Source organism: Meriones unguiculatus, chromosome 1 (genome assembly GCF_030254825.1).
Source record: "Meriones unguiculatus strain TT.TT164.6M chromosome 1, Bangor_MerUng_6.1, whole genome shotgun sequence".
Lineage (NCBI taxonomy): Eukaryota > Metazoa > Chordata > Mammalia > Rodentia > Muridae > Meriones > Meriones unguiculatus.
The window spans coordinates 153,526,397-153,598,485 of record NC_083349.1 but is presented as its reverse complement, the minus strand read 5'-3'; the positions used below and the strand labels follow the sequence as shown (position 1 = coordinate 153,598,485).

The 72,089-nt window shown below is 40.3% G+C and overlaps 3 protein-coding genes and 1 pseudogene across 6 annotated transcripts in view; 2 read left to right on the top strand and 2 right to left on the bottom strand.

Annotated features, from left to right (window-relative positions):
• The window catches only part of Maml2 (mastermind like transcriptional coactivator 2), a 325,344-nt gene extending 313,308 nt beyond the window's left edge, over window positions 1-12,036 (bottom strand). The window contains exon 1 of one of the 2 annotated variants that reach the window (XM_060369339.1): window positions 9,939-12,036. In XM_060369339.1, coding sequence (XP_060225322.1) covers window positions 9,939-10,439 — 501 coding nt within the window. In that variant the 5' untranslated portion in view covers window positions 10,440-12,036. Of the gene's footprint in view, window positions 1-7,893 lie in introns of both variants that reach the window. The other variant, XM_060369344.1, reaches the window with a different exon arrangement.
• A 3,032-nt stretch (window positions 12,037-15,068) lies between these two features.
• Ccdc82 (coiled-coil domain containing 82) lies at window positions 15,069-46,400 on the bottom strand. 3 transcript variants are annotated; one of them, XM_021635099.2, is made up of 9 exons: window positions 46,337-46,400; window positions 45,781-45,941; window positions 39,889-41,114; window positions 39,261-39,450; window positions 33,780-33,872; window positions 32,159-32,283; window positions 28,110-28,280; window positions 23,618-23,803; window positions 15,069-16,342 (listed from the first exon to the last, which is right to left on the bottom strand). In XM_021635099.2, the coding sequence occupies exons 3-9, from the start codon at window positions 41,098-41,100 to the stop codon at window positions 16,277-16,279; spliced, it is 2,043 nt and encodes a 680-aa protein (XP_021490774.2). In that variant the 5' UTR covers window positions 41,101-41,114; window positions 45,781-45,941; window positions 46,337-46,400; the 3' UTR covers window positions 15,069-16,276. The 3 variants fall into 3 exon arrangements, with proteins under 3 accessions (XP_021490774.2, XP_060225304.1, XP_060225312.1); XM_060369321.1 differs by lacking the exon at window positions 15,069-16,342 and adding an exon at window positions 19,909-20,572; XM_060369329.1 differs by lacking the exon at window positions 15,069-16,342 and having other exon boundaries at window positions 23,618-23,786.
• A 302-nt stretch (window positions 46,401-46,702) lies between these two features.
• Jrkl (JRK like) lies at window positions 46,703-50,460 on the top strand. Its single transcript, XM_021635106.2, has one exon. It carries the CDS (start codon window positions 47,255-47,257, stop codon window positions 48,827-48,829), a length of 1,575 nt encoding a protein of 524 aa, XP_021490781.1. The 5' UTR covers window positions 46,703-47,254; the 3' UTR covers window positions 48,830-50,460.
• A 10,694-nt stretch (window positions 50,461-61,154) lies between these two features.
• LOC110547499 (ubiquitin-conjugating enzyme E2 L3-like) lies at window positions 61,155-61,585 on the top strand (annotated as a pseudogene).
• Window positions 61,586-72,089: the final 10,504 nt, after the last annotated feature.

The window sequence follows — 72,089 nt, the reverse complement described above, 5'->3', positions numbered from 1 at the left end:
AACAAAAACAAAAGAAACACAGACAAAATAACAAAAAGAGCCATGGTGGCTCACACCTTTAATCCCAGCACTGGGAAGCAGAGGCAGGTGGACCTCTGTGAGTCCGAGGCCATCCTGGTCTGCAAAAGTGACTCCAGGACAGCCAGGGCTCTGTTACACAGAGACACCCTGTCTCAAAAAACCAAAACAAACAAACAAAACGTCATGAGGCCACATGCCATTTAAAGGAGGAAACGGTAGCCATTCTTTTGATGAGTGGGAAAGCTCCATGGGAGAGGGTGATATGAGCCTGAGGGAGTGGCATGATCATTTCAAGACTACCCTAAAGAAAGATTTCAAGCCCCATGCTCCTGCTACCACCACAATCTTAACGTTTATGCCAGTATTCTACTAAGTATTACCTTTTTCATAGGTTGAAAAAGTTATCTTGATAAATGGCATGTTCCTTAGCTTGGAACAGATGTGAAAATCCCTGGGTTCTTCCCCTGGCTCTAACGTCGCTTTTGTTTGTTTGTTTGGTGTTTTAACGAGCTTTAATTTCTTCAGCTATGAAAAGAGAGTTTTGTCTGTTTTCTCTCTGCAGGCAGATACAGGTCTATAAATTGTAGAATAGTGGCCTATTTTTAGAGCAACATGAACTAGCCCTCTGGGGGACAGACAGGATGGAGATGAGATAAAGCGGGGAAGGAGATGGCTTCTGTTTGTTACACACTCCCTTGCACGTTGTGAGTGCAGGGTTGAGGGGAGAGAGGTAAGGAAAGTCCTCCCATGTGAGTATGTAACCCTGAATAATCTGGCTGCCTCTCTAGCCATCCTCATTTATTAGATGTTCCGCAGCACACGACAGCCTTATACCAGGGATTACAGTGTGAGTCTTTGCTCTGAGGGCTTCTGGATCTGGTCAGACAAAACAACTCCCCTGCACCATGCTCACACAGGAGCTAAGAAGACAGCAAGTGAAAAGGCTCCCCAGCCAGTGTGTTCCTGCGGGAAATGGCTGGCTGGGGCTCTCTCAGAAAGATATTGTTGCCTGGCCTATGGAAGATCAGGTTCCCAAGGAGAAAACCAATGTTTAATTTAGCACAAAGGCAGCTCAGACATTCTCTCTGGGGGACTGAGCTTGCAAACAGATCCACATGCACAGAATCTAAGCCAGGAAAGGGAACCCTCTTTGGTGCAATGCTTGGGACTTGGACCCAAACTTTACTGAAGCAGAGCTTCTGTTGCTTTGTCAGGAGGGCTGCTGCTCTTTCCTGTTTACCCTGATGTCTAAACTCTGTGCTTTCTCTAGGCTGCTGTAAGACAACGGAGGAATGGGATAATGCCAGCAGACATGCTTCACTGTGTCTGAATTACACGGTGCTATGTGGCAACCAGATGTGCCAAGCATAGATGGTTTAACACTTAGGTGAACCATGGCCATAACCAAAAATTTGGCTTCTCAGCAGCTTATCCAAAGAATGCTTTAGTTTCTATGTTTTATATTCTAGAGGTCCCCTGAAATGAACAAGTTATACCTAAGTAGAGCAATCACCATCTCAAAGACCCAGTACAATGTATACTGAGCCAGCTAAGCTCCACTTCTTTGTACCCTATTTGGTTGTCATGGCTTTGACTTTGAAAGATTGCTCTGTATGTCCTGCTGTCTGTTAGGAGACTTTTCCTTTAACTTGTTGTGAGTGTGAATGAATGTGCGTTCGTGAGGGCGCACATAAGTGTGTGCACGTTATGTATGCCACCTACTTTGTTGCTAGAGATAAAGTTTCTCACTGGAACTCTCCAAATGAGCTAGAGAGCTGAATTCTTGGGATTCTCCTCTCTCCACATCCTCAGCAGGAATACTGCAGATTGGGGCCACCACATCTGCCTTCTCTTGTGAGTGCTGGGGGATTGAACCCAGGTCTTCATGCTCGTGCGCTGAGTACTTTACCAACTGAGACAGCTGCTCAGCCTCAACTATTTTTTTAAGACAGTTAATGAACATTCTTCTCGAATCCATCAGGAGTACCTGACAAGTTCTGCTGAAGAGCAAAAGATTCAGAGTGTGAGACTTTGCATGGGTGAGACCAATTATTTGCTGGGTAAGATGCACTAATGTACCTCAGCCATTGTTTCCAGCAGAAGAAAAGTTAAAAGCAACGATGTTAATGATTCCATATCCCATAGAGACCTGCCAGGATGACTCAGGAAACAAGAACACCACTAAAACATAAGAGCAAAACCAAACATACCCGTCTGAATTTGATGTTTCATTTTTGTAAGCATCATTACGTTTGAGAAAGGTAACTGGGGACTCGGCTTACAGTATAGGGACAAATAAGCCAAGAAGCGCAACCTTGACCCCATTCTTTGAGTTAGAACCAAGAAAGCAGCCATACATAAGCATCACCCACCATTCTCCTCTTTGCAGTCATTTCTCCATCAGCGCACCCTGCTTTGGCTGAGAACTGCCAGCACTAAGTTTGCTTTGAAGGCTTGGCAGCATCTTTTTTATGTTTCTTACAGACAGGCACATTTGAGGAGGCACTAAGCAAAGGAGAGATTCAAAGCCAGAAGCCACATCAGGACAAAGGATTGTAAGTGTGAGCTGCTCAAGGGTGGGATGAGGGCAGGTTTGTGTCGCCTGTTCACTAGCAGATGGAGCTAACAAATTCCTTGACAAGAACCTGCTTGCAGAGGCATAAATTCTGCACAGCAAGGGCCTTCTCACCCTTTTTGTACTCTGGGACTGGATTTATTTTTAGAACTATTTGCTAATTTGAATTAAAAATTTAGTGAAATTGTTAGTTTTAGGCCAGTCCCTTGAAAGGATTCAAAATCTCTGTAGATAATTTAAATAACTCATTTACTCAGTCTTCAGGCAGAATGGAAACTCAGAATGTATTCTATTAGTGCACAGTCAAGACGGTACTCCTGTCAAGTTCAAGACTGGATTTGTTGAGTCTGATGTATTGTTTGGTCTTGTTCTCAAGAACCCACCAACATTAAATACATCCCTACCAGTCTGTAAATGGATCCCAGATGATAATGACAACGTCAGCCATGGAGGGAAACTAAGTCCACAGGACCCTGCATTAACTTCAGCAGACATCAGAGAGAACAGCCATGCCCGGCCACAGATATATGGTGTACTTCTAGACACAGACTCAGACGAGGTTACAAGCATGTGTCTCACATGAGTAATAACTGTCGTTTACTGAGCCTCTGCATGGTGCCACACATTTGACTCACTTACTGAAAAACTGTAGGAAGTCAGTTCTGCTACCGTCATTTCCAAGGAAACTGAGGCAGCAGGACTTGGCTGAGTTAACCAGGATGACACAGCTCATACATGGTTGAGTGGTGACTTAAACCTAGCCATCTTACTCCAGATCCCAGGCTCATCCTAACTACTCTGCTAACTTACCTCCTTCAGTAACCCAATGGCATCCTTTGATTTCTGACCTAGTCCCCACACCTTTAATAAGTTCTCAGGGGCAAAAAGCCATCCCAAAATCCTTCATTTATGTTAGCCTAGCATTGTGAACACCACAAAATAGTGAATAATTTCCCCAAACTCTAAAAACCAGCCAGGTCCACATTTTGATGTATAATTTCTAAACCTTTGCTCAAATCACGAGGAACCAGGAAGTATGGGTGTGTGAGCGTATTGAGGTTGGCTCGTTTTGGTAGCTGCTCCTTCGGTAACTTGACTGACTATGCTGGACTCTAGACTTCCTCAGCCCTTATAGTAATGTAAACTTTTCTCTTCAGGCCATGTTGTTAAACATCTGCCCCTTAACAGTCAGGAGGGAAGGCCAAAAGATGGTAGAAAGATGGAGCACTAGCTATGAGTAGCCCACACAGCCTGGCCTGTGCTTTAAACCGGAGAGAGGTGGCATTATTGACTTTCCTCCGGTCTCCTTCTGTATACCCTATAAAAGAAGGCTGAGCAAAGGGCACTGGTTTCTGCTGAATTCTAATGTGCATAAAAGATCAGTTACCTATCTGTATTGAAAACAAGTAAATCTCACATATTATCCATAGTCCCAGAGTTCTGTACATTTCCCCAAATGCTTCTTTTAATCAACAAGATATTTTCAAACCCAGCAGCTGCAAAAATCCACCTGCTCATCAGGAGAGCTCATTATGTCAACAGGACGGACCTTGCTTGCAACTAGAGAGGAATCTGGGCAGGGGTGAGGCTTCAGCTCTGTTCCTCTGAGCTTCACTTTCCTGTCTAGCCAGGGTGCTTTTAGAACGCTGTGCTCTCAGCACCAACAGCCATGTCATGCTGTATATAACTCACCATGAATGGAGAAGTGTGTAAACAGCGAAGCATTAAGCAGCCTCGGGGACTTGAAGCTAGCAGAACACAGCACTTAGGCCGTGTGCCCTGAGAAGAGACTGCTGGAGGAGGAGGAGGCAATGCTGTCTCCAAGCACATGAAGGATTAGTATTCCTCATAGCTCTGCTCCTCTCTGGCTCCATATTTGACCAGGGCTTCTGATTTGCTCTTGTGAGAATGCCATCATTTTCAGGGGGTGTCTGAACCCCACATGTCCCCTCACTACTCACCCAACACACTGTTCTCTGCTCTAGCCCCTAAATATTTAACTTCTATGGCTACATGTTTGCCTGCAGTCCACACCCACATCTCATCCTCAGTGTCTTACCCCTCGCAGGCCCTGAGGCGAGCCAACCTCTTTCTAAGATTTTCCCTGGCCTGATTTGAATCTCTTCCTTACCCACTAAGAGTACTCATGTTTCACTTTCCTTACAGTGCTCAGCACCACACTAGTTTTGAATAGACTAAGCTTTACTGACTTGAAACTTACAGAGACCTGCCTGCCTCTGCCTGGTCTGTTTTTTTTTTATTGGACTTTTGAGACAGCTTCACATTGTAGCTCAGGCTAACCTGGAACTTTTTATGCAGCTCAGGCTGGCTTCAAACTCATGATAACCCCCGCACCTGGGACTCTGGTTGCTGCAATTACAAAAGTATGAATCATTATGCCCATCTTAATGTTAGTGTCTTCGTTTTTAACGCAGGACAAATGTCACTCATCCAACCTGTTCTAGTAGATGTGACATAATACATGTAAAGAGAGCTCCCTGTGTCCCTTAGGTGGGCCTAAGACTTTGTTTCCCTCTTTAACTTCCTGTGTCAGTTTAAGGCCATCCTGAAAGCTAAGAAGTTCTGCAATGCAGGAGGTGGCTCTCCACTGGACTGTGGGCAGCACAGGCTGTGTCTTTAGCATATCATTTCTCCTTTATTCTCCCACAGAGCTTGCTGGAGTGTGAAGGAAATTAGCATGAAAATGAAGGAGGAGGAATTTAGAGTTGTTTTCATTAAACATGGATGGCCTTGTCCATGAATGCCGAACACACCAGAGGGGCTGAGATGAGGGAGGAGGCAGCAGTAGAATCTGCTCGGAAAGCCTTCATCTGCATGCATTGAAAAACTGGGTGGTGGTTTTTTTAATTTTCAAATTCACTAGAAGGTTTTTTAAAAATGAAATAACAATGCTAAGAATCAAAGTGAACAAGACAATTAGAAAACAACTAATCATGGTCAGACCACTAGTGAGATTTAATTGCTGTGCCTAAGAATGTTTGAGAGTTCCGTATATTACCTCAGTGCTTAAGCTTGATCAGAGATATATGAAAGCCATAGACATTAAAGTTTGACTTAGAAAAATATTGATAAATATTTTGAATATGAATTGATGAATAGTACTTGGCAATGATATTATTTCGAAGAAAGCAAATGACTTCTATGGCAAATACAGAGCACCTGGGCATGCATGACCTCACCAGCCATCAGTGCAAGCCTTCTGAAGATATTTGGGAGAGTACCTACTATGTGTCAGACTCTCTCCACTACAACCCGCTGCCTCACGTTTACCTGAATGAGGGAAATATAGGCCCTGAGCCGCTAAGAACTCTCCCTTTATTACTTTGTTCAGGAGAAGCAAAACAAAATAGGTCTGTTCTTAAGGAAATGATGGCTACATAAACAAATAATGTAAACACTCCTCTCACAGTCCCAGAAAGGAAATTTGTCATTTAGACCTCTAATCTCAGACTTCAGACTTGCTCTCCACTCCTTGTGCAGCCCTGAAATTTTGATTTGGTCAGTTGGAAACTCATAAGGGAACTCCAGCAATCACTTTACTGGTTGGACTTTCTTAACCTAAGGACTGGCATTTTAGAATACTGTTGGCAAAATATTTAACTTTCCCATATCGTTTGTGTAAACAACTTTTCCAAAACTCCTTAAACACTCTGGGGACACACCTTGCCAAGGCTTCTGGGGTCCACACGGACGTATAAGGGGCACGCTAGAAAGACACCCAAGACTTCACAGCACAGTTCACTTTGAGTAATGTTCCTGAGACTTCAGACATACTTAAATGTACAGCTATTTTAGTTGTATTTGACAGCCCTGATTTTGCGATACCAATCCCTCTGTTTACAATAAGAGCTATTTTACCACTTAAAATAGATAGGGGAAAGCTGAGTGGGTCTCAACCATGGAGGAACCAGTATTCATTACTAAAGCCCAGCAACAGCATTGCTGGTGATGCTTCCGTCTTGTTTTCCATTTTATTCCAAAACCCATTCCCCAAACACAGGCTAATTCGTGTTCTTCCATGGAAGAGCTGATCTCTGTTTGGTGCATGACTGCTAAGTGATTAGTCCTCAGTCATCCAGCAGGTTAGTGACCAAGCAGGCACCGAACCAAAGGATGAGCTGCTGGTCTCATCTGTGCTCTTTCCTCCACAGCACATGGGAGAAGAAAGAGAACGTCTGAAGCTGAAGATGTCCGGGTACCACTTTCCCACCTAATCTAGCAACAATGGTCTGTGCCACAGAGAGAGTGTGTTTCGGGAAAGAGGGAAAGATTAGTAATTTTCACGGCTGTGCTAACCTAACGCTCCACGGACCAGTGATTATTGAGTTTTACAGCTCATTCAGATATTCAAACATACTTCAGTAGAAAGTGATTTAGTGGCTAGAGTCTTCTCTGAGTGGCTAGAAAGGCCTCAGAGCTCTGCAGTCTCAGCCCTCGAAGAGGCCCTGTGTTTGCAGTTTCTTGAAGTGGGGCTTCCCCTGAACTGGAGCTAAATGAAGAAACTGGCTGAGTAAGGGCAGCAGAATTAGGCTCTCAAGTAGACAGAATTAGAACTGACTTAGAGGTTATTCTTGCATTCTTCTTCAAACTCAAGCTATTAAAGAACCCAGACAGTATATCTTCTCTGAGGCAGGACACTCCTCACGGACAACATTACCCCACTGAACAGAAGTCATCCTTCACCTTCACTTGGCAGGCAGTACTGACGATATCCAAGACACTGGCCGCACAACGGATACTGGTTACAGAACTTCAACAGGGTACAGTATGCATATTTTAATTGATATGATCAATACTTTCTCCTTCTCCAAAGGGCATACATGGGCACTTACAGCATACAAGTTAACCTGACAAGTGTTACATTCAACACATCCAGACCACATAAATGGACATAGCCACAACAAAACTAAGGAAGACTCTGACATGCACTCTTATGCAGAGGCCCTTTAAAATTATTCACATTTCCCTGAACATGAGAGATTCCCAAGCGAAGTGAAAGCTCTAGATGAAACTCCTGAACGCTGTGGCCTCTCCCACTCTAGACAGTTGCAGTAGCTTCATACAGAATGTGCCTCCGAGACCAGAGTAACATGGGAAGAAACAAAGCCCCAAATTTAGAAGCTAAAATACGGAGGGAATTCCCATTAACCGAAAAAGGGTGTCAGACCAACCCCCGTGATACCATAAACTCTCATCTAGGAACAAGCATGAGGACTGAGCTGCCAACTCTCTGTCCTATTTTATACCAAACCTCCCAGATTCGTCCCTGTACTCACAGAGAGTGCTCCATCAAGGGGCTATTTTAAGAGGCGGTTGGTGGGTGGAAGAGAGAAAAGAGAGTCCCGAGAAAGGGTGGCAAACACCTTCAGCTTTTGTAGCTGCGAACTGGAGCAGAGAAGGCAGACCCTATTGCCTCCCGTCCCTGACATCTGAAGCAAAGCTACTTCAAGTTACAAAACCCACTGAAGTTGGTTTCATTTTGCATCCTGTAACACTCCAGCAAAAGAGAACTTCATCAACTTCCCTCCCAGCTGGACAGAAGCAAAAACCCAGGAGGGCCACAGGGGGCATTCCACCTTCCTCGCTGAGGCTGGGAGGAAGAGGCACAGGACAAGCCCACCCCGTGGGCTTCTCTAGGCTTGGCATCCAGGGCAGAGATCAGGCTTCCCCTCTGGGCTTGTCCTGGGCGCCTGGCTGTCAGTATCATCCCCAGAAGCACTCACCAGGAGACTCTGAAGCACACAAAGCTGCATTATTGGGAGGCTCGCAGACAGATTATAAATTTACTGGGGACAATCAAGGCATTTAGTTACTTTTGGCTGCAGAGCTGGTGACACACACATGCACACAAACCTCATTCTTTCCTCCCTCTTCCCTCTCCCCAGCATCTCTCTTTAGGAGACAAACTTCCCCTTAGCTGGGAATTCCAGAGAAAAGTGGGGATGGAGCAGGTGGGAGAGAGAGGTATACAGGCCTGGAAACTCCAATATAAACTGAATAGTTTCATTCAGGAATAAAACACGGGCCAGTTTAATTATGGGCAGTTAGTTTTCATGTGGATCGGAGGGTCCCAGAATCACAGCTCTAGGCAGCCCAAGAAAAATGTGTGCCTTGTGGGGCAGAAGAGCAGTGTCTCAGTCCCCAGAGCTTACTGGGGACCATGGGAATCACCGTGGATGAAGGACATGGCAAAGAGCAGCCAGGAAGGAGTAGTGGCTGGCTGAAACAGGCCCTCTCCTCCCTTAGGAGCTGCTCAGTACCCTTCTTCCTTGGGGCTTTCTGAGTGTTTGGGGGATCCCACAGCCATTTCCTGTCTTCCTTTCATCAGGCTTGGCTCGGCAGGCTGTAGTGGCCAGTGAGCAGTCACAGAGCTTCAGGAGCCCAGCAGGATAAGCTTTCGGGCACAAAACTGGCTTCCTACTCCTACTGAAAGGCTAATGGCATAGCAGTTCAGGGGAGGGGGGAGCCTGAACACCACAAGCAAGTGGGTCACCTGACCAAGACTGACAACCAAGAACCAATGACTCAACACTCTTCCCTCTGGGTGGGGTGTTGTCTGTGCCTCTGAGGAAGCTCTTCCAGTCAGAAACTTACTCAGGCTTCAGGGTTTGATGTGCCGTTACCGGGAGGACTGAAGACACACTGCTTCCCAGAACCACAGTAAAATGCTCAAAGTGCCTTTCCACAAGTGCTGGGAGATAAGACTGCTTGATCTGAGGGTTCAGAATAAAGACTAGATTGGGGCTTGGGGAGGGTAGCTCATGAAGATCTTGGGAGTACTCTTACCAAGCAAGCATTCCTGCAGAAGTCTGCCTGAGAGGTTCCCTCCCTTTTTTTTTTTTTTTTTTTACTGTGAGGACACTATGTAATGTCAATCACAGACTCCTCTGAAGCCCAGGTGAAGAGCACTTCAGAGGTGGGAGGAGGAGGATGGGGTAAGGTGAACAGGCCAGCTGAAGCTAAGTTGCTATTAAGTAAAGAATGTCTTACTTGGTTTAATCAGAGCCAATGTGCTAAAGCATTACCATTCTGCAAGATTTCTCAGCTATAAGGTTTTTCTTTCACAAACTGGACTTTTGAGCCTCTGGAGAACCCAGACCTAGTGAGGAACACACTTTGGGTGTAGGACAAAGACGATGAGCACCGGTGACTTTGATAGTAAGAGCTTACAACCACATACTCGTACCCAGCAGCCTTTGAGGGACTGATACCTTGGCCTTCTTCATGGCCATCCATTCCACATGAGGCCAAGACAGCCACCACCTTTGCAAAAGGCCGCATGACTACAGCCAGAATCATAGGAGAAAACCAGGTGCCTTACCGCAAGCAGGGCCGAGTTCCTCTGGTCCCCGGGGGTCGAAGCTGATGGCTGCTGCTCTCTGTTTATCCCACCGTTATCATTACTGGTCAGCCTGTGCTGGTGATGGTGATGGTGATAGTCTGGTGGAAGTGCTGGGGCTGGGGCTGCTGCCTGGGAGGCCACAGGAGGGGCAGCAGGGGGCGGTGGAGGGGCTGTGGTGGTGGCAGTCGTGGCTGCAGCCTTAGCGTGTTTGCTAGGCTTCCTTGCCCCCTGGCCATGCTGAACCAGGCTGAGGAGCTGCATGGTGCTTTCCCTCTCTCGGTCTGAGCTCTCAGCCCTACCACGTTCATAGCGTCCTTCACAGCTCAGGTGGTGCTGTCGACAGACAGCAATGCGAGCCCTCAGGCGTTCCACAATAGCACTGTGCACTCTCGGGGTGACTGAGCCCCCTCCAAGGAGCCCCGCCCCAGAAGCCCCCCCTAACCCTCCTGCGGGGGCCTGCGGGGGCGCTGTGTCCCCCATCTTGTTGGACACAATGATTACTGCCTCTGGGATGGTGAGGTGCAAGAGGCTGGGGCTGGCTATTGCAGGCAAAGCTGGTTTCAGTGTTCAGGGCCACATGAATAGAGGTCTTCAGAGGGTGGGGAGCCGTGGAGAAGGTGTGGGGGAGGGGAGCGAGTAACCGGAGGGTGGGGAGAAAGATTAGAAACCAATTGGAGAGAGGAAGTTGGAAACAAACCCTGATCAACTTACTCTAATTGCATTTGACAGCTCAGGAGAACTTGGAGAGAGTTGGTAGATTGCTCTTCTCCCCCACCAGGCTGACAAGAGCCTCTAGGTACTTTGTAAACACAAAGTCTGGGGGACAGTTCAGGAATTCAGGGATTGTCAAGGAAGGGACAGAAATACATAGCAAAAGGAATCAAAATGGTCATTAAATAGAGACCCAGGGTCCCCTCACCTAGTTGCTCCGGAAAATTATTTATAGGGTGTTTCTGCAGAGAAACACATTTCTGTCGTGGTCTATGGAACCAGCAGCCTTCACTTTTGCTCAGGTTAAGAAACAAACAACAGGACTGTTTCCCAGGGCTTCTGAAGTCATGTTCAAACTGTGCGAGATCAAGGAGGACTGTCTTTGGTTTCTCCGTTCCTTTCTCTCTTCTGGTGTTGAGGTTTTCTCCTGGGGGGGGGGGGGAGGTACAGCAGGATGTAGTCTTCTCCCCAAAGGAGACAGCTTTTTCAGCCTTAACAACGTCAGTAACTGGACGTCAGGACCATGCTCTTTTCTTCAAGCTAATCCAATCACCGGCAAAAATCCTGATTCCCTCTTAGGTTTCTTAGTCTTAAATGAAAGCAGTCTGAAGTGGCTGGCTACTGAGAGGCTCCTTCAACACATTTTCCCCCTTTCCCACTTACGTTTTTTATTCCTCACCCCCAGTTCTATTCTAATACAGTAGCAAGAGAGACAAAGTCTTCCAAGAGTAATTTACAAACGATGGTCAAACTTACAAACTTCCAGCAAATTGCACCGAGTCATGTCCAGCCACTTTTCTGTCCACTTTTGTACATTCCATGCCCGGCCAGTGGCTCAGAGGGTCTGGACTCCCAAAGGCAATGTGGCTCCTATCTCTTGTATTGCTTCGCTTTATAGATGGGGGGAAAAAGAAGAAAAAAGTAGCTTGTATTTTCCTTTCTCTTTCAGGTCTGTTCCGAGCGCTTTCGTGACACCGGCTCCCGCTCCTCGGACTCACGGCGAAACACTGGCTTTCATTGTGCTGCGATAGGAGAGGGAGAGAAAGAGAGAGAGAGAGAGAGTGAGACAGAGAGGGAGAGAGGGAGCCAGCAGGCTGCAGATGGGGGAGGAGGGCGGGAGCTCAGGCTCCCTGGTGGAAGGCTGGTGCCGCTGCTCCAGTGAGTAATCGCAGCCAGGCGCCGGGGAACGGAGTGCAGAGGCCTCCCAGTGGCTGAAGAGGCAAACCCTCTAAAACAGCATCTCTCTGCAGCCGGCTCTGGGCTCAGCCTCAGCCTGGGTGCTGTGGTGGGGGGAAGACTGGGGAAATTCCCCAGTCTCCTTGCAAGTGTTCGAGCGCTTCTCAGTGCTAAAGAAATTCCCAGGCAGGGACTGTATTTTTCCCCTTCCAGGCCCTCAGTCCGCCCTCCTGAGGATATGATTTTCGGTTTTCAATAAGCTGTAAACGACACCGCTGAGCACCCCAGCAAGAGCTGGGTGAGCGCGGAGGAAAAGCTCATTTGCACAGTGAGGAAGTTGGTGAGTGAGTGCTGCCTGCGAGGTGCCGAGAGGGAAGTCCGCAGCTGTCTCCTAAAGGGACCCACTCCTGTGAGCCAGTTAGTTTGGGCAACAGGCTGGGAGGTGATGAGCAAATCATGAGGGATAAACAAACATTTTATGAGGCTGATATTGTCATTACCTTGAGAAAGGAAATATATGTATGTATATATATATATATTCCAAACCAAAACAACAACAAAAAACCCCCAAGGTTTCTCTGAAAATTCACCAAATATAAGGTGTGTTGTCTGTAACTGGTTGGTATATTTAACGTACCTCATGATTTCGAGCACATTCCTCGAAAAAAAAACAAAAAAACAACAACAAAAAAAACAAAAAAAACAAAAAAGGGGGGGTTAATTCCTTTTCTTCAGATGATGCGGTTTGTAAAATATTCAACCAGACCGGACAAACCTGTGCGTGCTTGTCAATTATAGAGAAGAAACTAAGATGGGCACAGTATTGGAAGTCAGGACCAACAAAAATGCAAGTGATGTAATTTCTAAGTCACTTGGATCTGAGGTCTCCAGACACAAAGCCTCATTCACTTAACAGATTCTAGAATGTCAGCCGTGTGATCCTGCTTCAAACATGAGCTATGAGAAGAAGCAAATTAAATAATGTAGCTCAAGACTGAATTTACTCACAGTTCTCTCCCCCACTTTTTTTCCCACAGGTCCCAGGATGTTAAGTTAGAAATGGAGATAGGTACACTCAAACAGGACAGGGTATGTCTTTTCCAAAATGCTTGGAATCCAAAGCATTTCAGATTTCAGGGGCTTTGGATTTGGGATATTGGCTTAGAATATCCCTAATCCCAGAGGTCCCCCAGATCTGTCATGTTAGCTCTGTTTAAATAATTCTGTTCTGCAGTATCTCAAAAAAATTTTTTTGAGTCAACTACGTCAGTTGTATAACCTTTGAATCTTTTGGAAACATCCTTCTCCATGTCTCCTTCAAGGCCAAGTTCCTCTCCATTCATGTGGAGAAAGGAGAAGCTGTATTTATTAGAGAAGACAAATAGAAACAGTCTCCTGTATCATTAAAAAGTGAAGGGTTTTGACCATTGTATATTTCATTTTTTAAAAGGAGTGTTCAGTAGTGCAACTTCTACTAACTTGCACTTCTGTCATATTTAGCAGTCACAGCCAGTGAAAGAAAACTATGTAGTATTTAAATGAAAAACACTGCTCATTCCAAGGCCCATGGTAACACAGGTCTCAACAGTGGCCCTTGGCCAAACAAGCTACTCCTAGTAACATAAATTATAAATCAGAGTGATAAATTTGCTAAATTGAGACAAAATTTAACTGATATAAAATTGTCCATAATTTTAGAGTATGGTGTATTGTTCCAATAAAGGTGTTCACTGTGTAATAAACTCTTGAATTCAGATAATAAGCTCACATTGCAAGTGCCTTGAGCTGCTGAGCCATCCCTCCACCCCCCCCCCCCCCCGTTATTTTGATAGGAGCATGAATTAAAAGCTCGGGAAAACAAGACTCAACAGACAGCTTTCCCTACTACATTCCTGTAGGTAAGACAATCCTCTGGACTCTAGAGTCTAGAGGGTCTTTTGTATACTTTAAAAAAAAGTATGTTTTATCTGCATGTATGTATGTGTACACATTGCACAGTGCTGTGATGGTTTAGGCCAGAAGAGGGCACTGAGTGCCCTGGCCTGGAATTACAGGTAGTTGTGAGCTACATGGGTGCTGAGAACTGAACCTAGGTTCTCTGCGGGAGCAGGCAGTGCCGAGCCAGTGAAACTGCTGAGCCAGTGAAAGGCTGCTCTTCAGTCCTCTTTTATGCACACTTATGCACCTGTATGTAGCCTAGCCATTTAATTTCTGATTGCCAGTATCACTGACATCATTCTACTTATGCACATCATTTATTATTTATTTTAAAAAATCACCACCAAAAGCCCAGCACATCACATATATCTCCCTCAATACAAGAACATTCCTGGAAATACATATTATTAGCATCATCCAGTTCCTCATTTAGACAATGAAGACTTATAAGATGACTTGTTCCATATCATGTAATTAGTAAGGCTCTTCATACCCAGGTTCTCCTAACCACAGGGCTTGCTGCCTTAATGTGTGAGTGGCACTACAAGAAGGCTTAAGGCAAGGGATGAGTTAATACCTAATGCCCATTCTGGAGTGTAAGCAGGTCAGATGTTATCCAAAGAATGAGTGTTGGGTACAAACACCTGAATATGAGAACAGACGAGTCAGGAAATTCAGTTGCTTATGAAAGAATTATTTTTTTTGCAGTTCATCAGACATACTTTAGGGATTCTTCCTTTCCCTCTACCTTCCTTTTCACAAGTCACCCATGATCCCAACACCCTCCCATAGTCTATCAGCTCTCCTCGGATTCTGCTTTGCTTCCCTCCAACACTGCCCTTTCATCTTTATCTTTTGAACATGGCTTCACTTTTGTTTTCTGGAGTGAGCAAAGGAGTACTTCTCCATGTGCCAGAGAAATATAAACTAGCAACAGACATGTGACAGAAATGTCTGCCTCACACTTGACTCACTGCTCATCATCAGCTTCAGTATCCTTGCACTTCCTGTTTTTCTTTCCTTCTTTTTTTCTTACTTACTAGCTTGAAAAACCAACAGAAATAATTATAGAAATGTACTGCAGAAAATACAACTCATCTCTGTCCATATAATGACTTAATAAAACATAGTCTCATGTGATACATACACAGAGGCACAGGTCATGAATCACACAATAGATAAAGCTAGCTAAAGTCAACCAAGTCTTCCAGTAAGAAAAAGCAAATAAAATGCCACAGAACAACAGGTCTCATCTTTATGAATTAAAGATGCAGAATACACAGCTTACTCTGAAACCATTTTACTTTATTGGATTATGGAAAAATTAGGAAGTGCAAAGTTATGTAGGCACAAAAATAAGCCTTTAAAGTGCTTTTGGCTTACTTTGTCTCTCACATCTTCAGATTGGAACATATACATACAAACTTACACAGAGAAAGATATAGTTAAAAAATCATAAATACATCTCAATCTTTAATACATTCCAGATAAAACTGTACAGAAACAAGACAGAACATTATACAGAATGAAAATATATATCAAGAAGTTCTTCCTGAATGTGAGGATTGAAAGACTCTGGGGATGAGACATTTATAAGGGAAACTTTAGCAGAATCAAGTTCTCCTGTACCTGGAGTAGATAAGCTGTGCTCTCATTCTGAGGCTAGGCTATTGAATGCAGGGTAGTCTGAAGCTTCTACCATGGCTCAGTGATTGAGGGGACATTAATTAGACATTTACACTGAAGATTCTTTAGTATTTCCAAGGGGTACAACAATACATACAAATAGGTATGATTCTCACTATATATGTATATTGCATATATAGTGTGGATGTGAAGTGGCATGTGTTTGGCCGCACACATGTAGACATATAGACATTTGTGTCTGCATGCATGTTGAGCTCAGAGGACAGCCTTGGGAGTCCTTAACAAGCTCCAGTGATTTTGCTTTTTGAGGCAAGGTCTCTCACTGGCATGAGTAGGCTGTCTGCCTGGCCAACAAGCCTCTGGGATCTGCCTCCTTTATCTCCCCAGTCAGAGGATAACAAGTACATGCCATCACATCTGGCTTTTATTTTAAATGTAGTTCTGGGGACTGAACTCAAGTCCTTGTGCATGTAAGGCAAGTACTGTACTGACTGAGCCCTCTTCAGGTCAGTCCAAATATATTTTAATGCATTCTATTTCTTCTAAACTGACAGGACATGATAGCACATTCAGCTGCTATTCATCTGTGGGAAAAGCATTGATACATAACTAAAATACATTGAGGGATTCTCAAATCACAAAGCTCATGTTCTCCATGTACATGTGTGAAGGTTTATTTGACTTCGCTGTGGTACTTCATAAAAATCAAAGGAGCATATAAACAAGATATTTTGCCACAAAGACACACATAGAATACACAACAAATGTCATATGATACAAAGAAACAAAACTCATGATCTTCACATTTACAGAAATGTATAAAATCTTCTCTGAAGGAGTGTCTGTCAGTCAAACTTCTCATCTTGAAAATTATCTGCAGAGTCGAGATAGTCTTGCAGTTGTTTATATTTCTGCATATACAACAGAAAAATTAGTCATTTTATCACAAAGTCATTTACTCGCAAATAAGACAAGCCTTTCTAGCTACTGAAACACATGCCATGGCAATTGGGAACAAAAATCACTTAATTATAAATAGAAGCTCTATTTCAAATAATAGAGCTAATTCTGTTTCTAACTCAGAAAGCATTAGAAAGAAATCACATAATAGCATTATTAATTTCATGCCTCATAAGTTATAATTGTAAATCAGTATAAATATAATAATTCAGGAGCTAATCCAACATATATTTGTGGAACAGCTGTGTATGTATATGAACAGTTTTCTACTAATGACTGTTAAGGGGCACAGCTTTAAAAAACACTTTCCCCATCCCTTAGACAAAATGCTCAGAGCAAAGAACCAGCACCCCTGCCCTCAGAGTCAGAAGAGAAACCGTGGGTAGTTGAGGTGACCAGGGAAGTGTGACATTCAACTTGTTTTGGACAAAAATATCTGATAAGCAAAGTTAGTGGAAAAGTGCCCTTCCCCCATGCTAGGAGATTAAAAGTTCATCCAACAGTAACATGACAAGGGAACATAGGATTTGATAATAATCTGATGCCTTCTGAAAGAGATAGGGCCAAACCAAAGAGATTGAGTTTGAAGAATAAAAAATATGAAGTACTAGATTGTGCATTGTGCAAAGATTAGACAGCAATGTTATGTTGCTAAAGATTTGTGAACAGGGTACTGACCTCATTTGAAGTTACATGTTCAGAAAGCTGGTTAGCTATTCTCTAACTGTCTGGCAATGAGTTATGGATCTGTGGTGACAAATTAGGCAATGAGGGCTCAAACTTGTGAGGCAGCAATGGCATTGGAAGGTGAAAAACAGTGTGGAACCTGTTAAGAGATGCACTAAAGGTGCCCTGGCAATTTCAAGGTGAAAGAGTACAAGAATAATGGCAGGCAGTGCTATCATAGGCAGATCAAGGAGCAGAGAAGATACATGAGTTCACATTTAGACACAGAGTCCAAGTATTCATATCAGTTGAGGGATTAAATTATTTAATGGTTTCCTGATCTGGTTTATGAACTCTGAGAGAAGACCTCAATGGCCTGAATTCTGTGATGACAAGGATTCATGGAAGGCAATGTGAATATTGCATTTTCATCTTAGGCAAGGCCACAAAGCCCATTTTCAAAACCTCAAAATCTTATTGCAGCACATTCCTAGGAAAGAAGAAAGAAAAGAATAAGACAGACAATGATCTGTTAGTATAGGCCACAAAGAGTTCTCTTGGTTTTAGTACATGGAAGTAAGATGCTCTATGATCGGAAACCTGCACCTCAAAAGACTGGCTGTAATTTTATCTTTATATTATTTTACTCAACTATTTATAAAATTCGCTTTGGAAAATTAAAATATACCTCAGTATATAAAGAGAAGCAAATAACAGTCTTCGCTTGCTTATATTACAAAGAGCAGCTAATGGTAGTCGATCACTTTCTAAGTCCAGGCCCTAAAATATGCCATCATGCACATGATCAAAGCCCCAATTATCGCTTGGTTCCCATTTTATAGGGAGCAACAGGCTCGGAGAGATCAAGTAACTTGCTTTCACATTCCACTGTTAGTCAGTGGCAGGGTAAATATTTAAATGCATGCTCTTAACCTTTATAGGATGCTGTTTTGAGTTTTAAATGGCAGGCGTGGAGTGACAGCTGTTCTGAGAAAAAAAGGAAAACCACAAAAGGGAAAGTGAAACAGAGGAAAGGTCATTAGGACCACTCTGCCATCTTCTCTTCCTGAAGATGCGGTTCATCACAGAGCCTCTGGGAAGTCTGGGCCCTCCGTTAATAGTGAAGAGCACTCTCCAATAACAGTGAAGAGCCAGATGGGCGTTCTGACAAGAATGTTCCAATTGTGGAAATGGGGTAGAGGAAAGCAGTCAGATTTATTAAAGTAAAGTCTGGCATTCTCCACCCAGAAGAAGCAATGAGACTGACAGAGGAGAGGTGCTATCGGCTGAGAGGCCTTTGAGAGACTGAGCACATAAGCTGTGCTCCTCACCTTTAATTTACTTAAGAGTCAGTCAGTTTCTTAAATGTTAGATGTTCAATGCCCTTAAAGAGTTCATTCAGTTGGTCTAGGTAAAGTCAGAAACTATGTTTTCTTTCTTTCTTTTTTTTCCCCACAAATTTCTAGGTGATTCTGATGTGTGTGTGTGTGTGTGTGTGTGTGTGTGTGTGTGTGTGTGTGTATTATATTGAAAAAATATGAAAAAATATATATCACATTTCTTGAAGACAGGGTTTCTCTGTGTAGCCTGGCTTCCCTGGAACTCACTCTGTAGACAGGCTGGCTTCAAACTTTCAGAGATCTGCCTGCCTCCGCCTCCCAAGTGTGGGAATAAAGGTGTGTACCACCAACCAGCTAAGAGTAATATTTTGAGAAATACCAACTTAGAATGTAGAAGAAAAAGAAAAAAATGGCGAAAGAGGGTGAAGACTTAGTAAGAGAAATATCCCAGTATAATTTGAAGTTCTTATCTATGTAATAGATTATAAATTATTTTAAATATAGCTGTAAAACAGAATTGAACTTCTTTTGTGGATGTGTTCTGGTATGTGCATGCACGTGTGTGTGTGTTTGTGTGTGTACCCTATCCTTAGAGACAATGTCTCTAGTTGAATCTGGAACTCACATACTTGGATGTGAGCAAAGCTCAGGAACCTTCTGTGTCTGCTTCCCCGGCACTGGAAATCAAGCACATGCCATTGCACCTTCTCAGTTGGTGCTGGAGATCAAATTCGGGTTCTCATGCTAGTGTGGCAAAGCACTTTACCTACAGAGCCCTCTCCCTTTCCCTCCGACTTGCTACTTCTGCTGACGTACCATCTTCTCTCCCCGGTGCCAAGGTTTCTATCACTCAATTCCAAAAATGTTAGTGTCTACCTCCCAAGAAAGCCCATCATCGTCCCAATGAAAGAGAACTGTTAGGCATATTAGAGTATTTTAGAATGGCATGCATGTTTATGGATTTGGGTTTCATTGTGCTTTCCCTCTCCTTTGTTTTTTTTTTTTTTTTTTAATATTAAAGCTAACTTAATAGCCCTTGGTTATTAGACTGAAAGTAGATGACTCTAGTACAATAATTAGGAGGAAAAGCAATAATGAAGTTTAGTTTTCAGCTTTTTAGTTTATGGCCAAACAGACTGAGAGAATAGGAGACAAATGCTTACAAGAGAAGGAACAGGTAAGGGGCAGAGTGTGAAACAGAGCAGAGAGCAGAGAAAAACAGCTTGTGCAAGACAAGAGAAGCATGTGACACAGACAGCCCAGGCATTGCAAAGGGGAAGAATAAATGTGGAGACATGACTGACTACAGCCAAAAAAATACATGCGTCACAAACATGCACAGTGCTGTCTCACTGAAAGGGACAGCAAGGCTCAGAAATGTCTGATCTTTATTTATTTATTTATTTTTTATTTTATTTATTTATTTTTGATCATTTTTTTTTTAAATCATAACACACACACAAAAAAAAACCAGTGTATATATTTATGCTGGGTATAAACTTTCTGGTTTCTAGGTAATCTTTTGAAAAAAATCTAAAAGTATTTTTAAGTTAAAATCTGTTTTAAAAAGCCCTGAACCCAAGACGCAGTGAAGCTCTTTGCTGCTTTTCTGTGAAAAAGTGTTTCCTGCCCTAACTAAGCATATGTCTTCTTCCTTTAACATCTAATGTTAAAAGGGTTAGTTTTTTGTCATCTTGGCAGAAGCCAGAGTCGTCTGGGAACAGGAGTTCCCAATTCCTGAAAATGTCCCCATAAAATCTGCCTGTGGGCAATTCTGTAATGTCTTTTTTTAAATTAAAGAAAGATGGGGGGGGGCAGCTCACCTCTGAGCAGGGGTCCGGAATGGTACATGAAAGCAGGTTAGGCAAGGCATGGACAGCAAACCAGTAACCAGTGTTCCTCCTTGTCCTCATCAGTTTCTGCCTCGAGTTCCTGCCCAGCCTTCCCTCAGTGATGGACTGTGTCCTGAGAGTTGTAAGATGAACTCAACCCTTTCCTGTTCAAGCTGCTTTAGGTCATGGTGTTCATCACAACAAGAAGAAGCATTTGTATGAGGATTAGGTATTTCTTTTTAAGTTAGAAATGGCATTGTTTTATTTTTGCTAGCAGGCATGGGCTGTATGGTGTGGTGGCCTCAGTGTAGATGTGGATGGGGAAGAGGTGATGACTTGGTGTCTGGAAGGGAAAGGAGAGGGTTAGATACACTTCTGGGAAGACTGGAAGAAGGACTCATGGCACGCTATAGCTAAGCCTTCAATAAGGTTGAGAAATTCTTGGAAATCTAGCTTCCCATGACTGTTGAGGTCCGGCTTCTTCATCATGTGGTCAAGGACACAGGGTCCCTCTGGTTCTTCGTGAAGGCAGCCAGCTCTGTGTTCATGAAGGCAAGGAACTCAGTTTTGGAGAGTGCCCACTGTATGTTTGGAATCAGGGACTTGATGCATTCAGTCTCTGTAGGCTTGGATATTTTTGTCAAGTTGAAGAGTGAGGCCAGGCTGTGACTGCGGTTGACAGCGCTGGGACAGGAATACCAGAGGATTGGGTATTTCTGTGGTAGACCTGACCATGTGTTTTTTAGAAGATTACTCTGGCATTCGAACTTTGGAAAAGCTGTTGAGCATTCAGAGATCAGTGGCCTGTTCTGTAGAAGACTGGAAGAATTGAGAGTAATGCAGATGATGAAGGTCTTGGTTGTGTCTCAGAAGGAAGTCTGAAGGTCTCTTAAAGACTATCAGTGCCACAAGATATTCTGAATTAAGAATCTGTGGTTCTGGTCAGCTGGCATTGAAGAATCAGTTATAATTATCCTCTGAAGTAAAACCTTTCTTTCTAGGACAATTCATACTGGTAACCTGGGCTGAAGAATCATGATTGAGAATAGCATCATTAAGGTGCAATCTTCCAGGAAATGTTTGCTTAGGGTCAGCGCAAAGAAGATTGATCCAAACGGACCAAGGGTGTATCTTTCGCGGGTAGCTAAACTCAATAATGTGTAGGAGTCACACAGATGGTACTGGTTTTGAAGACATGAAGGGGTCATGGAACACAGCTGAAGCTTTGCAGTGCAAAAGGCCAATAGTGAGGGTTCAGCCTCAGTTGCAGTAGAAGCCCAAAGGATTGAAGGAGAGGATGGAGAGAAGCTGAGAATTGTCACCATGTGGCAGAGTAAAATGTCCTTGAAGAAAGCCAGGAGAAGCTGTAGGCAAAGGTACACTCCTGCTACTTCTGAGTCCTCAGCATGTTGGAGATGACAATACCATTCGATGACCACCCCAGAGAGCATCGAGTGTAGAGTAGAGATGGTCAGAGCTTAAGAGACAAGCTGTGACCTGAGACTTGTAAGCTGAAATAAGCTATTTCACCCCAGATGCTTCTGGTTATAGTGTTTTATAACAGCAATAGAAGCCTAACTAAGACAGAGATTGTACTTTTACTTCCTTTCCTTAAGAACATTTTTATTCCATAGATGAGTCTAAACCTTATTAAGCTTCTTCTAAAATCCATAGAAATACTTGCCATTTTCCCTGCAAGAAGTTGAAAGTTCTTCATATATAAATACCTGTAATTATTACATATGATACACAAAAAACACACAAAGACTGGAACTATAGCTGAGTGGTACATCACCTTCCTAGAATACACAAAGCATAGGGTTCAATCTCAGGTACCACAAAAAGGAAAAAAAATAAATGTAATATACCAATAGATTTTCTAATTCTACTATTAAGCTAGTATCTTTTAAAGGCTTCACAAAAAAGCACTTAAGAAGCTCAATGTCTCAGAAAATGAAGACAGGGTGACTAGCTAGGTCTTTCCTAAAAGCCAATGAAAAATATGGAGGAGTTAGGGAAAAGACCTTCTGTAGTAGAAGCAGCAAAGTAAAGTATGAAAACATGAAGAGAGTAAAAGGAGAGAGTAGTAAGACACAGGAAGACCATGGGATGCTGTGCTGAGGTAGAATAACCACAAAAGGAAAGTAATTGTGATGTTCCTCTCTGCAGTGACCCCTCTAATAAACATGCTGGGCCCTAGGATGGTCCTGTGTTGCTGCTTGCTGTCTCTTTGCTCATAAAGTTTATTTTTATGTTCTCTTGCCTCACTTTCGCTCTTTTATAAAACTCCCTATTATATAACCCAGGCAAAAGATATCAAGCCAGACTCTTCCATTTCTTCTCTTTTCAAGATGAAATATGACACTGATCCAAATTTCCTGAATAATTTCTATTTGCTCTTTCTCATGTATCTGCAGGACTAAACCTGTTTTAGAAAACTGCTATCTTGAGCATTTTTTCCACAGCATAATTATAGGGGCTATGTGAGCAGAACAGATCTGCTATATTGCCAGGAGAGCTTATGAATCCAGTGGACTCCTCAGAAGCCCCCGTTTATCCCTGCTATCAAATTCAGTGACTATCAACGTGCAGGGGAATCAAAGCAGGCTCCACAGCCTGAAGCCTCAGCATCCCTCTCCATCTTCAGTCCCAGGTCTTTAAGAGGATGTTGGTGTATTAGAATTGGTAATCAGGACCCTTTCCTCAGACTGGCACCAGATGCTTTTTAAGTCTTAGGTCAAAGGGACTTAAAAAAAAGCAGACAAAGTTGAGTCCTATACTTTGCTCTCTGCACACACAATGCACTCTGGAATATAATATTCATATTGATTCCCAATTTGACAGGACCTAGTATTACTTAGGACACAAGTCTCTGAGCTCATCTTTGTGGGATTTTCTAGATTAGGGTAATTCAGGTACAAGAATTGTTCTCTAGGTGTGGTCCGGGACTGCATAAAGGGAAAGCTAGGTGAGCAAAGCATTAATCTCTCTGCAGGACTTCCTCACCATGATGGACTATGGCACTCATCTGTATGCCAAAATAACCCTTTTCTTCTTGATACTTCTGTCACGATATTGTATCATATATCAACAGAGAAAGTTACTTAATATATAAACAAGGGTGACATGTGTAAAAAAGAAAGAACAGATGCCTTTTGTTAAGGTACAACATTGTTGTTCAATAAAATCTACAGGAAGTGAGTGAATTCTTGGAACATCAGTGTTTTTTTTCCAACAGAACAATGATAAACATGGAGGGAATAGGCAGCAGAAGAAGAAACATCAGAACAGGAGGGAAGGGATTTTCATAAGTCACACTGTCAACAAATGTCATCTTTTTGATGGCCACTCTGCAGATTCTACAGAATGAGGCGGTCTACAATCTTACCTTTCTAATCCAGCCACACTCTTCAGACTGACTGAAGACTCTTTCTACTGTTTTTTTAACTTCCTCATCTTCAGCTTCTTCTGTTTTTGCAATGGAGCAGCATTCTTGGTATAGTTGGAATTTAAAATGTTTCAGTTGATGATAAACTTCGGTGCGGTTAGCACAAATTCTGCCAACAAGAAATACCTATATTGAGAAATAAATATGAAGTGAACATTATTTCTGATTTTTCAGATTTTCCTTACTGGTAGAATCTAAAACATGTATTTTTAACTTTATTTAAATAGTTATACAAATGATTGCTTTATCTTTTCTTATCTATGCCACCAGTCAACAGAACTTGTACCTATACTATGCTTCCAGTATTGGGCTGACAGCTAACGGCAAAGTGAGGATGTACCTGTGTTAGGGAGCTTAGGAGAAATATGAACGATTATAAAACGCTCAGGGTGCTACCGGTGAGCACTCAGGTGCTCAGGGTGCCACCAAGATGTCAGTAAGGAGGGAGCGTCACCTAAACCAGCAGAGACAGGAGACTGATCAAGTCCATGTTTCCTTGTGTGTGTGCATGTGTGTATGAAGGCCATAGGGCAATCACAGGTGTCAGGCCTTAGGCTCCACTAATCCTTCTTTTGAAGCAGTGTTTCTCACTAGCCTTCAGCTTTCCAATTAGGTGAAGTTCTCCAGGTGTTTAAGACATTAATTACTTATTTGTTTCTTAGTGGATGCTGGGGTTTGAATTCAGTCCTTGCCATCTTCTATTGACTGAGCCACCTGAAAGCGGTTATCTGAATTTGGTAATAAAGAGAGAAATTGCTCATAAGGCAGAAAGACTGACACACACAAAAGCAGGAAAAGGCATGCAGAGTATGGCATATATCCACTTTCTGTGTTTAAAATGACCAGATTATGATAAATTTGTAAATATAAGCCACTCAAAGTGGCGCCCTCTTACACCACGGTTAAATATTAGTAGCTGTTTACTAAATAATTCCCAAGAAAAAGGTAAAAATGTTCTCTATATGTAGACATTTTTCTGACTTTATGTAATATTTCATGTGTAAATAAGATATGCTAACATTTTATTGTCTGCTTTGATCATATATGGACTCCCAGGACTTCATGATACACTTCTGTGAAATCAGCCCATCGGGCCATTTCTGTCATGTATTGATGGTTATGGTTTGTTATACAGCTAAAATAGGAAGTGAAAATTGCTCTACTGATAAAATCAGACATAACTTAATTCATACTTTTCACTCTTTATAAAAAATACATCAGAAATGGCCTCCAAACGCCACAATATGATCATATCATGTCATGCAAGAACCCGAGGACACAAATATCTTCCTAATTTAAGAATTTGTCTCTAGGTTCAAGTGGATAAGCTTAGTACAAGTTACATCATTTTTAATAGTCATGTATGCCACATTTTTATTAAGCCACAATGCAAAGGAATGCAGAGATGATGATATGCAGACAAATAACAGTCTAGGAGTACCCTGCCAAAAAAGAACTTGAATTATACAATGATGTATGTTTGGTGCATGTTTAACTGAAGCACGTTGGATGTTTCATCATGTCCTGTGACTTCCTCTGAATAGACATGAACAAACAATTATTCACTTCAGATACAGCACTCAGAAACAGATCAAAGAAACCATTCTACCTTAGTCTTACACAGTGGGTTTACTGGTGTTACATTCAGGAGCATGGATGAGTCAAAGGCAAGTACAAAACTGAGCAGTCCACCTCAGCACAGGTGACAACTCATTCATCAGAACTCTACTCCTGAAGCTCCCTGTACAAAATACCCTGGAGCCAACCATCCACCCACAACCCTTCCTGCCAACTGTTTATCACTTATATAGCTTTGGAAAGGGGTCTTATGATTGTGTGAGCTTCTTTAATTTCCTAAGTTTAATAGGACTTACTTTTCTTCTTTAAGCAGGGAATGTTCTTGTGGTGCAAGACCTCTTGTCCAACACAACCCTGCTATAACTAAACTCACTCTGTGAATTGTTAAATCCATCTCCATCAAAGCATATCCTTTCTTTCAAATAAGCTAATCTCTGATAAGTCAGGCAAAAGAACATTATCAGCAAACAATCACTGTTTTGCTGCATCCTTAAAAAGAACCTAGTTATTCCTGGGCTTTCATTTTTATATAAGTATAAGTGTAATCACAAAATAGAGACTTTGGTTTCCAAATAAGCTGAGGGCAGTGGGTGGAGGAGGTACGGACAGTCTCTAAGCCCCAGAATTGAAATACATCTGCTTTTTCCTTTATTTGTATGTATAGACACAGTGGTTCAACAGGATAGAAAACGACTTTAATAAATGATTCTGTCTTTTTCTTCTCCCTCCCCCCAAACAGATTGCCTTCACTTGAAAGGCTTGAACATAAAGGCAAGCTGGGGTAGCAGGTATGTGAAGGCAGGAGCAGAATCCAGGAAAACAGTCTTTCTTTAAATAAAAAATTAGATGCTCACAAAATTTTTGGACATATATATATTGATTACTTAAATACTGGTACTTAGATTGAAGAGAAGACAAATGGAACTCTGACTCATTTTAATGGCTTGATCCATTTGTCACATTCAAAATAACTCCACCCTTTTAAAAACACTAATGAAGACTTAAAGAGACATGCATTAGATTCACACAGTGTTATTTAAAAAATAACTAGAAAAATATAACCTGAGGTCTACAAATCATTACTGTGGATGGACTGGTGAAACCCCCGGTATCCTGACAGTGATGGACTCTGTTTACATTTCTTTAATAGAAACTATTGAATTCTATGCCAAAACATAAAAATTAACTGTTTCAGTGGTTTCCTTAAACCACTAAACTAGTTTTGTGATGTGTCTGTTTGTGAGTTAACTAGCATAAAATAATCTTATTTTTAAAAATAAAAATTTACTGAAGAAAATTTATTTTACCTGGCATCATTTCAAAACACCCATAGTAGCTATTAGTAACAACATTATCTGAATGCTATTATATCCTGCCACACATTCTTATATATCAGACAATCATGTCACTCTTCTAATGTTTTGCTCGGAATGTTTCCAGTATCAATAATGCTTCAGTGAACTTTGTAATCATGCCATTTGCATTTACTGAATTTACTTTCATAGGGTAAACTTATAGTAAATATAGCAGCTCTAGCTATGTAGTGTCCTGTACTGTAAAAACACACCAGACCTTTCTTCCTACAGAAACCTTAATTTTCATAAGCCTTCAAATGTCTAAGCTATGTTGATCATATTGCCGTTAAACATTTGATTTAAAAATACTGTGGTAATTTAAAAGCTATCAATCTGAATCTTAAGTAGTTTTATTTGTGTGTTCCTAAGTAGAAAATGAACATTTTCTCATGCATTTAAGTCCAATACCCAAGAATAAAATCTTTAAATAATTTTCCCAATCTTTATTGTATTGCGTAGAGTGATCTGATCAACTATTGTCAAATAGTAGTCATGAATCACACTTTCCAATAAATCATATTTCCCCACTTTAATAATGGAAGATTTAGCAACAATTTTGGGTCTCTATCTCACACAAAACATATCCTCCAAAGATTTGCAGTCACTAGAGGAAGTTCTCAAAGTATTTATTCTCAAAGTAAATGTAGCCATCTAAAAAACTAAGATTAAAACACAAACAGAATCTATATTTTTTATGAGCTCACATATAATTCACTGTCCCACTCTTGTTTAATTAACTACTTACAAAAAAAAATATTTTTTTTTGAGCCATGGTTTATCTGTGTAGCACTGAGCGTCCCGGAACTAGCTCTGTAGCCCAGGATGGCTTATGCCTGCTTATTTCTGCTTCCCAAGCAAGTGCTGAGATTAAAGGCATATCCCATGACATCTATTAATTACTTATTCTTGAAATTTCTCTACATTCAAATTTAACAACATCTTAATCAGGTAAATAATTGCTTAGACACTGATACACTAGATAGTGTCTAAACTAAAGTACAGTGTTCTCTGGATTCTCTTACTGGACAATGAACAGGCATCTTCAATCACTTAACTATAAACTGCTAATTTGAATACTTTGTGACATAGGGTTTTGACCTAGGCATATTCATCTTTGAACTTGAAAGGCAGCCTTGTTTCTCCCTGGCCCATGTGACCTTCCTCATCTCTCTCATCCTATATACTCCGTCCCTATAATATGACTCACAGAGATTATGATGTGTACTGATTTTATCTCACTCAATTAGGGGTGAATATTCTATATAAGACACATTTTCCACCTTCAAAAACTATACCCTGAGGTTCGGATGCTATCAGTAGGGTGCTTGCTTAGCAAGCTGAGGCCCTAGGTTTAATATCACTGGCATAATAAAAGAAAGAAAATCGAATGTGCCATCTTTCCTTGTATTCTTTTCTTTGTAGTGTTTTCTCTATTTTTGAGGATAAGCTATGAAGCCTAAACTTTCTAAATATTAAAGGCGGAAATTAGCAGAAGATACCTGCTTGTCATGTGACATGAAGTCATCTGTTTCCATGGTCTTGGTGTGGTACAGCTTTCCCGAGAGGTGCACGGAGAATTTACAGTGGCGATGCAGCCCGCAAGCCTGGCAGGTGCAGTCCTTGGGGCTCTTGGCATGGACACTTAAGTTAGAGTAGCTTTCAACTCGCTCCTGACAATAGTTAAAAAGAAGAAGATTGGGTCAAATATGAATGTATCCAAATTGCCAGTGATTTTGGAAACCAAAGGGAAGAAATATAAGAATAAAACACATAGTATTTCTTGCTTTAAGAAGGTATTTTTAAGTTGAAAAAAAATATTAATCTTGGCTATAAAAAAGACAATGTAGAAAGAGAAGTTTCATTTATCTCTTTACTTAAAAATTATTACCAAGCAGTATTTCCAATAGGCTTTAATGTACTCCTTTTCCATAGTCTCATCTCTAATTAGCACCAATGAGATATTAAGCAAAGTAGGAAAATTAGCAACAAAATATCAGGATAAGTGAAAGATGAATTCATTTAAGCTACTTAAAATTTGAAAAATGTATTCATTCTTCAGTGCATGAGTTAAATCACATTTTCCTCAAAACATTCTGGAAATAATTTACTCCTCCTGTAGTGACCTGCTTTGCCACGAAACGAAAATAAGCACCTTGCAATTAATAATGTTCCATGTCCAAGACTGATGGACCAACTAGTGACTGGGTTATGAATGAGTGAACAGCGCGAGAAACACTGGTCTGCATCAGCAAACTGTCTTAGTGATGAAGCTACTTCTATATGTGCTCTCAGGCTCTGCCTGGCTCTACTGTTCTATTAGCAGCGGATTTTAGTACCACACTTGAATGAACACACTGGATATATTTCTAGCATGGTTTCTAATCCACATTCATGCCCTACACCAATCTGGATGGTACACTGGTCCTTTTCCATATTGTATGATTGGCAACACTCTTCTGATTTACCTGTCATAGTCTTCAAACTTCACAGCACACCACTGCCTGACTAATATCCAGATTATCTCCCTCCCTCTCCCCTTCCTGCTTCTCAAGCAGCTTGCTTTCCCAAGGAGCAACTACAGCACAACACACTCCACATGGACGTGACTTTTCTGGGTTAAACCACTGAGTTTTCTTCATGTTACTTTATCTTTTTCAGTATCAGTGTACCCTCAGATCTTCTGAATCATCTGTCTCAAAATTCTGTGCATTCTGAAATTTTTATTTCATTGTGAGTTTCCTAAATTCGCTGTGACCTGCCAGTATGGCAAAGCAGATCATAACATAGAGGTAAGAGTCTTGAAGGTCTCTTTTGAATACTGCCCTGTGAAATTTTAGCTGTGAAACATCACTTCCTCATTGTAAAATGGAGAAGATAGTTCCTTCCTCTTTTTTTTTTAGTTTATTTTTTATTAAATTATTTTTTTACATTAATTAGTTTATCCACTTTGTATCCCAGCTGTAGCCCCCTCCCTCATTCCCTCCCAATCCCACCCCCACTTATCTCCTCCATGTCCCTCTCCAAGTCCACTGTTAGGGGAGGTCCTCCTCCCCTTCCATCTGACCCCAGCTTATCAGGTCTCATCAGGACTGGCTGCATTGTCCTCCTCTGTGGCCTGGCAAGGCTGCTCTGCCCTCAGGGTGAGGTGATCAAAGAGCCAGCTACTGAGTTCATGTCAGAGACAGTCCCTGTTCCCATTACTAGGGAACTCACTTGGAGACTGAGCTGCCATGGGCTACATCTGAGCTGGGGTTCTAGGTTATATCCATGAATGGTCCTTAGTTGGACCATTAGTCCTTAGTTGAGTATCAGTCTCAGAAAAGACCCATTGGCCCAGATTCTTTGGTCCTGTCACTCCTTGTATAGCTCCTGTCCATTCCAGGTCTTCCTATCTCTCCCTTCTTTCATAAGATTCCCTGTATTCTGCCCAAAGTTTGGTTATGAGTCTCAGCACCTGCTTTGATACCCTGCTGGGTAGAATCTTTCAGAGGCCCTCTGTGGTAGGCTCCTGTCCTGTTTCCTGTTTTCTCCTCCTTCCAATGTCCATCCTGTTTGTCTTTCTGAGTAAGATTGATCTTATTCCTTCTTGATTAGCTTCTTTAGGTGTACAAATTTTAGTATGTTTATCCTATATTATATGTCTAATATACACTTATAAGTGAGTATATATCATTCATGTCTTTCTGCTTCTGGGATACCTCACTCACGATGATCTTTTCTAGTTCCCACCATTTGCCTGCAAATTTAATGATTTCCTTGTTTTTAATTGCTGCGTAGTATTTCATTGTGTAAATGTACCATAATTTCTGTATCCAAGTTCTTTCTTCTTGTATCCCAGCTGTAGCCCCCTCCCTCATTCCCTCCCAATCACACCCCCACTTATCTCCTACATGTCCCTCTCCTTCTTGAACTTAGGAAATATGTTTCACATGTAAATCATTTGACAATTGCAAAATATTCTTTAAAAATGTAACATTTTTCTTTGTGTTAAAGAAAATAAAGACAATGTGGCGCATGCCTGTAATCCTAACACTTGGGGAGGCAGAGGCAGAGGCAGAGGCAGAGGCAGGCGGATCTCTGTGAATTTGTGGCCAGCCTGGTCTACAAAGTGAGTGCAGGACAGCCAAGGCAACACAGAGAAATGTCCCAAAAAAAGGGGGGGGGGGGACAAGGATTGGAGAGATGGTTCAGTGGTTAGGAGCACTGGCTGCTCTCCAGAGTTCCTGGGTTAATTCTCAACAACAACATGACAAGTCATACTTGTCTGTAACTCCAGCAGACAAAACACCAATAAACATAAAATAAAAGTAAATTATATTAAAAAATAAAATAGTATTATATTTATTTTATGCATTTTACCTAACATAAAAAACTTATTTCCCTTAAAAGTAGATAATTTTTTTTTACATCTGAGGAATAAGTTGATCATCCAGATGTGTTAAGAATCTAGAAATAAAAAGATATATATGGTAGTTCTAAATTTAAGCCATCATTGAACTTCAAATTTTATAGTTTGTAAGCCCTGACTGTCCCTCAATCTGAAGCATTTACTCTCATCAGGATGAAGAGGTCTTGATGAAACTAAGTTTTCTGAAGTAAATACTGCATAGAAAATTGATTTAAGTGTTAGGGAGATTTTAAGAAATTTGAATATCTATTATCTACCATTTATTCCCTCTTAGTAATCATTAGAAAATAGGATGTCAGAGGTTGCAGTGCCTTTAAATATCAAATAGTCCATCCTCTGCCATTAGAGATGATAAAATACGAATCTGGAGAATAAAATAGAATCTAGTAATTCTTATGTTAAAAAGTGAAATTCCATAACTGCTAGGGAACATGTCAAACATGATGTTAGTCAGTATAGTCTATCTGTTTTATGGAAATCAAACATCCTAAAAGGGGCTGAATTGATGACTTATGGGTAAAACTATTTGTTGTTGATGGCCTGAGTTTGATTCCAGAAACCCACAATGGAAGGAAAAAAACAGTTCTTGATAGTTCTCCTCTGCCAACAGTGGGCAGCGTCATGGATAAGAACACACATCAAATATTGTCACACACTCTTCAAACACATACACACAATAAAATATTTAAAAACAGTAGCAGGAATAACCGGAATCTCGTGGGAAACAGCTTCATGGGACATATTAACTTAGGAAATACTGCAATCTGCATCCCTTCCTTTAAAATATATTTATCCCTCTATGAGGTATAAATTCATGAATTAGTGCTCAGAAAAGTGCTTCAATATAGAAGCCAGTTTAAGTTAAACACTGTTTTTCAAACTTTTTTGTCTATGTGACTTTGTTCTCTGAAGAGCCATCTAAGCTCTAGAGATGCTCTAAAATTATTTCAAACCATTTAATTATTGAAGGTACTAGTGTAGATATTTAAAACAATTAAAGATTTTAAAGGAGATTAAAATATTATTTAACAAGGCAGAATGCCAACATTTCAGAAAATGATTCCAATAGGGTGGATATTGAAATCTTGAGAAGCCATTGTCCCTATGCTCTTACCAGAGGTTAAAGAGAAAACTGTTTACCTTATATTGTTTTTTCCATCGACTTCTAGAGACTAAGTTCTCCAGACGAGGTTGAATACAGCCATTATCCCAATAGTCAAAAGATGTCAACATATCTTTTGCATAAGATTTCTTCCTGGTACCATCTGTAAGCAGATAAATAAAAACAACAGAACACTTGAAAATACTGAATCAACTGACTATTACGAATACTGAATCAACTGAACATACAATGTTTTAGAGTTTAAAAAGATGGCTGGATAGCTGAAAATATTTTAAATTAGAAAACAGTTAATGATGTCACAGCTTCATTTCATGGAAGTACAGGGCCAGAGAATGGGGTAGAGTTTCTGTCTCCCTCCCATAAGCCTCAGACTTTTTCATTATCATTATATCTATGTGATAGCAGAAGGAGCCACATAAAACAGCTTGCATAGAACCTTTCACTCTTCCTTTAAAACTGATCTGCATAATCCTGGTCACACTTTTAAAGACTTCAGTAGCTAGCTCAATTGGACTTATGAGTCCAGTGGTAACTTCTGCCAACACACTGGAAACGTCTTTTCTGCCTTATCTTTCCCTTATCCCCTTACAGCATACTATAGTCGTTTCTGCTTTCCTAATTTCATTAATATTTTGTTCTCAATTTATACATATTTGTCATGGCCTATGATGCTAAGCTTTGTGTTTTTGCTTTCTTCAGAAATTTCCAAGTGAATTTAGCTAATGAATTGATCATGTTTTATTAAGTTACTATAGATTTAAACACTTTATCATGAATTAGAAGCCCTTCTTTCCACTACGTATTTTTTTTGATGGCTTCTCCCCTCACTGCTGACTCATTGCACTATAACAATAATGTGTCTTCTTGTTTGTTCTTAAATGCTTTTAACTCTTACCCTAAGCATAAAACAGATGCAGATACTACTGTCTTGGTTGCTTTTTGTCAACTTGACACAAGGTGGGATGTATAAGAAAACGGGCTTAGCAAGCCATGAAAAGCAACCCAGTCAGCAGCTTCCTCTATGATCTACTTCAGTTCTTGTCTCCAGGTTCTTGTCTTGGTTTCTCTCAATGGACTATGACCCAGTATACACAAGTCCAATAAACGTTTTCTCCCAAGTTGCCTTTGTTCAGTAGTTTATTACAGTAATATAAAGCAGACTAATACAGAAGTGGTAGCAGAAATGGAATATTTCTGTGACAGAGCTGACTCTATTGTTTTTGAAGGATCAATGGAGATGTTTGATATTACGGGCCAGACAAGCCACTGAGTGCTTTAGGACCAAGGCACAAAAGCAGAAAACAGCGTGCGTGAGTGTGTGTGTGTGTGTGTGTGTGTGTAAAATTCAAAATCTTAGAGGAACTTGAGAAAACATATGAATGTCAAGGCAGCCTTCTGTAGGGGTGTAGGTTTTATATTTTCAAATTTACTGTAGACTCTTTCATAACAAGGACTTGCCACACACTTACCACATATATACCTCAAAAAATACCAACAAGTGTCATGCACTTGGTGCGGTTTATTCCAGAAGAAACAATGGCAAGATCTAAGAATGGTTTGTCTTGGCTTTGTTTCATCTACTTTCAAAAGCTACTTAGAAAAATTTAAGAAAATGTTCCAGTGATACTATTAACTTACCATACAAGGATTTCAGAAAGGACTCATCAAGAGCATTGATCAGAAGAGCCTTCACAACTCTTTTAAAGTGAGTATAGCGGTCACTTAAAGAATCTGAAATTAATTTAAAGCAATTATTAGACATAGCAGACAAAGCTACAGCATGTGACTATAACATGCCCCCTGCCAATGCTAAAAGAGCCTGGAACCACAAGTAGCACAAAGTTTGCTCATCCTGTATCTGCTTTCATGGCAATAAAAAAATCTCTATTATAATTTGGTGGTTTCTAACCAAAAGTTTCTAGATTTTCTCTAAAATGGTCCCAGACTTAGTAAGGAAATATTCTTCAGAGAGATACACTGTGAAAAAATCAAAGTAATCCATGTCCACTTGAAATTATCAACTACAGTGAAAGAAAAAGGCATGAAAGCCTCCCAAGTAGACTGATTTATATGCTTTAGTATATAACATGCTTCATATGACACAGTCCAGAAAACTGTTACTCACAGAAACCTCAGTGGGCATAACAAGTCCATTCTTCCTTCTCTTGTCACAAGAATAGGATTTCCCACACCACTTTAAAGAGCTGTGCTTTCCCTTTTGCATGCTACAGAGATAATGGCATTATATTCTCTCTAACCCAGCCTCAGGCATGAGTTCATCATGGTGACAGGTCAGGCAACCGTGCTATTCTTGTTACTCTGGGACTAAATTTTACCATGGGCCATCAAAATGTTCTCCAGCAAATCCCCTCTCCTGTGACTCAAATGGTCATCAAAGAACACGTGCCCTGTTGGAAGTGCCTGGGAACTAAGTCTGGAAATGTGGAAGATGTTTAGCGAGGGACGTTTAGATGTATCCTTAGAAATCATGAAGGGATTGCGGCTTTATTTCAGCTTACAAAATGGATTGAACATGAAGAGGCTGCTGTACTTCTCTTTGCTAAAGTAGCTGTGTAAAGTTTTTAGGTTTTAAGGGAAATTTCAGTCTCTATTCTTTCCATGGAGGTGCTAAAGTGTAAATATCAACAGAAGTAACTTGTACTGGATCTTACAGAGTTTAGAGGGTCTATCACTATTATCAATTTCAAGACTGCACATACACACACATACACACACACATAAATCAGTAGCTTCTAATGGAGAAGTAAGATACAGTAATACTTGAAAAGAATGCCCTTCTGCCTAGACTTTAATCAAATGCTGGTATAATATAGAGTTAAAATTCATCCAAACTTCATCTAATACTTTCAAATTATATTAACGGAAAGCTCTTCTGGGAATTATTAATGGACACAGAAAAAAATTATATTTTATGGAAAATAAAATGGACATTCTTGCAGTAGAGATTACTTGATATTAAAAGTAAACCCAAAGCTCCCTAGTATTTATTTAAATGAGATACAGTCTATGTCCACAGAAAATCTACAAATGTTTAGTTTTATTCATAACTGCCAAAACATGGGAGGAACCAAGACGTTTTTCAACAGGTGAGTGCATAAGCTGTTACAGTGCATTTTTACTAGGCAATGAAAATAAATGAGCTATGGCATCCTGTTTAGCCATGGTGACCAACTCAAGATACACAATTAGGTGAAGAAACCAATAGGAAAAGTTACACGCTGTGGCTCTCTTAATAATCACGTGGCATTCTGGAAATGTTAAAAACCATGGAGACAAAAACAAGTAAGTGTTTTCCTAAGGTTCTAGGAAAAAGGTGGGAATATACATTTACTACTTTTCGCACTGCTGTAATTAAATACCGGACGAGAAGTAACCCAAGGAAGGCAGGCTTCACTTGGGCTAATTGTTTCAGGGTGCAGTCCATGGCAGCAAGAACAGCTTGCAGCTGTGTCAGCAGGGGCATGGGTTGCTTATATCACGGTGAAGCTTGAAGGAAAACGAGAGAAAGAGCACGGGTGTAACATTCAGCCAGAAGCAGAGTTGGGGCTATAACTCCTAAGGCTTGCTCCATTTCTATGCTCACTCCTTCCAGCTATGTCCCATCAACTAAAGTTTCACAGACCCACAATGGGTCACCAGTGTCCAAGTATTCAAATACACACATCTGTGGAGACATCCCAAAAATATGAGATAAATAAAGAACATTTTAACACTGAAATTATTATGGTAGGTATATGTCAGTAGACAGCTGTCAAAATCCACAGAAGGTACAAGACAAAAAAAGACCTTAAAGTTAACTATGAATTAATGATAATGTATCAAGGTAGTATTATCAATTACATCATCAATTGTAACAAAGATATCAAACTAATGTAAGAGGTCAATAAATGTTGAGAAACTGTATAGGTGAATGATGATGTAACAGCTCTAATTTGTTTCTCTAATTCCCAGACTGCCATTACTTATAGTAAGCAGAGAGGAATAGGTAGAGAAGGAATTACAAGTAGTTTACATATACTGGTCTTGTGCTTATTTAATACAGTCTCAATAAAGAATCCATAATGACGGCATATATCCTAATTGTGTATTCTTATGATGCAAATGCCCAAGTGGCAAGTGAGCTAGTGCCTGTTGATATAAGAAAGTTAACTTAGCAATGCCTCATTTTTGAAATAGGAATCATTCTTCAGCCTGCTGTTTCATTACCTTCCTGAATAAATAATTACAAAAATAAGCAATTATTTAGGAAGAATAATTTGTTTAATATATCAATCTGTTTCTGTGAACTGTAAAACATCATGGACAATCATGACCTTACATACAATTAAAGGAATCCAAGTGCTGGTATGTATATTTAAATGTACCCCAACTTTTCAAATTCTCTTATTTATAAGTTTATTAATCACACACATACATGCACACACATACAAAGATTTTCTTTCTTTGGTAGGCTTCATTGTTTGTGGGAAGATTCAAAAAGTGTGATAAAAACTAATAATTTTAGAGTAAGTATACTGTCTAATGTCTATTTAAAGACACCAGAAAGATGCACACAGTTATCAATACAAAAACACTATATTTTTCTGAAATTTTCACTGATGGTGCAGAAGTACAACTGGCAAAACAGCTGCCCCGTCACAAAAACACAGCACTAGCAGCACACAAACTACTACTAATGATGGCAGTCACCACAGTGAGGTACTGGCAATACAAACTATCCTTTTCCTTAGCAATACTCTTGATGAAATAATAAAAATGATTACTTTCACTAATATTTAATTTAATAAGTCTTTTAGTACTCTGTAGAATGAACTATATTGCATAGCAAAACAGAATGGTGGTCTGAGGTAAAACCATTTATGCAACTGTTATAACTGGGGTAAAGCTTTATCTGTCATGAAACAATCGTTTTCTCTTGAAAGATCAATGACAAATTTGATATTCAATAATATTTGTCAAATGTTTTCTCAAGAAAGCAAAGTGAGCCTGTCAAAAGTTTAATTATAATTTACTGTGTTTGTTGCCAATAAGCTGAGTTTTTTAAAATTATTTCTTTTTTTAAAATTCGTTATTAATTATACTTTATTCACTTTGTATCCCCCCTGTGGTTCCTTCCCTCCTCCCATTCCAATCCCTCCCTTCCTTCACCCTCTGCATGCATGCCCTTCCCCAAGTCCACTGATAGGGGAGGTTTTCTTTTCCTTCCTTCTGATCCTAGTCAACTAGGTCTCATCAGGAGTGGCTGCATTGTCTTCTTCTGTGGCCTGGTAATGCTGCTTCCCTCTCAGTGGGAGGTAATTAAAGAGCAGGCCAATCAGTTCATGTCAGAGACAGTCCCTGTTCCTATTACGATGGAACCCACTTGGATACTGAACTGCCATGGGCTACATCTGTGCAGGGGTCTGCTGGAAACAGCCCAGATGCCCCTCATTGGAGGAATGGATACAGAAATTGTGGTACATCTACACAATGGAATATTACTAAGTAATGAAAAACAAGGAAATTATGAAATTTGCAGGTAAGTGGTGGGAACTGGGAAGGATCATCCTGAGTGAGTTATCCCAGAAGCAGAAAGACGCACACGGTATATACTCACTCATCTAGACATATAATATAGGATGAACCTACTAAAATCTGTACACCTAAAGAAACTAATCAAGAGGCAGGACTCTTGCTAAAATGCTCAATTCCTATGCAGAAAGGCAAAGAGAATGGACATCAGAAGAAGGAGAAAAGAGGGAACAAGTCAGGAGCCTGACACAGAGGATCTTACAGACTATCAATGCAGATGCTGAGACTTATGGGCAACCTTTGGGCAAAGTGCAGGGAATCTTAGGAAAGAAGTGGGAAACAGTAAGATCTGGAGAGGACAGGTACTCCACAAGGAGAGCAACAGAACCAAAAATTCTGAGCAAAGGGGACTTTCCTGAGACTGATACTCCAACCAAGGACTATGCATGGAAAGCTGAGTTTTTAAGTAGAAATCATAGTTCTGAAAAACTTGTATGCAGCAACTGTGTATATGGCATCTTCTCAATAATGCAAGAATATTTTGATGCAACTAGGATACTAACAGATGTTAATTAAAAAATATGTTGTGATGCATGTGAAAATATGGAGTATCCATATAGCCCAGAAAACCAATATTTTCCAAATGACCAATGTCCTGTTATAGAATCATGCATGGGTAAAATAGTCAATAGAATGCAAGATTGCCAATATGTATGTTAAAGGTTCATCTATATGGTTTCAGTTTCCATTTTACCACTAACCTTAAGGGAGTTATCACTTCTCAAATTTTTTTGTATTAACATTATCTGATAAGAATATCCAGTTATTTTGGAAATACTATAAAAATATTTTTCCCTTTCCAGCTTTATATCAGTGTGAGGCAAAACTGTTCCAGAGACTTCAACAAAACACATTACAACAGATTGAAAGCAGCTCAGATTTAAGAAGCTAGCTGCCTTCTCATAAGATCAACATTAATTAAAGCTATCGAATGGAGCAGGAGAGGATGCTAACTGGTTAACAGTGCTTACTGCTCTTGTAGAGGACAGGGTATGGTTCCCAGTATCCACAATCGGAGGTTTACAACTACCTCTAACTCCAGTTCCAGAGAATCCAATGCCCTCTTGCTTCTGTGGGTACCTGCATGCATGCATGTGCTGTACATAACTCACACAGGTATAGGTACACATATATATATATACATTTTAAAATATATCTTCAAAAGTATTTCAAAGAATGTAGAATACCAAACTCCTTCTTGTAAAAGTTATTTACCATAAAATGATTTTGTTAATACAGTAAATTTTCTAATGTTATTTTATTTAATAAATTTGTTTTAAAATGTATTTACAGGGGTAAATACAAAATTAGACCGATGAAAATAGTTTCTTGTTTTCTGGGATCAATAGTATTTTAAAAGGAAATGAATTCCTAAAGCCATTGGAATAAACTTTTACTGTCAAATTTAAAATACCTGAACACAAAACCATAGTGCCCAACCAATGATTTAGATGATATTAATAGGCTTTGATGCATTATAAAATGATCTGAAGAAGATGCAAAACATCGTCTTTATATTTAACTTACAAAGAGAATTTTGTTTTAATAATTTCAGTTGTGATGCAGTCAAATTTTCTCCTTGTTGATTTTTACTTTCCTCTTCACATTCCTCATCTGGCACTACAAAATCATCAATTACATAATTATCGCCATTTTCATCATATCTGTAATCATCCTCATCTTCATCAACGCTTGAACAAGATTCTTTTTCAGAGTCCTAGTTAAATGAAAATAAATGCTTCAGTAACTAGTGTGCTTTTAAAACAGCCAGTATTGCTGTAAGATTAAATCTGGAAACAAAACATTAATCCATATAATTAAGCATATATTTTAAAGATAAATATTGAACTTTTGAAACTGAAGAAGTATAGACGTTGCTTATGGGATGTAAAAGGTTTAAAATAAATATTAAGAATATGAGCAACTAAGAATGGGAAAGGTCATACAGAACAACAGTCTTTCAATGTTTTTTTTAAAAAGAGTGAGGCTCATAATAAAATGTTATTATCAAACACAATAATACAATATAACATTCAGAAATGCTTCTTTAAAATTCTAGACTTATTGCAAACAGAATAGATTCAGTACTTTAATATTAAAAAAAAACTTTCAAGTAAAAATTTAATAGCAATAAAACCAACAAAATAAAACACACCTCAAAACTTTTACCACTGTTGCGTCTCTGTCTCTGGCGTGATCTTTCTGAGCATTCCTTTAGTTTCTGGTAGCATTCTCGCTTTCGAGCAGCTGGTGATTTTCCAGGGGTTTCTTGCTCCATTTCCAGTGAAGAACCTTCATCTTCAACCATCCTGCAGGGGCGTTTAGCACCTGCTTTTCTAACTAGGATATCACTGTCATCACTGTCATCACTGTCACAAAGCAGAGACCTTTTCCTTTTTCCTGGCTTGATGCATTCATCTTCAATATCCTCATCTATGATTTGTCCAGTATATTTGTTGAGATCACTCTCTGGTTGACCTGGGTGATTTTCATCATCTGGTAAGTCATTATGTTTGGTTTTGTTTATTTTTTCTTCATCTGTTGAACTATTACTGGTGTCCATAAGGTGTTTACTGTTGCTTTCCTCACTTTCAACTTTGATTAATTTAAGCTCTGTTTCCTTTTCTGGTATCTCATTACTACCAGACTTTTTGCTATCAAGCACTTTGTCACTATCAAGTTCCTCACTGCTACCAAGCTCTTTGTCAGCAGCTGGTGATTTTCCAGGGGTTTCTTGCTCCATTTCCAGTGAAGAACCTTCATCTTCAACCATCCTGCAGGGGCGTTTGGCACCTGCTTTTCTAACTAGGATATCACTGTCATCACTGTCATCACTGTCACAAAGCAGAGACCTTTTCCTTTTTCCTGGCTTGATGCATTCATCTTCAATATCCTCATCTATGATTTGTCCAGTATATTTGTTGAGATCACTCTCTGGTTGACCTGGGTGATTTTCATCATCTGGTAAGTCATTATGTTTGGTTTTGTTTATTTTTTCTTCATCTGTTGAACTATTACTGGTGTCCATAAGGTGTTTACTGTTGCTTTCCTCACTTTCAACTTTGATTAATTTAAGCTCTGTTTCCTTTTCTGGTATCTCATTACTACCAGACTTTTTGCTACTATCAAGCTCTTTGTCACTATCAAGTTCCTCACTGCTACCAAGCTCTTTGTCGTGATCAATACTTTCACCACTATCAAGCTCTTTGTCACTATCAAGTTCCTCACTGCTACCAAGCTCTTTGTCATGATCAATACTTTCACCACTATCAAGCTCTTCATCATAAAAAATACTTCTTTTAGTCCGACGCCAATCAATTCGAGATTTAGAATTTTTCCTTGTCTCGTGTCTTCTAACATGTACCATTTTCAGTTAAGCTTCTACAAAATAAAGTTATTAGGAACATAACAATGACAACCAGATTACAGCAATGAATACAAGGCACAAATTAATTTGGATTCATTAAATAGTTCACAAAGGCAAAATCACATGAGATATTGGAGTAAAAAAATCACAGAATAGCCAATGTACAAATAATTCAGTGAACAACTATTAATTTTTGAAAACTCATTCTTAATTATGCTATATGTTGTTCTGAAAAGAATACACAGAAAAATCATGGTTCTGTGTCCTTTAGAAAACTGTATAAAATTCAAACATGCAAACATAAATTAAGAAAAATTCAAGGTAGTCTTAATGAATAATAAAAATAAATGTGAGAGAAAGGTCAAGATGTAGAATGATTAGTAAGGCAATTCGTTCATCAAAGATTACCATAAGTAGAGTTGATCAGGCACAATTTTCAAGGGCTGGTTAGAGTTGAAAAGAAACAATGAAAGAAAAAGTAATTTCAGACAAGTTAGTAGAGTACAGACAAAAGTTTGGCACCAACATAGAACATATTACACTTAGTAAATATGTGTTACTAAAAAGGGATAAATAGCTTCTGGCGGAAAGAAATTTTAAAAAGGAGACAAGAACAGATGATGATGAAATTACAAAGACAGGGTTTGAAGGGGGGCTAGTGGGTAAAGTGCTTGCCATGAAAGCAAGAGGACCTGAATTGAGATACCCACCACCCACATAAAAACTGACTGTGGCAGTGCACACCAACCCTAGACTTGGATGTGGAAGGGAACAGAGATGGGTGAATCTCAGAGGTGGCTTCTTCGCCTGTTACTCCAACTGAAATGACAAGTTCTAGGTTTAGTGAGAAATCTTGTTTCAAAAAAAAAATTAATAAGGTCAAGAAACAATTAAGTGAGCTATTTCTACATTCATCTCTGGTTTCCACAATACCTGCATTAGTGAGTAAACCCACATGCACTACATATATGTGTTCAACACGCACATACATGGAATTACAAAGATGATTCATCCTTAGGCAAAGGAGAACCTGATTTGGAACAGGAGTAACATGAAATTTAAAGGCTCAATCAAGTTACACGAACAAAGTCACAGACAATGTAGTAACTGATATAAAAAAGAGACGACAATGCAATGCAGAGAGATAACCTATCTGATATGGCTGTGGCCTCTATATTCTGTAAATAAGTAGAAATGGAGTTATACTATGCTTACAAAATACAGAATAATCCAACGAATCTTACTAAAAGTCCAATAATGTAGTCAAATAAAAAAAGCAAGGAAAATTTAATGACAAAGCAGAGCATAGTATAAAAAAGAAAAATCAAAGCTGTCAGTTTGTGATTTTATAAAGTATATTTTACTAAATTTATCATAAGCATTTATTAAACTACTGACAAGTAAGATAACTAGAAATTTACTTACATACACGTGCTTCTGTGGTTGGCAAAGAATAGAAGTAGAATCACAAAGTAATACGATCTCATAATACATGTGTAAGAGCTTGTGAAAGTTATTATGACAATATTCCACAATAGCGCATAATATTTCTCAAAGTCTTCCGACTCACAATAGTATTATAAGATAAAACAAAAGTACAATATTAAACAAAATAATTCAATATTATTAAAATAGTCACTCTTTGTGTTTTATATTCCAAACATTAGCTTCAAAAATCTACTTTACTTGTCTCAATTCTAGGAGATTGTTAGAAGCTTAGAGAAAAGAAATCTTCATAGGATAAAAATTAACTATCATTGAAAATATTTTTAAAATGTGTAGCTAATTATGAGGGTAGTATCAAAACTACAAAGCCAAAATAATTTTAAACAATGTTTGCATTACTGTACCAAGATTTGAGTGTTCCAAAATTATTACTTGGAAGAGGAGAGAATGTATCATTCATTTAATTGTACTAATCCAGGTATGGTTATAAGGTAGTATACCTCCATATAATGGTAACTTCTCATATAAAATCAGAGCAACAGAAATTTTAAGATTATACACTAAAAATGATCTGTATAGCTTAGCCTGAAGTGTAACTTTTTGAATAGTATCTGCTACAAGATATAATTAATATAAAAGTGATAGTAGCAAATACCAATTAGTAGATCAAACAGCATATTTAAATTACGGTTGCTTATAATCTACATAAGTGTTATATTGAAGCCAAAAATTAAGAACAATAAAGATAAGTAGTGAAAATTACCTTTAAAAAAGCAACCCTAGATTATTCTTCCAAAGCATGCCTTTTGTATACTCCACTGCTTTCTGGTATTTCCACCTAATTTCTCCAATAGTTTCAAATAGATTTCTCTTTTGTGAAACACTAGAATAACTAGGCAGCTTACGTTTTGAGGTCATATAGTAAACAAGTATTGTATGCACATATAATTTTTCATAAACCAATTTTGTATATGTGCAGCATACAATAAGGCTTTCTAGAAGACTTGTCTGAATGGGAAGAAATAATAAAAACACTTCACTAAAAGACAAATATAGTTTCATTAGATACATGAAAGGAAATAGGGACAGTAGGAAATGTTAAAGTGAAAGAAAGATGCCTTTATTTTAGTACACAAAGCAGATTTACAAACATCAGATCATACTTATAAAACTAGTTCATGCTAAAAGCACATTTATCTTACAATGGGTAATTTCTAGGACAATATTAGAAATTATTAAGACTATCATATTAAGAAGACATATGACTGTACATAATGATGGCATAAAAGAACTCACCTATACTTAAAATTGATCAGTATACTTTCATATTTATTTTTTAATCCTGACAATGATCTTCCAAAGAAGATAATATTTATCTTCACATATACAAATATTAAAGACAAGGACATAGAGTTTAAATGACTTATCAAAGATTATAAAGCTTAAATGAATAAAGTGTAATTAATAAAAGTTAAATAAAAAATTAAAAAAAAAGATTATAAAGCTTGCTAGTGACAGAGCAAGGATTAGAAAGTAGGTCTCCTGATTCCCTGTCCAGTGCTACACAATGACTGCTGATAGTATCATATGTGTGCAGGTAGAATAATTTAACACTTCAAAGAAATATCTTATTTCTTACTCATGTTAAATTTTAGTGTCACAAAACAACCATCAAAATGGTGAGCTAATAGGCATGATTTTCAAAAATTATGTAACTGAATTTAAGTGCACATGGGTTAAGTCAGAAATTTTTGAAAATTATCCATTAGGCAAGAAAAAAATGTGCAAAAGAGATGGAAAGCTGCAGACTTTCCTCTACCAGTTTATGGATGACATCAAAACCAAAGTTTAAAGGAATCCTTGGCAAGGTCCAAAGCAAAAATTTCCATGGAAATGCAGACTTTTACCATTTTAGAAGTATATTTAAATTAATTAAGTTTCATTTGGCCAACTGCACATTTGCCAGTGCTTCTTTCTTATTTAAAAATTGCAACTTTTATCAATAAGGTAAAATAAACCTGTTATGAAAAGGGAGATTTTAAATGTGGTTAGCACTTCCTTTAAAATTATGGATGTCTTTACTAAATTATCTGGGGAGGGAAGAATGGCAGAGGAAAAAGGTGAGTGATCCTGGGGAGAAAATGAGAAAATAAAGTCAAGTTTATGGCTAAGACATCTCCTTTAGAATTCACCTGAAAAAGAATCCATGCAAATGGAACTAAGTTTTGTCTATGCTGAATTAAAAAATTCAAATGAGAATTTTATCAAAATATCTTACCTCCAGGCAAAGAGAAAAACAAAGACTCCACCAGCAAGAATCCAATAAGTGAATAAGGTGAATGCTATCATGTGTTTTAGTTATCATGTAACATGCACATATTAACTTTGATGTCTGCCAAATAATAATTCATATTTGCATGTGTTCTTTCTAAACAACTTTATGGGCAAACGAAGGTACTGTGTTGATGCCACTTGACTTTCTCATCAGAAGAAACATTTTATTTTAGAACTTTAAGGTTAATTCATGTTCAAGAAAACACCTAACACAGAAGTCATTTGCTTGGTCTACAAACAGTATAGACAGATGACAGTTACTTAGTTCAGATTTAAAGTGAAAATCCTACCAGGAAATTCTACCAGGAGGGATTAATTTGTGAAATTTGTTAAACATCAATCCTCCTTTATGTTTTCTTTTTATGGTGGTTTGGAGAGGAAATATTATAAATCAGAGAGTGTTATTGAACATTTATCAAAATGCCAGCACAAAAATGTTCTGTAGCAGCAATGCTAATAGAAGAAATAAATGCAGTCTCTGCTCCCAAGGAGCTCACAATCTTATGAAATTAGTAGGGACACCAAAACCAAACCAGCACAATAAAGGATTTGAGGTCTACATGCATGATTCTGCTTAAGTTTTTATCACATTGGTCTGGGTCAATTTATCATAGTCCTCCTATTGACTGATAGAGCCTCCTATTGACTGACTGATACATAACACGACAGAATAAAAGGAAATGATAAAACAATAAAAGGAAATGATAAACATAGAAAGAGGCAATCCAATGCCTCCCATTTGACATCATAGTTCAATACTTCATAATCTCGTATAATGGATCCTGCCATTAGCATCTGTGACAAAGGCAGTGGCTCCCTAAATCCAGCAGGGAAGAACGACAGAGAAGAAAAGGTCCTTTGGGGTGTGTGAACACTAGGGTCACGTTCATGATTACCAACCTGCCTCTCTGGTAGTGGGACTCCTTCCCCAGATACAGGAAGTGAGCGCTCAGGCCTCCAAAAAGGAGGGACGGCTGTTGACAGTCTACAGGAACCTCTCACAGAGCTTCACGAAGACGGCACGAGGGCCGTGGAAGGGTTGTGCACGCACAGGTAAGCGTCTGGAGAGACAAGGAATGTCAACAGAGGTGTGCACTCTGACAGGGATGTGCTGAGAAACTCCCAGAAGGGGCTGTGCACAGACAGATTTAGGGTCCCAGGAAGCATCTGAGAAGACACTCACGGAGGGCTGTCCTGCACAGGCCGGGTCTGAGGAGACACCGTGCATGGCTGTGCTCCTACAGCCAGGGTCTGAGGTAGGCGTCCGTGACGCGCGGTTAAGAAATGGCGGGTCGCAACACCGAGGGCATCCGCCGCTCCCCTCCACGACGCGGGACACTTCCAGAGGCGCAGCGTCCCTCCCTTTCGCCACCCTCCACTAATCATCTGACTGAGAGCAGCAGACCCGAGAGAATTCCCGCCAGGAACCCGCAGGGAGCCACCCTCGAGCTCTCACCTTTCAAAGCGCCACTGCCTCTGCCACCGCCCCTGCCCTTCCCGCGCCCGGCTCTGCCCGAGCCCCACCCTCCCCGCTCCGGGCTCCGCCTGCGCCCCATCCCGTCCTGTCCCCGCCCCCGCCTCGCCCCGCCTCTGTCTCCGCCCCCGCCTCGCCCCGCCCCCGCCTCTGCATCCGCCCCGCCCCCGCCTCTGTCTCCGCCCCCGCCCTCGCCCCGCCCCCGCCTTTGCCCCCGCCCCTGCCCCGGCCTCGCCCCGCCTCTGCCTCCGCCCCGCCCCGCCCCCGCCTCTGCCTCCGCCCCGCCCCGCCCCCGCCTCTGCCTCCGCCCACGTTACCTAGACACTACGTCTCTCCCATTTTCCGGAGACAGCCGGAAGTTTCGCCTCCGGGAGGGGCAGGGGCGGTCCGGGGGCGCGGGAGCTGGGGAGCGGCTTTCCGGAGAGCGCGCTGAGGGAGGAGCGGCTCCGTCGCCGCTGTAGGGGAGCCGCGGAGGTGGGAGAGCGGCGTGGGGCGTACGGTGGGCGGCCGGTGGGCCGAGGCGACGGCCTGGCTGCGGGTGGAGGAGCCGGTGGGCCGGCTCCCTGAGGAGAGGGAGCCCGGCGGTTTTCCGCTCTGCGCCAACTTTGGGGTGTGGCAGGGTTAGTGAGAGGCCTGTACCCCCGGCCTGGGCTGGAGCGAGAACGGCGGCCGCCGGAGTACTAAATCACAAGTCTGTAGCCCCGATTATCCGCGAGGAGGTGAGGCCTCCTCGTCAAGCCTCCCTTCTGTTAAAGGCCTGCCCCGAGAATTTCCTGTCACCTTCTGCCTCGCCCTGGCTTGCCCACTGTCAGGGCTGCAGAGGCTGAAACAGGTCGAGTGACTGTTAAGTCTCTGTAAGGATTCTTAAGGCTCGCCCAGTGTGAGTTCCCGACTCTCACCATGTCAGGGAAGCGGAAGCGCGTAGTATTGACTATTAAAGATAAACTTGATATAATAAAGAAACTCGAAGATGGAGGCTCTTCCAAGCAGTTGGCGGTGATTTACGGAATTGGTGAAACAACAGTTAGGGATATACGAAAGAACAAGGAAAAGATTATAACTTACGCGAGCAGCTCTGATTCCACAAGTCTCCTGGCCAAGAGAAAATCTATGAAGCCATCCATGTATGAGGAACTAGACAGAGCAATGTTAGAATGGTTTAATCAGCAGCGAGCTAAAGGGAATCCGGTATCTGGACCAATTTGTGCCAAACGGGCAGAGTTCTTTTTCTACGCGTTGGGAATGGATGGTGATTTTAACCCTTCTGCTGGTTGGTTAACCCGATTTAAGCAGCGGCACAGCATTAGAGAGATTAACATTAGAAATGAAAGATTAAGTGGAGAAGAGACTGCTGTGGAAGATTTTTGTAACAACTTTAGAGATTTTATCGAGCAGGAGAATTTGCAGCCAGAACAAATCTACAATGCTGATGAGACTGGACTTTTTTGGAAGTGCTTACCTTCCAGGACTGCAGTAATTAAAGGTAAATGTACTGTCCCTGGGCAGAACTCAGTTGAAGAAAGAATCACTGTTATGTGTTGCACCAATGCAACAGGCTTACACAAGCTAAAACTTTGTGTTGTGGGCAAAGCAAGAAAACCTCGCTCCTTCAAGTCGACTGACACCTTAAACCTGCCTGTCTCTTATTTCAGCCAGAAAGGTGCATGGATGGATCTCTCCATTTTCAGACAATGGTTCGATAAAATTTTTGTGCCTCAGGTTCGAGAGTACTTAAGATCTAAAGGCTTGCCGGAGAAAGCTGTGCTCTTGCTGGGTAATTCACCAACACATCCAAATGAAAATGTCCTGAGGTCAGATGATGGCCAAATATTTGCTAAATATTTACCACCTAATGTAGCTTCATCTATTCAGCCCTTGGGTCAGGGAGTCATAGCATCCATGAAAAGAAACTATCGTGCAGGTCTTCTCCAGAGCAATTTGGAAGAAGGTAATGACCTGAAATCATTCTGGAAGAAGCTGACTCTGTTGGATGCACTTTATGAAATAGCAATGGCATGGAACTTAGTAAAGCCAGCCACCATTATCGGAGCTTGGAAACAGATTCTTCCTGCCATAGAGGAAAAAGAAGGATTGGACTTTGATGAAGAAGATATTTCTGGTGCTACTGTGGCCACCATTTTACAGCATACCAAAGGACTGGAAAATGTAACTCCTGAAAATATGGAAAAGTGGCTTGAGATTGACAGTACTGAACCAGGTTATGAAGTGTTAACTGACAGTGAAATCATCAGAAGAGCCCAAGGCCAGACAGATGAATCCAGTGAAAATGATGAGGAAGGAATTGAACTGATTCCAGAAAAACACATAAATCATAAAACTGCTCTCCAATGGACTGAGAATTTATTAGATTATCTAGAACAGCAAGGTGATATGATTCTACCCGACAGACTGGTAATACGTAAACTTAGAGCCACCATCAGAAATAAACAGAAGATGACAAACTCAAGTCAATAACAGCATTTGAGTTTTATCATTGTTAAGACTGTATTTGTGACACTGCAATGTGGCATAATTTTCATCCTTTTATACATTGTCAAACAGTCCTATGAAATACAAATGCAAAATGTATCTGCAACAGTTTAGGTATTACGTGTTTTCATTATGTGTCTTATTCCCTTACTTGTGAAAACAGAACTACTTCTGTGTAGATATAAATGACACATATGCAGATATTTGCTTCTATAAATTAAAGATCTCTTCTATAAGAGTGCCACTCTCTACCTGTTCTAGCTTTAAAAGTTAGATGTAGAGAACAGCACTTTCCTAAATTCTTTCGCTTAAATTGCTATTGACTACAATAGCAGTCTTTTCTTACGCTAACCATATTAAGTGGTTGGTTAGTTTTTATATTTGTATAGGCTGAGAATTAAATGATTAGATTTTAGGATGCTATATAATAATTTAAAAATTAAGTTCAGTAACAATGGTGGAAATCTATGAATTATAAAAAATAGAATTATGTCTGTTTCTTACATATTTGTGGGTAGAAAAGATAATTTGGAAATGAAATATATGTAGGAAGTAATTATTAAATGAGAGAAACTGGAAAGCTGATTTTTGGGAAAATGGCTATTAAAAATTTGGGAAACATTAGGTTTATTTATACAAAGAGAAAAATATGACCTTATTTTGAGTCGAATAACAGTATAAAGTTATTTACCTAATTTTCATAAATGTTTTAAATTATTACATGTAATAATATGAACTCCCACTAATATTTGGGAAACATCTGAAATTTGAAAGTTAATTTTTTTTACCAGTATTTAGAAATATCTATAACTTGAAAAATTTTGTCATACTTCGCTGATTTTATTTGATATGAAGAAATAAAAGTTTTTATTTTGGATAATTCATCTGTTTTTATTCTGTTTTTTTTTTTGAAGAAAGCACAAATAACTGGGAAGTGCTAGAGATAATAATTGTTGATTATTTTGACAAAAGGAAATTCTGTCATTTGTTCTAAGAATTTTGACAGATTTTCTTAATTCTGCTTATCTAAGATATTGAAAATCATTTGCATATATTGAGATTACTGTAGTTTAAAAGTATTTTTATTATAGCATGTCAAGGCTCAAAACATTAAAAGACAGAGAATTGGTCACAGTTTTTGAATGTTTTGATTTTTTTCCATTGGTTGTCTTAGGATCCTAAAGCTTTATAAAAGATTTTTGTCCTTCCATTATTTGTATTATCTTTATGTTCTATATATGTATATGTCTGTATGTATGTGTACTACTTTATGATAAAAAGTGTAAAATTGTGTTTTTTGAATTAATTCAGTGCCTAAGAGAAGAAAAACAAGTTACATGACTATTGAATTAGATAACAATTATTAATATGCATATAAAATACTTTTTTATAAAATCAAAGTGTACACTAAAAAGCCTCTTTGTTCTTTTTCTGGATTTACTTAGGTCTTTGTTGTTTGTTTGTTTTGTTTTTATGTAAAATGCAGCGATATCCTTTGCCATCTAGTGGTCAAATCACCTTTGCTGTTAAACACATTTTAAACAACATCTAGTGAAAGGTTCACTGTGCCTATGGGGGTCAATCTTGTATGTCTAGACTGGGAAACTGCTTTTCTTTGGTTTGTAGCTATTTGTTCTCTGAAATTTGCAAATTGGTAAGCTAACAGTTCTGCATTGGTCCAGAACGCTTAATCTTAACAGCTACCAATTCTTGAATGTTGTTTGTGTTCCAAGTCATGCACTTTTATTATTTAATCCTCTGTGAATTAGATGGAAGTCCATATGGTTGTCTATTATTTTTACTTGCTCCAGGTAAGAATTTCAATGTTTGACTGTAATCAATTTAGACTAAACTCTTATTCTTTCACAGTCTTCAGTATGTATTATTTACTGTCTTCTTCTATCTCTTGCCATAGATAGGTGAATTTTCTTATCTGTTTGCCAGTGCACTGGTGTAGCCATTGCCTTTTTCTTTATTCTTTTGTGAGATTTCTCTTCCACTCTATTCTGTAGTACTACTGTTGCCTTTTTACATTAGTTATAGAATTTGCAGTTTGGATTGTCTGCCTTTTGATTTCCAGGTCACAATGTTCAATGAGAATCATTTCTCATTACAATCTAGTTAAAGCCAGAATTGGCAAAATGTACAGTTTTCATGCAGATTTTTTTTAAGTTCACATGGTTGTCTTGAAAATAGAAGAGTCAGTATTATCAACATGGCAAAGAGAATGAAAATCATTATTGTAGAAGCACAGGCTAGAGTAAGTGTTGGAGAAACCAGGATTGTCAGTGATGCCTGGTCACTTAAAATGCCAGAGTGAAAATGGTCAAACAACCTAGTGATTCTTTGCTATTCTATTTGCCAGCCTCCACCGGAATCTCCTCAATATCCTAAGCATTGTTTAGTCCCTAGTCCTGAGCTTTGTGTCTCAGTGAATAGTACCCATCCTTATGAAAGAGACCCCATGTGCTTGACATCTTTTACTAATAGAATCTATCATTATGCCTATCATAAATCCTTCCTCTAGGCCCTAACCCTGAGCTTTATTTATTAGCCAATAGAACTCATTGCAAAGTTCACAGGTGCTTTGCTACTTTGTTAGGCAGTTTCTGTGTAGTTATGCCTAAGGCTTTGTTGTGATAATTGTCATGTGGAAATCTTTTCCTAAAGTTTTACTGTGCTTGAGTGTATGAGAATAATAAACCATGAGGTCAGACTCTGGAAATTTTGACCCAGTGCCTACAAAGATGGTACTGACTTCATGCTGCCAGCTGTGAAGGAGACAATGTCCCTAATGCATTACTATTGAAAGCATGAGTGTTAATGTATACATTTACATTCAAGCAGATCAGAGGGGTAAAAATAAGGTCCAAGTCAGACAATTTGGGGAAAAGAGTAGAGGATGTAGTTAAGGGAGAAGAAGAAAATGTCTAGGGGAATGTGGTCTAGGATGACCTGCATTTTATAATGTGTACATTTCAGCATGCCAGACCTGGGGTTACTGGTTTGTGCTGCTTGGTCTTACAGGGAATGTTGAATCAGTGCCAAGTTAAATGTTTTTGATCACTTGTTGCCCACAACTAATAGATGATTTTAAAGTTGTTTGAACACTGCACCTGTCCTCAAAGTAATGAATCCTTAGTTCACAATTCCTGTTCACAATTCCTTAATCCACACAACATTTGACTGCCTATTAAAAGTCAGCCATAGGCTCTTGTCTCTCTTGTCCTGCCAGTCTTTTGTTGATACATGTTGATTAAGTACTCCTAGAAAGTGTACAGCACAAAGCTTCTTACATGTCTCATAGCCAGACACTTTTAGGAAAGTAGATTTACTTTGAGGGATTGTGTAAGAAATGAGTTACTTTGTCTGATAGATTTGAGCTTTTTATTAGGAGAATGACAGTAATAGAATTATTAGCACTTAAGTCTAGTGAATAAAAAAAAATCTAAGATTGTGTATTAGGAGCTGGAGAAATGATTCAGCAGTTAAAGGCACTTAATGCTATTGCAGAGGAACTGGGTTTGTTCCCAAGACCCACATGGTGGCCCACACTGCCTCCAAGAACAATTGTCTTGGCCTCTTCAGGCTCCTGAATGCATATGATACATAGAAACTCAAGTAGGCACAAATACATACATAACAGTAAATAAAATGTTTTCACGTATATGTGCATAAAAGAGGTTGTCTTTTAAGAATCAAAATCGGGGTGGGAAACAACACATTTGAAAGGACAATCTGGTTTTATGTGAATTCACATAAAACAGCTGAAATAGTGTGACATTCACTATGTAAAGAAAACAAGATAGAGTTTACTTCTTGACTGTTTCTATTCTACACACTCTTCTGTGCTATAGGTTTTTGTTACTCTTGGTGATTTCATCTTTCTGCATGACCTAGTCACTCCATTTTCAAAAGTTCAGATGTATAACTTCAGCTGAGATGTAGGATTCTTGATGGTACTTGAATCTCAATATTTAGTTCATTTTTCAACCCCTAACCTTTTTAAAAGATCAAAACTTGACACTTAAGACTAAGTATACCTCTTAGAGATATTAAAAGCAGTCAGTGCTCCACAGCCTCACAACAACCACATGCGATTAGAAGTTGGGAGAAGAGTGGAAGCTGACAGTTCCCCCTCACTGACACTTAACATGAAAATCATGTTTAGGCCATAGACTTTAGGATTGTCATGGAGTGATTTTTTTTCTTTTATCTCTTAATTCTGGGCTTGATCTAGAGATCAAGCACTATGGGTTCACTGCTTTGTGAAATATGTGTTAGTGAATATAGAATTGTCAAGAAACTATTGTGTTCTACATGTATGTTCTTGGATATGTCTGGTATATGACTAAGACTACCTGCACTGAGAAGATTTACAGTAGAGAGTAAACAGTGAAGAACAAATATTGCATGTTAAAGGAGTACAAATGAAAGACTAATTCTGGTATGAGAGACACAGGTTAATTCTGCTAGAAGGGTGACATGAACAATTGAATAATTGTTTGATGTTACTGGATCTCATAGTATTTCCATAGATAGTCGGTCAGTGTCTAGGAGGCAAAAAAAAAACAAAAAAACAAAAAAACAAAAACAAACAAACAAAAAAAAAAAACAAAAAAAACCCAACAACTTAATTTAATCTTAGCGGTAGGAATGAATTCCCTTTTTAAACTGGAAGCCCAAAGCAAAGCTTTGCATTTTCAGTCAGATTTTCTTCCTACTGTTGGCACTCTAGAGGATTATTTGTGAGATCCATAAAAGCCTCCAAATTCCTTGACTATTCTCTAGCTCTCTTCTGCTTGTAGCTATTTGCTGAGATAATCTCTTTTTTCTTTCTTCAGATATTTGCCAAAAACAGGAAGGAACACCAAACATTAATGTTTCTGCCTCACGACAGTCACTTCCTCTAAAGGAGGACTTCTTGTGTGTGTGTGTGTGTGTGCGTGCGCGCGCGCCCGTGCGTGCCGTGCTTGTGAAAGCCAGGTGTTAACAATGGGGTGGCTTCTATCACTTCATTTTTTTTAAAGATAGAGTCTCTGCATATAATATAGGATAATCATACTAAAACCTCTACGCCTAAGGAAGCTAATCAAAAAGGAGGACCCTGGTAAGAAGCCCAATCTTCATTCAGAAAGGCAAACAAGATGGACATCAGAAGAGGGAAAAAACAGGGAACAGGACAGAAGACTATCACAGAGAGCCTCTGAAAGACTCTACCCAGCAGGGTATCAAAACACATGCTGAGATCCATAGACAAACTTCTTGCAGAGTGCAGGGAATCTTATGAAAGAAGTGGGAGATAGAAAGACCTGGAGGGAACAGGAGCTCCACAAAGAGAGCAACAGAACCAAAAAATCTGGGCACAGGGGTCTTTTCTGAGACTGATACTCCAAACAAGGGCCATGCATGGAGGTAACTTAGAACCCCTGCACAGAAGTAGCCCATGGCAGCTCAGTGTCCAAGAGGATTCCCCAATAATAGGAAAAGGGACTGTCTCTGACATGAACTCAGTGGCCGGCTCTTCGATCACCTTTCCCTGAGGAGGGAGCAGCCTTACCAGGCCACAGAGAAGGACAATGCAGCCACTCCTGATGAGACCTGATAGGCTAAGGTCAGATGGAAGGGGAGGAGGACCTACCCTATCATTGGACTGGGGGAGGGGCATAGAAGAAGAGGGAGGGAGACTGGGATTGGGAAGGGTGGGGGAGGGGCTACACTGGGATACAAAGTGAATAAACTAATAAAAATAAAAAATAATGAAAAAAAGAAGATAGGGTCTCTCTCTTTGAACCTAAAACTTGCCATTTTTTATAGACTGGCCAGCCAGTGACCCCTGGGATCCTTCTGTTTCTGCCTCCCAGCCCTGGGGTTATGAGCATATGCTACACAAGTGCTTAGGATCTAAACTCAAGTCCTTATTTTTGTCTACTGAGCCATTGTTCCAGACCCTGGATAAACCTCAACCTCAGTAGTAGTCTAGGTAGCTGTGGGAAGTGATGCTGTGTTGCTGTAGGACTCCTAGCAACATCTATGAGCCCTGCTAGCCACTTGTTCTCTGATGTAGTTATGACCAAACAGTGCCACAGATACTGCCAAGTGTCCCAAATGGTCCCATCACAGGACAGCTTTTCCTAGGCACATGGTCTACTTTCCAAGTTACTGAAAATGGTATCTGTAATTAAATCACTTCCCTCTGTCCACCCTCTGGTGGTTATTTCTGAAGTGTCCATTTCTTCTAATTTTGTACTCACTAATAATAGGTTTTTCTCATGGTACCACTGTGCTTCAAGATGCTAATTCCTTTATTTCTGAAACTTATAATGAAGCAAACACGTTAGAAGCTTAGCACAGTTTGTTTTGTTTTGTTTTTTTGTTCTTTGTATTTCTTATAAGCTTTGGCTAGACTGTGACTTTTAAGTGATTCTTAATTCACACATTTTATCTTGTGATTTTGTATCTTTGAAGTCTTTAGTTTCCTCTGAATGACGTTAGCACATAGTGAAAGAGAATATGATAAATATACAATAATTTCTCCCCCCCACCCCCAGAAATGAGGATCGAATCTAGGCTCTTGCATATACTAGGCAACCCTCTAGGCCTCACTGTAGTGTCTTTCTTTTCTCAGCAGCTATGTGCAGTATGTAGAGCTATGTATTAGCAGAAACCAGTCATGTGGGATAGACACAGGGCTATGGGTGAGCTGGGTGATGGGAATAACTCTCTAGATAATCTGCTGCTTTGGACTAGTGGTCTTCCTACCACAGCATCCCCAGCACTGTGGTCACAGGAGTGTGTTACAACTCACACTTAAGATCTGGAGACTCCTTTGATACCCTGCTGAGTAGTCTTTTAATGGCCCTCTGTGGTAAGCTGCTGACCTGTTTTCTCCCTCTTTACATGCCCACTTCCTTTGCCTTTCTGAATGAGGATTGATCATTTTACCCAGGGTCCTCCTCCTTGCTTAGCTTCTTTAGGTGTACAGATTTTAGTATGTTTATCCTATATTTTATGTCTAGTATCCACTTATAAGTATATCCATGTGAGTCTTTCTGCTTCTGGGATAACTCGGGATGATCTTTTCTAGTTTCCACCATTTGCCTGCAACTTTCATGATTTCCTTGTTTTTAATTGCTGAGCAGTATTCCATTGTGTAAATGTACCACATTGAGACTCATAGCCAAATTCTGGGCAGAGTGCAGGGAATCTTATGAAAGAAGGGGGAGATAGGAAAACCTGGAGGGGACAGGAGCTCCACAAGGAATGTAACAGATCAAACAATTCTGGGCACAGGGGTCTTTTCTGAGATTGATACTCTAACCAAGGACTATGCATGGAGATAACCTAGAACCTGTAGAACCTCTGCACAGATGTAGCCCATGGCAGCTCAGTATCCAGGTGGGTTCCCTAATAAGAGGAACTGGAGCTGTCTCTGACATGAACTCAGTGGCTAGCTCTTTGATCACCTTCCTCTGAAGGGGGAGCAGCCTTGCTAGGCCACAGAGGAGGACAATGCAGCCAGAACTAATGGGACCTGATAGGCTAGGGTCAGAAGGAAGGAGAGGAAGACCTCCCCTATCATTGGACTTGGGGATGGGCATGGGAGGAGATGAGGGAGGGAAGGTAGGATTGGGAGTGGATGAGAGATGGGCCTACAGCAGGGATACAAAGTGAATAAACTGTAACTTATTAAAATATAAATAAATTTTTAAAAAGTGAAAAAAAATGATATTGAGATTCTGTATCCAGTTGGACAATTTTCTTACAAACATAAGCATCTATGTCTCTTCTGTTTAAGAGCCTTAGTTTTTGTTTTGTGGTTTTGTAGTTTTCTCTTATGGTCTTGCACATACTTTGTTAGGTCTATTTTTATTTTTGTGGTGCTGCAGATGGGCCCATGTTGCTACATGCTGTTCCTGATCTATATCCCAAGCCCCTGGTTTATTTTCTGGTACTTCTTTTTTCTTTCTTCAGTATGAATGCAAGTGGTATTTAAATTACAATTTTTCAATTTCTGGAATATATGAAAGTAAGTAAAATTTGAATATTGACTTGCATCTTGAAGCCTACTATCACCAATCAAGCACTTCTAAGAATTATTCTTTGCAATCAATTCTTTGAAATTTCCAGGTTAACATACCAGGTCATTTGTAAAAAAAAAAAGTTTGATTTCTTCCTACCCCAGTATGTGCATGCCTTTTTTTTTTTTTTTTTTGGTACTTATTCAAAATTTTATTTTAGGCTAACATAATTTTTCATTATTTTATTTATTCACTTGACAGCCCGTTAGCATTCCCCTCCCTTCTTCCCTCCCAGTCCCATCCTCACACCCCTCCCCCATTCCTCCTTCTTTTCTGAGAGAAGGGGAGACCCCCCATGAGTACAACCCACCCTGGCACCTCAAGTTACAGCAGGACTAAGCACGTCCTCTCCCACTGAGGCCAGATAAGGTATCCCAGCTATAGGAAAGGGAGTGCATGCCTTTTTTTATAAGCCAAATTTATTTTCTTTCACAGAATTAAAAGTAATATTACAGAGTAATATTTGTATACTTTAAAGCCATGTGTTACTGGGATTTTGAACATTATTGTGATGAGTATTTTATAGTTATGAAGACAGCTGTCCCTGCTACATGCAGTATGAGCATGCAGGCCTAAGCTGACTTTGAAGACCCCAGCAGTAGGCAGATCAACATTTCAGTTCTGAAAGACCATGACTGGTATATAAATTTGATAAGCACTAAAGAAGCAAAGATGGGATTAGAAAAGCAGGTTCCTCAAGGGATAATGTAAGATTTCTGATAACATCAAATGAATTTCTATAGGAAGGGGATGACAGAGCTATTGCATGTGATGCTTATGGGATGTAGGGAGGCTATTGAGTATGAGCACAGTTCACTAAAGGGACAAAGAGGTGCCAGTTATTTGACAGTGCACCAGCTGTTGTGAAAGGATACCTCCTGAGGAGGGAACCACTTCAGCCTGTTTCCCATTAGGATGGCCAATGGTGTCTGTATAGGAGAGCCATGCTGGGTAACAGGAGACACAATGTTGAATTATGAGTTTGTTTGCGCCTTACTAGTTTAAAGAATTTAGTTTTTACTGAATGCCAGTGTCACGTGAACATCAAGTCACGGCATCCTCAGACTGAACTGAATGAAGCAGCAGCAATGGAGGGATACACCAATGAAGGTGGAAAGAAGTTAGCCTGTTCTAGGGATAGATTGCTGTCATTCCTACAGAGATCCTGTAGTATTATTATCTCTACTATATGAAGCAAATTTTAGGAATTAAAGAGCTCCTGGTACATGTGCTAGATACCAGAGTTGGGGAGTTTTGTCTAGGAGGAACTGAATTCAATATGTGCTTGTATATTTGGAAGGAATGAAAACCTGCAGATCGGACATTGTTCATGAAGCTCTGGCCCCTTTCAATAGGCAGATACGGTCAGTAAAGCACCAACCTGGAACCGATCATTTTCATGTGTCTCCTGAAGTGTGGTAGTACTGCAGATGACAATGAGTCTCCTCACCCATTGACTCCAGGTCAGGCTTAACAGTACAGGATGTCTATAACATGCCAGCTCCTTGGCCCCTTGGGAATGTCTGAGGATGAGAAAGCCCAAGAACTTGCGGAGAATAATATTGAACTATCAAGAGGTAAATAATTATTGATCCACACACAGCCTGTGGAGCTCAGTATAGATCCTTGGAGGAAATGATTAAAAAAAGAAATGCAATATTTTTGTACTTTAAGAGTCATTGCTAATCTTTGTAAGATCTTGGATGCTGGACTCCAAAATGAACACTCACTTGGAGAAGGTAGTGAGATTTTAGAGGTAATGCACAACCTTCTGTGAAAGGTGACATTAGGGTCTATAGTGGTTTTTCAATATGGAAAAGCAGCACAAAAAAGAAGAGAACAGAAAATATAGAGATATCCACATGCTAACTAGAGAGTATGGGCAGGCTCATTGGCTCCTGAGGTTACGTTTGTGAAGGAGACACAGCTCTACAGGAGAGACAGTTATTGGGGCACTCGGAATCCCATACAGCAGACCTGCAGTTACACAGCTGAGAGAACCCCCTTCTCCAACTGGAAAACAACAAATGTGCACAGCCTGCAGAGATTCACAGAAGCTTAAACACAGATATCTTTGATGCATTTTTTCCTTGTTGCAGTTTTGTCTTATAAACAGTTTTGATTTTAACTTCATTTAGAAGCATGGATGATCTTGAATTCTTATTTTTCAACAACAAAAACTTCAAAGTAATGATTATAGAGCAAATGAGACAAGCAGAGCAATGCAACTGCTCCCAAGCATGGTAAATGGACGGTGATTGCCATCTTGTGGTAGATTGGAATATTGACTGCTTAAAAAAGTTAACGGTATTTTAAATTTAAGGTCCTTCTGGGTAAAAATGAAATGACTGTGGGAACAGGAGAGTGTTGTTACACAGCAAATTGAACTTGCATTTTATCAGCCTGTTCCATTTAAAATCAATGCTGAAGTGCTGGCATGGGTATTACAGTAGAAAGGAGTTGGTGTGGTTATTTAGCAGGCTCCAGTCAAGAACTCAGAATGAGTGATGTTTGCACCTGTCTTTCCTTAAATGTGTGTGTGGCTCATTCTGGAAATGAGACCCTCCCACTTGTCACTTCCTTGCACTTTTCTAAATAATTAAAACTAGAGACCTGCCACTCTAGGCTCTTTCTGACTGTCCAGACTGGGGGATAAGAACTCTAAAAACATTTCATTATTTGTTTGCTTGTTTATTACAATTTATGCACTTTGCATTCCAGCTGTAGCCTCCTCCCTCATATCCTCCCAGTTCCACCCACCCTCCCTCTTCTCTCCCTATGCCCCTTCCCTAGCCAACTGATAGGGAAGGACCTCCTCCCCTTCTATCTGACTTTAACCTATCAGGTCTCATCAGGGCTGGCTGCATCATCTTTCTCTGTGGCCTGGAAAGGCTGTATCCCCCAAGGGGAGGTGATAAAGATCCAGCCACTGAGTTCATGTCAGAGACAGCCCCTCCTCCTGCGCCCCTTATTAGGGAACCCATTTGAAAACTGAGCCACCTAAGGGTTTCCTCCAAGCAAGGGGTCTAGGTTCTCTCCATGCATAGTTATTGGTTGATTCATCAGTCTCTGCAGGTCCCCCTGGGCGCAGGTTTTTTTGCTCTGTTGGTCTCCTAGTGGAGTGCCTGTCCTATCCAGGTCTTTCTATCTCTTCTTACATAAGATTTCCTGTACTCTGCCCAACATGTAGCACACACATGCATGAAACTTAAACATTGAAGAGTAAAGGCACAAAAAGAATATTCACCAGAAATCCCACAGCAAAGAGCAGACTATAGTAATGGATAGTTAAGGCCATGTGACTCCAGTCACAGAACAATGGTGTTCTTGTTGTGCCCAGTTTTCGAGACCCCAAAAGGCCATCAACCACACCAGGAGTTAGAAATCGTATGCAAAAGCAATGAGCCTTTATTTCAGGCTTGAGCTGGGGCTCCCAGCATGAACTGACACACTAGTCAGAGGCTAGAGCCCTGAGCCTGGAAAGAAGCTAGATTTTAGCAAGGTGAAGGGGCTTTCAGACTTGGCAGTTACAGGATTCGTGACAGCAAGAGCAAGCTTGTTACATAGCAATTGATTAGAGGCAAGCTGTAACCATCTGGAGTAACTATTTTGGTAACCATAATGAAAACCTGTAATTGTATTAGTAACCTCAAGGACAAGGTCGTTTTGACCTGTTTTCTGGTCAGCTAGTTTCAGGGTTAGCACATTGTGTGGTCATTCTCAGAAATGCTGTAGTTTTCTGCAAGTATAAACATGTTTTTGAAGCATGGTTAAGTTTTAGGTCACGTATAAGATGGAGGCCAAATGGAGGACAAAATGGAGTCTGTTATGTTCAGGGTCTTCATTCTGGCATTCCCCTCTGCTACCCTGTTCCCAGTCTCGTGACCCCTGCCATGACCCCTGGAAAAAAACCAACACCAGGAGATTCTCAGTTCAGTGTGTTTTTCTGCTTCCTTTGTTTCTTTGAACTGGCAAAGCTGAAGTTCTTGCCTAGAAAAAGGAGATGCAGAGGTCATAAAACTGGAGGTTTCCACTTTTTTGGGAAACTGGCCATAAATGGTGGGCACAGATGTTGGAAAACTCTAACACCAGCAGTGATGTTTCCAATGCTTCTGCTACTCATGCCTAGCAACTTTCTCCAAAGACAGGCAGCTTTTGCCATTTTAAACATAAAAATATAGTTCTTATTTTCTAATAAAGCTTATGTGTAATTCAGCACCATATCCAAGATGGTGGCCAGTAGGATGCTGATTAAGGACCTTGAAGAGATCTGCAAATGTGGAGTGAAAGCTTCCATAACATCCAGGTCAATGAAGCTAATTTATTGACTTGGCAAGGGCTCATTGTTCCTGACATCCTTCCATATGATGAAGGGGCCTTCAGAATTGAAATCAACTTTCTAGGAAAGTATCCATTCAAACCATCCAAGGTCACATTTAAAACAAAGATCTACCACCCTAATATCAACGAGAAAGGGCAGGTCTTTCTGCCAGTACTAACAACTGGAAGCCAGCCACCAAGACTGACCAAGTAGTGTAGTCTCCCAGCACTGGCGAAAGACCTGCAGCCCGAGCACCCACTCCTTGCTGACCTAGCTGAAGAGGACTCTAAGGACCATAAAAATGTTTATAAGAATGCTGAACAAAAGATGAATCGATGATTTGTAACAGATAGAGTAAAAAATTCTCACTAAATGACTTATCTTGTGAAAAAATTTAAAATAACAATAAATACTAAATACTTGCCAATTAAAATAAATTTTTGAATTTTTTTCTGAGCTACAGTAATCTCTGATATAAGAAATAGAGAAGACACACTGCATTTACCTTTCAATGGTTTCAAGTTATATGGGGAACTTTAGCTCATTGCTTAAAAGTAGCAAAGCATGTGTACTAATTTCGTGCCCTGATGCTTATAACTGATGGACTAAAATCTGCCATGAGTGATTCCAGCAACTTTGAGCAGTGACCCTGAGCATGCATTCAGATACCCTGCAAAGGAGGACTCTGTGGAAAATTGACACATGCCACCACCTGGCATCTGCTTGTGGCAGTTACTAACTTTCTACAGTTTTTAAAATCAAAAGTGGTTTAGGTAACCTGTAAAGATTAAAAAATTCAGAAAAGAAAAGAGTACCTATCCAGGCCTCCAGGCTACCAACCAGAAGAGAAACATAAACATTGACCTAGCCACAAATCCTTTGATATGTAATCTGTCCTTTCTGCAAAATATGCTCGGGCGACGGTGGTACAAAGCTTCAGGGAATAACCAACCAATATCTGATTTGATTCAAGACCCATTCCTTGAGATGGATTCCATACCTGACACTGCATGGATGACCAAGAACCAGAGACTAGATAGTCTAAAGAACTAGAGTAAAACCAGATACTACTGGTCTAAAACAAAACAACAATAAAAAGGTGCAATAACTTGACTTTTAATGACACACTACTATACTCATAGATTAGTGCCTCATTCAGTCATTATCAGAACAGCTTCCTCTTGCAGCAGGTGGAAACAAATACAGAGACCTACAGGCAGACATTACACATGCACACCACACAGAGAGAGAGAGAGCAAGAGAGAGACAGAGAGAGAAGAGAGAGGGAAGGAGGAGAGAGAGACAGATAGACAGAGACACTGGAACACACAGCTATAAATGGGACGTCTTCACCAAATCCCTCCTCTCAGAGGTAAACCTGAGGAAGAAAAGGCAGAAAGAGTGTGAGAGGCAGAGGGAATGGATGACATCTGGTGAATAAGGGCTTCTAAATCAATTAAGCAAAGTTCATATGAACACACACAGACTGGAACAGCAAGCACAGGGCCTTCATGTGTCTGAGTCAGGTTATCTATCTATCTATCTATCTATCTATCTATCTATCTATCTATCTATCTATCTATCTTTTAACTTTCAGTGTTTTTATAGAACTCCACAGTATGTGAAAGAGTGGGTCTCTGATTCTTGTGCCTTCTCTTTGGGCCCTTTCCTTCTGTTGTTTTGCCTTGTTTAACTTTGATGTGATGGTTTTTGTTTTATCTTATCATATTCTATTATGTTTTGTTGTTATCTCTTAGAAGCGTGTTCTTTCCTAGTTAGATAGAAAGGGATGGGAGATGGAGAGGTACTGGGAGGAATAGAGGGAAGGGAAACTGTAATGAGGATATATCATATAAGAATATGTTTTTAGTAAGGGGAGGAAATTATTACATTAAAAGGAGTACCTAATCCTCTAAACCAAGAAAAGCAAACCAAATCAAGAAAATAAATACAGATACACTTGTAAGAAACTTTTAAAGAATTAGACAGGTATGCTTAGAATTGAAATGTATATAAGATATATAAGATATAAGATATATAAGATATAAGATAGGCAGAGACTGACCCAAGTTGTGATGAGAAAAATTGACTAGCTGGGTGTGATTATTCACGATGATAATCCTAGCACATGAGGGTCTGAAGGGTAAGGATTGTAAGTTTGATGCTACTTGGTGAAAGTGTGCCTCAAAAGAAAAAGTTAATCAAAATTTGTGTGGGTTTTGGGAGAGATCAGGAAGAACTTGCACTTCCACAGAAAATCGGATCTAATGGGACTGGTGTGTGTAGGGCACCAGCACATTTTCATGCTGTCCACAGGAATACAGCCAAATTTGAAAGTACTGCCTGGAAAGCTAGGCTAACTATCTATCCCTGTGTGCGAGCACATCAGCAGCTCTAGATGATCCATGGATCATACGATTGCTAGCAGCCTCGCCATGATCAGAGTCTATGGTTAAGGCAGTGTAGACTTAAGAAAGTCCAAAACCAGAGACACTAAAATGGGCATGAGTGCCAGCCTGCCTGGAGAAGGGACTCTAAAAGAGGGAACCTGATACTGTGCCATGATGTATGTAAGGGCTGTTGTGATCTTAGTATTACAGGTTACTGAACATTTTCTATAAGTGTTTAGGCTTCTGCAGCCCCACAGTGCCAGGAACATTAGTAGCATGTATCTGTTGGCTGTCTCTAAGTGTCAGCTGTTTTCTTCCCCATCTTTTTCCTACCTGCCCAACTAACTTTTTTTTAAGTATTTATGTTATTTCTGTGTCTGAGTCTTTGGCCTGCATGTATTATCTGTGCACACATGTACATGGCACTCATGGAAATCAGAAGAGAACATCAGAACCACTGCAAATGAGTTATGAGTTGTGAGCTGCCATGCCAGTCACGAATATTGAACCTAGGTCCTCTGCATGAACAAGTGTCTCAACCGCTGAGACATTTCTCTAGTGTGAAATGTAGTAATTACACAAAAGGGCCTGAGAATCTAGATTTGGGAATTGGATGAACTAGAATTTTCTTTTGCCAAACAGTTCAACCTTCTTCTTTTACCACTGAACTTCTTGGTCCTGACCACAGACTTAGAAGCCAGAATCAGATCTGTTTAAGGTTATGGGGGTTAAACCTATTTCTTCCATGATCTTTGTTTTGCTTAAGACCAAATGAGTGAAAGAAACATGTTGCCTACTTTCAGTTTTTGTTTGTCTCTATAGTAATTGAGTAAACAGACTCAAGTCCACTGTAAATAGCTGATGATATGTATCTATTTTAAGTATATTATTTTGGTGTATGTTTTTTATTCTTAATAAGTTATTATGTATTTATTTTATGTACATGCATGTGAACGCGTGTGTGTTTGTGTTTGTGTGTGTGTAAGACAAAGAACAACTTGTAGAAATCAGTTCTTTTCTTCCACATGTCTTCTCAGGGATTGAACTCAGGTCCTCAGGCTTTGTGGCAGGTTCCTTTACTCATCTCTCTAGCCCCCTTTCTTTAATTTCTTAGTGAGCACAGCACAATTAAATTTTAATTAAAATTAAACATTTTATAAAGATAATCTTATAGAAAATCCTTAAACCAACGTTTGGGTGATAAAGCATCTAGAAAACGAAGTTTGGAACTCAAGGTCATAACACTTTTTGATCTGTAGACATTTGTCAATTTAAAAGAACGAATTAAAAAGCTAAGGAGTTCTTTGATTTTTGAATTTTTTTAACCAATAACCGTAATTAGAGATGAAGATATATCTAACGGAAACTCCCACAGTTAGGATGCAACTTAAGAGGGCATAGCCTAAGGAGTAGGGAAAGCCGGGGCCACGGCAGCATCTTCTTATGTAGAGATGATGTTGGAGTTATATCAGTGGTCATGAAAATGCCAAGCCATAAGATTGGGCTAAGGTGATTTTTGAGTTTCTTGGTCTTGCAGGCACTTTTCAGAAGCAAGTACCAGTTTACCATAGAAGAACATAGTATCACTTAAGGTCTTTACCATTATTTTCTAAATGGTGTGCAAAGGGCACTATCAATCACACTCCAATACTTGTTGAGAAAGAGCAGATATGTGCGAATAGTTCAGAGAAGAGCAGTGACATATGTTTTAGAGGTTGGGATTGTCAGTAAGTAGAGTAGTTTAGGGGTAATGCCACGGGTTACCACTCCACCAGGCACTGCCCGTTGTGACCTTGGTGTAAATGACTGAGCATAGACACTGAAGACCATGGAATGCCAGCTGGCTTCCCATTGCAGAAGAGGGAAGGACTGCAGTTGTGGAACAGAAGGAAGATTTGAGAGTGTCTGTACTATGGGATTGAAAATGGAGTCCTCAGTTTGATCTCAAGGCTTTCAATGATTTACATGTCTGTGGGTAGGCATATATTTGATTTTTCAAATTAATTTTAAATATTTTTTTATGAATTATTTACTTTACATCTTAGTCACAGCTTCCCCCCTTTCTCTTTTCTCAGTCCCTCCAGCTTACCTCCCCTCCCCCACTCCTCTTCTCAGAAGAGGGGAGGTCTCCTACAGATATCAACCAGCCTTAGCATAACAAGCTGCATCAAGACTAGGAGCATCTTGTCCTGCTGAGGCTAGACAAGGCAGCCCAATTAGGGGAAAGAGATCCAGAGACAGACAGTGTAGTCAGAGACAGCTCCTGCTTCCTCTTTAGTAGTCCCACAGGGAAACCCAGCTGCATAACTGTTACATATGTACAGAGGGCCTAGGTCCTTTGTAACTGGACTTTGCTACTTTGTGGGTACTTCTTGTTCCAACCCTTTATTCCCCATTTCTTCTTCCTTTTCAACCCCTTAACACTAGATATGAGAGAACAAAGGATAGATATGATAGGAAGGAGATCCCTGAATGAAGTCAAGGCTGGGAAAAGGGGTGGCATTATCTTTAGACTACTTCCTGCTGATTAGGAGTATCCTTGGGACAAGTTTGCTCTTCACTGTCAGGACATCTAATTTCTTCTTGTTCTTGTTTCCTCTTTGCACATGACTACTTAACAAATTGTGACCAACAGCAACCAACAACAACCAACAACCACGCGCCCCTGCCCCTTGGGATCCTAGTATTTATAAACCCTTTAAAAAGTACCCAGAATTCCAAATGTCACACAATTGCAGAAACTGCAGCTCTCAAAATCACACACCTACCAGAGCAGGAGCCATATCATAGTCAGCTGCCTTGAAGTAGCCCCATATCCCCACACCTTGGATTAAAATGAAAACATTCTTATGACATTTCCATGTTTTTTAAAGAAACTAAACCCCCAAAATTTTCACTACAGTGTGCTCCATGCATGATCTCTGGTTGGCAGTTTAGTCTCAATGAGACCTTATGGGCCCAGGTTAATTGATTCTGTAGTTTTTTTTTGTGATGTCCTTTACGCTTTTGGCTCCTTCAATCCTTTCTTCCCCTCTTCCGTAGGATTCTGAAAGCTCCGCTTAATGTTTGGCTGTGGGTCTTTGTATTTATTTCCACCAGTTGCTGGGTGAAACCTCTCTGATGACAGTTATACTAGGCTCCTATCTGGGAGTATAATAAAATATCATTAATAGTGTCAGAGGTAGGCTCCCTCTTATGGCATGGGCCTCAAGCTGAGCCAGTCATTGCTTGGCCTTTCCCTCAGATTCTGCTCTTTTACCACTGTACATATTGTACTCAGAAAAAAAAATGTGGGACTAAGGTTTTGTGGCTAGGTTGGTGTCTCAATCCCTCCTTTGGAAGTCTTCCCTGGTTACAGGAGTTGGCTGGTTGAGGTTTTATGTCCTCCAGTGCTAGGAGTCTTAGATTCTTGGAAGTTTCTATTGTCCTAGGTTTTTGGCTTCTCCCAGAGATGCCCTCCCCCTTCCACTTGTTTTTTCCAGTACTCTCTTCTTCTGTCCTCCTCCCACCTCATCCCTCCTGTTCCTATCCCCACCCTCCCTCATCCAGTCCTCTCCCTCCATCCATCCCCAATGTTCAGCTTATTTCCTTTTTTTGGTGAGATTTAAGTGTCCCCCCCTTGGGTCCTCCTTGGTACTTAGCATCTTTGTGTTTGTAGTTTGTAACATGGTTATCCTATACTTCATGACTAATATCCACATATGAGTACATACCATGTCTGTTTTTCTGAGTTAATTTTAACTATTTTAATATGTGTATGTGTTTGTGCACATGTATGTATGGCTAGACTGGCTGGCCAGAAAGCCCTAGGGATTTTCCTGACTCTGTCTATTCAGTGCTTGGATTAAAGGTACTCACTGGTGCATCCAGCTTCCCGGTCCCCCTGCCCATGTTGGAGAGATGGTTCAGCTATTAAAGCCTAGGCACCTGGCTTTTAGAAAGTGGGTGTAGGGGTTCTGAATTTAGGTCCTCATGCTTTTGTGGCAAGCATTTTGCTGACTGAGCCATCTCCCCAGCTCTGCCTATGTTTTATAGTTACATTTCATTTATTTCAGAAGGGTCTTCCTAGTCTATGGTCCCCAGTGGCTAGTCTTGAAAGTGGCATACAGATTGTCTTCAAGTACAAAGAAAGACCTCTATTTATTTTGTCTCCTAGCCTTTGACCTCCTCCTCTTCTGCCTCCTCCTCCTCCTGTCTTTATCTTATCTTCTCTTGCTCTAAAACAGCATATTTTGTTTCTTGAAACACAGTCATGCAGTCCAGGCTGTCTTCAAACCTGGAAATTGTCCTGACTCAACCTCTTAACGACTGAGAGTACAAACATGTATGACTAGAGCTCAGAGTTTTCTAAAGGAAACACATTACATTGGTGTGGGGACAAGCATACACACGTGTCTATCTAACGTATCTTCACTTATCCTCTCTTCTCTCAGTCACAGGGATGGGCACACAGCTGTAACCCCTATCGTTAGACTCCTTCAAAATCATTTTCAGAGGCTTCCAAGCAGACACTTGAAGCTGTCTTTTTGTGGGTTGTGAGGCGTGGGGCTCCGAGCACTCCTGTTCCCACAACAGACACTGATAATCACGGTTGTGTACATCACTAGTGCTGGGACATGCCTGGGTTACTTCGGTAATCTCTAGCTGAGTAACTGCAAAATATTCTCACCACATAAGCCAGATTCTGTCACTGGCTGCCAAGAATCACACCTAAGCCCACACAAGCTTTAGATGACTGCTGATGCCATAAGTTTATAGGAGTCTGAGAATTGCTTAGAAGCTGAGCAATCCCAGGGCCTTCTTGGCCAGCACTGGAATTTTTCTAGAAATCAGATATCTTTACCATCCAGCCATGTTGTTGGCGTGTTAAATCTTGAAGAGCCTCACTAGATGTTGTCCAGTGTCACCTCATTGAGTGGTACCCTAGAGTACGGACCCTGTCTTTGAAGTCTCTGTCTCCTAGCACCAGAGGTTAGTTTCTTCCAGGTCCAGACATATGTTTAATCTTTTTATTTTCACCCTCACCTGAAAGTTATAGACAGGAGGTGAGATGTGCATTTCACTTAGCAAACATATTATTATTATTAATATTATTATTATTATTAAATACCAAAGGACAGGGCTCCTTCCCTTTGCCATTTTAAAATCACTGTTAGCAGAAACTTTAATTAAAAAGTTGAAATGTTTTCAACACTCTCTACATTGCTTAGCTATTTGAGCAATGTCAGCCAATGCTTTAGAATTGAACTGGATATTTAAAATCAGGAGAAGATCTTGAGTCTGACTAAAATTCCTTAATTGGACATTGATTTATTTTACTTTTATGAACCACAATGTTAAATTTTTAAATAGCTTTTTTCAATTGCATTCTGGAAATCCCTTTACAGCATTTTGTTTCTGATAATTATATAAATGGATTGTGTAAAGAAATATAGAGACATAGACAATATTTTTAAAAGTTTAGCCATGAAATACCTAGATTAGGAAGGAAGGAGACTGAGGCAGTAGTTTAAATGGAATGGATCAATTAGAGATAAACTATCAGGAGACAAACTATGTATTCATAAATGGTTTCATAATAGGTCATGGCATTTATGAGAATCATCTTTAGCATTGTTTTTTTTTTTTGTTGTTGTTGTTATATATCTTCACCTCACAGTGGGAATGACCACTTGTAATCACAGTGAGCAATACAAGTGAGGGAAAAAGACTGATAGTCTAATCAAGGACCATTCATAGAGACAACCTGGACCTCCTGCACAGAGGTAGCCCATGGCAGCTCACTATTCAAATGGGCTCCTTAATATGGGGAGCAGGGTCTGTCTCTCACATGAACTCAGTGTCTGGCTCTTTGATCACCTCCCCCTGAGGGGTGAGCAGCCTTAGCAGACCACAGAGGAAGACTGTGAAAGACAGACCTGATGAGAACTGATAGGCTAGGGTCACATGGAAGGGGAGGAGGTCCTCCACTATCAGTGGACTGGGAAAGGGGCATGGGAGGAGGTGAGGGAGGGAGGGAAGGAAAGTTGAATAGGGAGGGCTACAGCTGGGATACAAAGTGAATAAATTGTAATACATAAAAAATACATTAAAAATTAAAAAGAACAGAGAACATTGGAAAAAAAATCTCAAAATTTGCCAGGCATGCTGGCAAATCCTGCAATCCCAGCACTCAGGGAGTCAGAAGCAGGCTGATCTCTGTGGGTTTGAGGCCAGCCAAAGGGAGTCCAGGACAGACCAGGCTACACAGAGGAAATCATTCAGGGATGCTGCTGGCTCCAACCTTCAAATTAACAACAAGGACTGTTTTCTGAATGAGCCCCTTCTACCAGGAAGACTCAGTGGACAGAGTTGATCATACCTGGTGAGGATTTTCCTGTTGTCCCAATCTCCCCTGGTTTGAGACTCTAACTATGTCTACACAATCCCTCCTAGCAGTGCGTATGTTAGTGTTTGACTGAAGAACTATGAGAATCTTGGGGCCATCTCAGAACTCAGTCTCCCACAACAGGGAAAAGCACCACAACCCCATGTTTTAAAAATCCACTTGAAAATACAATTCCTCACCCAAATGGATGAGCCGGAAGTTTTGACACTCTTTTAAGAGGGAGTTGGATCTCTCCGGTTTGAGTTTTGATGTCCCCCGGGCCTCTCAGCCTCTCAGATCTCAGTACCAGGTAATAGCACTGTGTGGCTGTCACTCCAGTTCCTTTTCAAGACATCTGTACTGCTGCTCCCCCCACAGCAGTGCTCCTTCGTCACATCACTAACCTCACATACACCCTATAATCTCTCTGTTGGCACTTGGCCGGTAGCAACACATACCCCAAGTACTTATGTCAGGAGAGCTTTAGAGCCTATGACTGCAACCTGTTCATCTGTAAGATCCTAGAAGCTGGGAGGTCCTTCCTGTTGGTTATTTTTCAACAACACATATAGCTTTGGCTCCTTGCCGGGGAGTGCCATAAATAAGGTCCTGCCTCTGTCAGGCTCTCTCTTTCACTGCCAGGCCTCCTTCCTCAGAGGCAGAAAATGTAGTCCCAGTAGCCTACCTCTCCCAAGGCTCAGCGGCAGAAACATGCTTCTTGTTCAGCTAGCTACTTAATCTGTTTTTGTCATCTCTAACTTCAATATACTCTACCATGAAGGAATCACACGGAAACCTTTCCCCAGGCTGAATGACAGGAGAAGCTTGCTTCTTGGATCCCAGGGCCCCAGCAAATGTTCATAACACGGTTTCTGCTCATTAATGAGGTGTTAGATCTGATGCCCTAACTGCTGAGGAATGTGGGGAACTTTGTAAAACTGTCAGATTCCTGGTTAGAGATTGTCCCAGTTCAGGATCACCCTGTGCCCAGAGATTCATTCATTTTAGAGATTCATTCATTTAGACTGTCATAATATTGACAGTCACTGTCTGTCAATATTCCATTACGTGTTCTGCCTCGGTGGTGAGCTGGGAAGTGCTGAGTGTGGCCTACCCTGGGTGTGTGAGCTCTAACTTTCTGACCCCGAGTCACCGGATCTTAAGCTTATCAAGTTGCCTCAATCAGAAAATCGGAATGAACTGTGGTTCTGTGTGATGATTCTAGTGTCAGATATGACAGGGCTAAACCTACTGAAACACTCCTGTCACTTGGTTCAAAACCTGAGGCAGAGCTAGGTCAATAGATGAGGTTCTTTTATTTTCTAAACAGACACAAAATCTAACCTGTACTCCCCATCACTAGAATTGCCCGCTTTGGTTCAAGCTGCCAAACTTCTTTTGGGTGAGTTATTGTAATAGCTTTGTCATCGGCTTCTATCTTGTGTCCCCTGCATTCTGTAGAGCAGCTAGGATGAGCCTTTAAACACCAGAATCTGGTCTTTGTCGTCCTTCTCCTCTGACTTCTTCAAAGGGTTACCATTTGATTCAGTATAGAAATGAAATTCCTTATGGTGACCCATAAGTCTTTCATTATATGTGCCCGCCACAATTCTCTGACACATCTGTAGCTTGCTCAGCACATGTGCCGCTAGAGTGCTTGGTGTTGCTCATATGTGTGAGGCTTGTTTTCACTTCAAGACCTTTTGTTTCGAATCCTGTTTGTCAGATATGTGTCAGATCTTTGTATCTCTGCATAGTTGTTCTTTTTTCAAAGAGGCTCATACTGTCTGCTCCATCACTCCCGAATGCCTTCACCTTTCCCTAGTCTTTACTTTCCATCATTCTTAGTATAAGGTCCACATACTAAGCATTGCATTCATTTTTTTTTAATCTGTTAGACATTTGTTTCCCTTACAAGCTCCAAAAGTATAGGATAACTTGCTGTTTCTTTTCTGATGTGTCTGAAGTGCCCAAGACAGCAATTGCTACCTCATAAAGGGGCTGGACAATGTTTGTTAAACATTTGACTCCAAGCAGAAGTAAATGTTAAACAAAGGAAGACAAGAAGAAAGGCAGATGGGATGTC

What these genes read in the sequence shown, in the direction of transcription:
- Ccdc82 (XM_060369321.1), bottom strand. Translation starts at nt 41,100, where the DNA reads ATGGTACATGTTAGAAGACACGAGACAAGGAAAAATTCTAAATCTCGA. An exon ending in ATTAAAACAAAATTCTCTTT is followed by an intron (nt 33,873 to 39,260) that starts GTAAGTTAAATA and finishes AATTAATTTCAG; the next exon opens with ATTCTTTAAGTGACCGCTAT. An exon ending in CTTTCTGAAATCCTTGTATG is followed by an intron (nt 32,284 to 33,779) that starts GTAAGTTAATAG and finishes ATCTGCTTACAG; the next exon opens with ATGGTACCAGGAAGAAATCT.
- Jrkl (XM_021635106.2), top strand. Translation starts at nt 47,255, where the DNA reads ATGTCAGGGAAGCGGAAGCGCGTAGTATTGACTATTAAAGATAAACTT.